We start from the raw sequence: 68891 nt of genomic DNA, 5'->3' as shown, positions 1-68891 counted from the left end.
CAGTGTCACTCGAGTGATAGTGAAGACGCCAGGCAACCTGAAAGACTTTATAGTAGCTGATGACACCTCAGTGAGGCAGTTCAAGGAGAAGCTATCGGCTCACTTCAAATGTCAAATGGATCAACTAGTGCTGGTCTTCATGGGCCGCCTTCTCAAAGACCATGACACGCTGAGCCAGAGGGGCATCCTGGATGGCCACACCATCCATCTGGTCATCAAGTCCAAGCACGGTTCCAGATCCCTGGCCCATTCCTCCAGGAACCTGCCAGTCAACGAGCCCTGCCATGGGGACAGAAACACCAAAGGAAATAGCAGTGGGGTATGCAAATCTGCCAGCATGAGTCAGACACCCGCGGAATCAGACCTCTCTGTGAAGACTGATGCACCCAAAGTGCGTACGCAGGACTTGAAAGTAGACACTTCAGAGTGTATAGCACGGATACTGGAGAATCCTAATATCCAACGGCTTCAGTCCAATATGGAGTATATGCGGCAGTTCATCTCTGAACACCCAGACATGCAACAATTGATGCAGCAGAATCCAGAAGTCTCCCATCTCCTTGACAATTCCGAGATCCTATATCAGACTCTGGAGTTAGCCAGGAATCTTGCCGTCATTCAAGAGATAATGCAGACCCAGCAGCCTGCACAGAACCCTGAGCATCCACTGAATACACTGGGTTTTGAGACAGTTCCAGGTGGGAATAATGCCTTGAGTCAGAGCTACGCTGATTTCAATGACCGAATGCTCAACAATTCGAAAGATCCTTTTGGAGGCAACCCTTTCACAGCTCTCCTGGCAGGACAAGCACCAGAACAGCTACAGACTTCACCCACAATTCCACCACCATCTCAGGAATGGCGTGACCAGCTCCCACAGCTCCCTACAACCAAAGTCATCTATACTAGTTCCCGTGGTTTTTCCTCCATCTCAACCAATGGCATCTCAACCAATGCCACCCCAAACAGAATCAACCATACTCCCACGATCTCGACCAACGACCAAAGCCCTGTCCATGACACTGAGATAGCAGCCTTGCCTAGTAAAGAAGTTATCCAAAAGTCTCAAGAGGAAGACCAGGATGCCACTATCTCTATAGATAGTCCTGAACAGAAGTTGGAGGAAGATCCCCAGTTGTCAGATGAGCAGAATAGTTCTCAGATCGCAGGAGGCATGATGCAGTTACTTATGAATAATCCCCACTTGGCAGCTCAGATGGTATTCATGGGTATGCCCCAGCTGAATGACCAGTGGAAACAGCAGCTGCCCACATTCCTGCAGCAGTCACAACTCTCTGACCTTCTTTTAGCCCTTACTAACCCTAAAGCGTCACAAGCAATATTGCAGATCGAGCAGGGACTCCAGCTGTTGGCCACAGAGGCTCCTGTTCTTCTGCCCTGGGTTGCACCTTACTCATGGGGCCTAGGTTGTCTTTCTGCCCCCAACTGCAACTATCCTGACCCAGTGCACTGGGCCTGGAATATGCCGGATATACCCGAGTCCAAGAGATCCGAGTGCTGCCACGTACCTGGAACAGTCCTGCAGAAGCTACAATCCCTAGCTGGAGATCCTTCCCACTTTCTACAAGCCCCTGAGATTCGTTTCAGCAAGCAAATGGAATCACTTCAGGCCATGGGATTTGGGAATCACCATGCCAATCTACAGGCACTCATTGCTACTGAAGGGGACACCAATGCGGCTATTCGCAAGCTCATGAGATCCCAGGGATTCTAAATACCACATCTACCTGTCTGCTTTCTACCTGTCTGCTGACTCATGATCACCTCATCTGCCTTTTTTTTTTTTCTTTTTTAAAAAACCTCTTCTGATGCTTCCAACCAGGAGTAGTCCTGGAAAAGAAGAAAGCAACCAATGCTTTCTTTACTGAATATTAGACCATTGGTGATGGCTGCAAGATCTGTCAATAAAATGGCTGCACCTACATGCCCTCATTTGAGGTTTGGTTTTGTTTATTTTGCAGAAAAGTGACTAAATATATTTGATATCCCTGTCTTTCCTCACATACGCGCGCATGTGCGCGCACACACACGCACCCCACATGCACATATTAATAAAGATCTGAAAAGAACCAGAGTTGCACCTATGCTCAGATAACCAAAACATGCATATATAGCCTAACACAGGTGCAAACACACACAGATACACATAGATACCTAGAGACATGTAAAGAGACCCACATGTAGGGGAAGAGAAACATGAAATGCTCATACAGAAAGGGAAAACTTACATAGACCCAGATACTTATTCATAAAAACTGATATTTAGTAATACATTTAAAAAAAAAATCTACATTGTTCATTTTTGCAAATGAAAGAATGGCCTGACAGGTCAATGTAGGAAGAATTTACATATTGACCAGGCCTGGATGAGTACTTAAAATTGTGGCCTCTAACTAACTGCCAGTGATAGAACTTGGATGGGTTGTTGCTATTGTTTCTTTAGCACACACAGGTGCAACTGCTGCCATTTTCACGGAATACAGTCACTAAACCCAGTCTTTTATGGGATGCAGCATCATCCAGGATGTTCACACCCTCCAGTATATTGTTTGTACCTTGTGCTTCCCGTTGTTGAAGGCTCACTTTCCCTTCCTGTCTCACCTGGGATGTTCCAGATTGGCAGGATATGCAACCAACTCTGGTTCAATTATTCAATTGTTCTATAAATTAATAAGCTTTTAATTTACTAAGTCAACATGGTTTTAGGTATTGGACAAACAGCAGTGACATAACAAAAGATCATTTATGGAGCTTACTTTCTTTTGTGAAGATACAGACAATAAATATCAAGATTATTTTATAAATGTATTAAGTTGTGGAAAGTGCTACAAAGAAAAATGAACTAAAGTCAGTCATTGTGTTGTGTACCTATAATCCCAGCGGCTGGGATTATCGTATTCAATTTTTCCCCTCATCACCAATTCTATAAAGATTTCCACATTTCAACTGCACTCTATAATTCAGACCTTTGCAACAGAAAAACACTCATGTGTGCAACGTTCTTTCTAAAGGTTTCCTTATCTTTTTGCTATAACATGTCTGTCCAGTGCCTTGCCAGTTTAGCAATGGCAAGACACTAAGCAACTCAGTGAGAACCCTGTGTCTTAATAAAATACAAAATAGGGCGGGGGATGTGGCTCAGTGGTCAAGTGCCCCTGAGTTATATCCCTGGTAGTCCCCCCTGCTTCCCCCAAAAAAGAAAGAAAAAAAAATGAAAAATGAATTAGGATTAGCTACTCTAAACAGAGTAATCAGGAAAGGCTGATCTGAGATGATGACATTCAGGTTGAAGGAAATGGAAACAAGATGCAATTCCCAGGAGAAGAATGATCCAAGGAGAGAAGGTTGTATGAAAATAAAAGCATTGACATAGGGTATTCCTGTTGTGCTTGAAGAATAACAAGGAGGTTTATGCAGCAAGGCAAGGCAGGGTGAACAAAAAAACCACCTACCCAACCAACCAAACAAACCAAAAACCCCAGGGGACAGGGTCAGAAGTATTGTGAAAATCTTTGAAGAACTGGTGAGCATTTTGCATTTTATTTACCATGAATGTAATAAAAGCCACTGGTGGGCACATTTATTAATTGTAGACATTAAAATATATCACAAGATTCCCCCAAAATGAAATTTAAACCCAAGTGTTAATTATTCTCCACTGTGATTCCTTCAATCACACTCTGATTATGCCAGAAATTTCTCATTTTTCATCTTAATTTTCATAGAAACCAACATTGTTTTTCTTTAACATGCTTCTTTGATGATCTGAATATCTTTTGATTTCGATTAAAGTTCTGGCATACTTTTGGAGTCTAATAGATAATTTTATTTATAATTGCTTCTCTGTTGTATTTTAAAAGAAGAATGAAATGAGCAAGTTGTGAACTAAAGTTGTGTCTTAAAATTGTAAATGTCACAAAGAATGCATTCTAAAAAAAGAGAAGTTGCTATTGAGTTTTTGAGCAAAGGGAAGATACCATGATGCAATGCATCTGTCTGGCTGCTGAGTCTAGGATAGACTGTTACAGGAAAACTAGGGAAGCAAGGAATCCAAGTAGGGGGCTTTTGCAATAGAGTAGGTAAGAGATAATATTGTCTTGGGCTAGGGTGGGAAGTAGCAGAGACAGTGAGAATATAGATAGATCCTGAACTCTAAGTGGACTCAGAGATTTGTGGGATTCTCACAGATTATCTCTCCCTAGCCTTGACAGTACCATCTGTGAGAATGAAGGACAGGCCCACAAAGTTCCCAGTGTGTCTGGCAAGTGCACTACAAAAAATTATACTTTACTACTGTCTACCAAAAAAGCTAAGTTTTGAGAAAGAAATGTTACCTAATATGGATTTTATTTCTCCATTAAGATATCTCTTTTAATCTGTTTGTCTTCATTTATTTTAAAAAAGCCTAGGCCTAGGGATATAGCTCAGTTGGTAGAGTACTTTCCTCGCATGCACAAGGTCCTGGGTTCAATCACCAGCACCACCAAAAAAAAAAAAAAAAAAAAAGTCCAAGCTCCCAAGTCATCTTTCTAATTTCATCCCAATATGCTATGAAAAAATTCCTTATCATATTCAATCTTCCCCTAATCACCAATTCTCTAAAAATTTCCACACTTCAACTGCACTCTGTAATTTAGACCTTTGCAACAGAAAAACACTCATGTGTGCAACTTTCTTTCTAAAGGTTCCCTTATCTTTTTGCTATGTCTGTCCACTGAAATTACTGCTTCTCCAGAGGAAAACTAGGAAAGCTAGTACTTAGGGTAATATACTTAGGGTAATGATGTTCATCACCTACTTCTTTCATCATCAATGGACCTAGAATTGGGCAGGGTCATTCCTGCACTTATTACTGCTTCTTCACCTTAATTCTCTAGCTTCAAGACTACACAGTCCATCAGTATGCCCATTCTGGCATAGTAATCACCTATTAAACTCATACTTAGCCTAATCTCTGTACAGGTAGAGAAAGGAACACAACCTTGTTGACAAGTTAGATTTAAATTTATTGCCAAAGGACTTAATCCTAACTGATCATTTCCAGTCAATGATTCTCACTAGAATCTGCATCTGAATCACCTGGTGGGTGTGTCAAAGCTTAGCTTTCTGAGCTACATTACAAGGGTTTCTCCCCCTCCCACCTTATTTATTTATTTATTTATTTATTTATTATTTTTACATAACAGTGGAATGCATTATAATTCTTATTACATATATAGAATATTTTTTCATATCTCTGTATACATAGTATACTCACACCGATTTGTATCTTCATACATGTACTTTGGATAGGACTAGAATGGGGCTCCACATTGTCCTTCCTAAATTTCCAAGTGCTGCTGGTCTGAAGACCACACAGGGAGATCCATTTGCCTAGTCAATTCATTATCTTATCCTTTTAGATGCCTATTTCATATCTTTTCTGCTTTTCTCAAATCTTCAATGTCCACTTATATTCCAAATCTCAGCTGATATTTTGCCTATTTTAACAAGAAGACAAAAGAGATCAACCAAAAGGCACTTCTACCATGTCCACTAACTTATACCTGTATCTTGCACATTCTGTCTCCTGTTCTGTTATCATGAATAAATTGTCCATGTCCCTAAACCAAACTCTCTATGTGAACACTTTCTCCCAATTGCTGTAACCTATCTATTAAATTATTTACTCTTATGATTGCTTTCTTTTTCTCCTGCATTATTTTCCCTTTATTATTGGATGTTCCCATCAAAATAAAAACAGCATGCACTATTCTTACCTTCAGGAAAAACAAAACAAGAAACACTAAAAAGCTTTTAAACCCCACATTCCCACTAGTCTTCATCCCCTTTGCTAATTTATAATAACCTTGTTGGATCTTCATTTGCTCCTAATCACAAGCTGTCTGTCCCACCTCTGTTTTCAAAACTGATCTCATGTGGCCTTCAGCTTTTTTTTTTTTTTAATCAGATTTAGTGATCAATTCTCAGTCCTCATCCTACTGAACTACCAGCATCATTTTGATATATTGAATTACTCTCTCCTCTTTGAAATTCTTCACTTGAAAATTCTTTTTAATTTCTTAAATTTTCTTGGTTAGTTTTAGTTACACATGATCGTAGAATCCATTTTGATATAATTTTATGTACATGGAATATATCTTATTCTAGTTAAGAGTCCCATTCTTTTTAAAATTAATGTTTAATTAATTTTTAATTTAATGCATTCTTCTGAAGAATGCATTACAATTCTTATTACACATATAGAGCACAATTTTTCATCTCTCTGTAGAGAGATGAAAAATTGTGTATACAAAGTATATTCACACCAATTTGTGTCTTCATACATGTACTTAGGGTAATGATGTCCATCACATTCCACCATCATTTCTAACCTCATGAACACTCACTTCCCCTCCCACCCCTCTGCCCTATCTAGAGTTTGTCTATTCCTCCCATGCTCTCTCTCCCTACCCTGGTATGAATCAGCCTCCTTATATCAGAGAAAACATTTGGCATTTGGCTTTTTGGGATTGGCTACATTCACTTAGAAATTTCTTCTTTAACTCCATCCATTTACCTGCAAATGCCATGATTTTATTTTCTTTTATTGCTGAGTAATATTCCATTGTGTATATATGCCACTTTTTTTTTTTTTTATCCATTCATCTATTGAAGGGCAACTAGGTTGGTTCCACAGTTTAGCTATTGAAGAGTCCCATTCTTATGGATGTACATGATGGTGGGATTCACTTTGTTGTTTTCATATATATACATGGGAAAATTATGTCAGATTATCAGATTCATTCTTTCCTTTGCCTATTTTTCCTCCCTTCCCTCCCACATTACTGTTATATTATTTCTCCTCCTCCTCCTCCTCCTCCTCCTCCTCCTCCTCCTTCTTCTTCTTCTCCTTCTTCTTCTTCTCCTTCTTCTCCTTCTTCTCCTTCTTCTCCTTCTTCTCCTTCTCCTTCTCCTTCTTCTCCTTCTCCTCCTCCTCCTCCTCCTCCTCCTCCTCCTCCTCCTCTTCTTCTTCTTCTTCTTCTTCTCCTTCTTCTCCTTCTTCTCCTTCTCCTCCTCCTCCTCCTCCTCCTCCTCCTCCTCCTCCTCCTCCTCCTCCTCTTCTTCTTCTTCTTCTTCTTCTTCTTCTTTCTTCTTTTGGTGAATTCTTCAGAATTCTGAATTGGTGTAGAGCCACAGGAATGAATTTTTAAAAATCTCTATCATTTTTATTCTATAATCATTAACTAATCTTAGCCAATCAATGATTTTAAGCACTCTCTAAATGCTTATGAATTCTAGACGTAAAATATTTAGTTACCTTCCTACATCTCAATTTAGCTATAATAGAGACATATTATATATGCATACACACATGCACACGTATGTTTTACAACATGTTGCTTTTCTGCTTAACAGCATGCTTATTTTTATTTTATCTCAATAAATATCATTTGTTTTTGAGTTTCCCTGGGAGATATTAAAAAACAAAACAAAACAACAAAAACCTCAAGTCATCCTTGACACCTCTCTCATAATTCCAATTTTACCTATCAGCAAATCAATACTTTGAAAATATAGAAAGAATTCATGGTTAATACTGAATTAGATAGAAAACAGGGATATAAGATGTCAGGAAGAAGCCCTTTATATAGAAAGAAGCTGAATTTGGTTGAACTGAAGAAATTTGTACAATTGCCCAATCCCAGTTCGAGTTTCCATACAACACATATGAGATTGTGTGGAAGCAGGACTCATGACCTGGGAGGGATTGATCAGTACAGGGACCTCGCTATGAAAAGCACAAATGGGGTAAAGAAAATAAAAGAGGTAAGGAGGGTGTTGGAAGTTCCCAGGGATCGAGAGCACCTTGGAGGAATCTCCAGAATCCATTGTGGGAGGTTATGATGTCAGTCCTGAGGTCACAGAGGTGACCTGATGGAGTAGGTTCCGGCCCAGAAGGCCTCAGGGGTGGCTGTGAAGCAAGATGAGGGCGGTTTGGAGCCCTGCATAAGAAGAAGGACGGGGCCACAGCTGATTGGTATGTGTTCCCCAGACTGGGCCCTTCTTCCTATCTTGGCCCCATCCTTCATCAACTGATGGCCTTTTCCCCAGGGCCCCAGATTTGCCTTCCCCGATCCCAACATCTCTTAATCTCATATTCCTCCAAAAATGTCCACCCCCAGAGACTTCATGGCCCCTTCTATGTACACCCTGCAGCTTCCCCTTCCCCCCGACCCTCTTCATCCTCACCTTTCCTACTTAACATCACTGCCCGAAAGGATGATCTTGGTCTTCCATCTCCATTCCCTCAGCTGTGTCCCCACAGACCTGGGACTCCTGCTGCCAACCATGGCCAAAAGTGGAGAGGCTCTGCCACAGGGCAGCCCAGCGCCAGTCCAGGACCCCCACCTCATCAAGGTGACAGTGAAGACGCCCAAGGACAAGGAGGATTTCTCAGTTACAGACACATGTACCATCCAGCAGTTGAAGGAAGAGATATCTCAGCGCTTTAAGGCCCACCCTGATCAGCTGGTCCTAATATTTGCTGGCAAAATCCTTAAGGACCCTGATTCATTGGCACAGTGTGGAGTGCGAGATGGCCTCACCGTTCACCTGGTCATCAAGATGCAGCGCCGTGCCGTGGGCCCTGAGTGCTCAGCTGCCTCAGTCCCTACTCCAGGCCCAAGTCCTGGATCACTCCCTCAGCCAAGCTCCATTTATCCCACAGATGGGCCACCCACCTTCAGTTTAGGTGTCCTCGCAGGCCTCAATGGGCTGGGTCTGACCTCTGGTAGCTTCCCTGACCAGCCAAACTCACTGATGTGGCAGCATGTATCAGTGCCTGAATTTGTGGCTCAGCTAATTGATGACCCCTTCATCCAGGGTCTGCTGTCCAACACGGGCCTGGTGCGCCAGCTGGTTCTTGACAATCCTCATATGCAGCAGCTAATCCAGCACAACCCTGAGATTGGGCATATTCTCAACAACCCTGAAATCATGCGGCAGACGCTGGAGTTTCTACGTAACCCTGCCATGATGCAAGAGATGATGCGTAGCCAGGATAGGGCTCTCAGTAACCTGGAGAGCATCCCTGGTGGCTACAATGTGCTTCGCACCATGTACACAGATATTATGGACCCAATGCTTAATGCGGTACAGGAGCAGTTTGGTGGAAACCCTTTTGCCACAACCACAACTACTAATTCCACCAGCAGCAGCAACCAACCTTCAAGGACAGAGAACTGTGACCCTCTCCCCAACCCCTGGACTTCCACATATGGAGGTTCAGGGGCCAGGCGAGGAAGGCAGTCTGGGGATCAGGATGCATCTGAAATTAGAAGTAGGGTCCCAAGCTTTCTGGGTAACATAGGACTCTATGATTATCTCCAGCAATTCCATGAGACCCCCCAGTCCCTGGGAACGTATCTTCAGGGAACTGCATCCACTCTAAGCCCAAGGCAGGAACCTCCATCACCAGGAAACAGAATTCCCCCAACTTCATCCTCATCCCAGGAACCTGGATCAGGTCAGCCTCTCCCCAAGGAGCCAGTAACAATCAAGGGAAAGTCCTCCTGTCCAGCTTTCCTGAGATATCCCTCAGAGAGTAGTACTGGACAAGGTAGAGGCCAAGACGGAACAGGGAAGGATTCCACTAACCACAACACCAGCATGCCTGATCTTGTGTCTGGGCTTGGTGATTCCGCCAACAGGGCTCCATTTGGTCCTTCCCCACCTTCCCCTCTGACAACCACTGCTGGAGTCCCTGAGCCTCCCTGGATGCCACCACCAGGATATCCAAGATTTCTGAGGCCTGCTGGCTTGAATCATGCCCCCCATTTGCAGGATGAGATAAATCAGCAGCTACCTTTATTGCTGCATCTTCAGGCAGCCATGGCAAACCCTCGTGCCATGCAAGCCCTGCTGCAGATTGAGCAAGGTCTGCAGATCCTGGCTACTGAAGCACCTCGTCTCCTGCTCTGGTTCATGCCTTGCCTAGCGGGGCTGGGCGGTGTGGCAGGAGGGACAGAGTCTAGAGAAGGTGGCTTTATGTCTGAGGATCCCCGCCCAGCTCCAGCCCCTCAGGTTTCCCCAGCACAGGGTTCTTCAGAATTAGGCTTCCATTCCACTCCCTTTCTCCAGATGTTGCAAGCCTTAGCTAATGCCAGTCCCCAACAGCTACAGCCTGAGGCTCACTTCCGGGCACAACTGGAGCAACTTCGGGCCATGGGCTTTCTGAACCCTGAAGCCAATCTTCAGGCCCTCATTGCCACAGGGGGTGATGTAGATGCTGCTGTGGAGAAGCTGAGGCAGTCGTAGCAGCCTTAGTTGTTCAGACCATATCTTTTCCTCTGTGCCTTTTCCCCATATCCTATTACCCTAGCTCTCCCATTCTTGAATACAACTGCACTATAAACCAAATTTACTATGATGCCCTTTACTGTGGAGACATTGTTGTTCCAGAGTTGATGAGGAAGAATAAGAGCCAGAAATAGGGTGGGGGAACTGTGTGTGATCCAGCTACCCCCAACACTGGACTACCATGGGGCCCCCATCTGAGCTCGGTGTATGCCTGTCTTGAGATGCAATTACATCCAATCTCCAGTGTTAGCCACCGTTTGAGTCTGATTCTTGTGGGAGATGAAAAAAGGGGAGAATATGGGAGAAAAGCTAGTAATAAGTGCTATCTCTATGAATGAAAGGACTTAGAGAGGAAAGAAAGCACAATGTTTGGATTTAGAAGAGTCAGGCATGGCATGGAGTCAGAGGAGGGAATATTGCTGCAGCCCTATGAAGACTGAGTCCTGAGACTTTCCTGGTATCTTTCCAGAAGCCTTACAGATTATATGTCCTGTAGTAGCTGTCATCAGTTACCTGCATTTTAGGGCTCCCTACCACCACCTGGCTGAAGAATCAACATGGTTTGTTCCCAGTCCCTGAAGACTGTCCCCCAGATGGCTGGCTGTCATTTTCAGGAGTTAATTCTGATCCCTGAGTGCATAGACGTAGAGCATGAGGAATCAGGCTGAATTCTCTAGGGAATCTCAACTAATTTATAATGTGCCTTGCAGTCAGATTCAGAGATTTGATTTCTTGCAAAAAAAAAAAAATCTAATACATAGCCTGTGCATAGTATCTGCTAGCTGTTAGGAATTCACTGTGCATAAAAGGGACACAATCCTGCCCTCATGAGTTTATGAGATTGTGGCAGGAGCTGTTCTAACTGAATATATGAATACTCATTATTCATAATTATGGATTTTGACAAGGAGCTGTGAAATAGCATTGATGGACTTGTTGTTAGTTTAGTCTGGGGGCTACACTGAGTGTATACTCAGGGCTAACCCTTGACAAGTGGTAAGGGGGAAGTAGGAGAACTTCGAAGGGGGACTGAAGAGAAGAACCATATGTATAAAGGCACTAAGTAGGAGGTACATAACACAGGAGGTGCCTCTGGCACCTAAATTATTTTTCATATTCAGAAATATTTCCCATTGCCCATGTACTTCTATGTTAAAGTATTATAACTCCTAAAACAATCAAGTGAACAATGTTTTCCACATAATATGCCAGAGAACAAATTACTAAGAAATGCACAAATGTGCTTTTTAAAAAAGAGTATATATCTCTTTAAATATGTTTTTCATATGAGCATATTTTATACACACATTTACACACATGTATAAGAAAAAAAACCCCAGAGTCTGATAGATTTAAAACAGAGTGTAAGAATAAGAAGTACTCATGCTGTGTTATAGAAGAAAAAGGGTTCTTGATGGGAGGGTACCATTACAGTAAAAGTGTCTGGGGGTATGATTAAGTATCAGAGTCCCATTGTGTCACCCTTCCATAAACTGAAAAGAGCAATCCCCCCTTGGAGCCCAGGGTATTTAGACAAGCCTATCTACCTTTGAGATTCTGGCATGTGGCTTAAAGGAAATGAGACAAACTTTTGGGACAAATTTATACCAGTGACTTAGGTTTCAATCTTTTGGTGAGGCATGAATCTTTAAGGTCTCCATTTCTTACTCTGCTCCCCATCAAAGTGGAAATTCTTGTCCTAATCAAAAGCACTGATTTTTGGGGAAAAGAAGAGGAAAACCTTTTACCTCTGGGGCTGTGTCTAAATGGGGAAGATGTACAATGCCACCCATGCTTTTCATCATTTGGAGGGCCAAGTAGATCTGAGAAACTTCATGGAAAGAAATTTTATTGTTCTTACCTGACTTCCATTTGGGCCAGCAACCTGAAGTCTCATATGACCTTAAACTCAGCTTTCCAAGATGGTCTGCAGGTAGGCTAGGTCTGAAAGAGCTGGCAGGGAGGAGAGTGTTATTTTAGTAGATTTTTCTCTTGTTATATCCTCTTTAAAAATACATATTAAGTGTACATATTAATGGAGTTCAGTGAAATATTTCCATACCTGAAAACAGTGTGAGCTGATCAAATCCAACCATCCTTTTTTGCTCCCCTTGTCCCCACAGACATCCATGTGGTTGGGGAGATTGGGTAAATAGGACCAGAATTTGTGGCTGGAAGAATAAAGACTGTTAGAATTTTGAGGAGAAGGTATCCCTGCATGCTGATATCACTCAAAGTGCTGGTCACCTGGGACTTCTCATCTGTTGTTCCTGCTCTAACTCTAGCACTCTGTCAGCAGAGGTCTAAGACCAAGTATCTGTTTTTGGCATGGGAGTTGTGTAGGTGGAGAAGACAGTCTCAGAGAGCTTTGGTCATACTGTGCATAGTGCCTGGCTCCTACCAAAGAAATCTTACCCTTTTTCTGACCAAGAAATTTCCTAGAAAGCAAACACACAAACGTGTGCACATGTGCATGCATACATACACACATAAACACACAAACACACAAACACACATACACACCAAAGAGACTGATTCAATCTACATTGTTAATCTGCATCACAAGTAGCAAGAGAGGTGGACTGCAGTTTAAGAGGAAGGTATTATTCAGATAATGGGAAATGTGTGTATGCATTCATATTCTTTCCTTTTAAAACATGTTCTAATATTTCCATCATAAATATGTACACATATTTTCTAGATGTTTTAAGTTCTTACTAAAGTTGAATTTTAATAGTAGCTAGCAGATATTTAGAGTTTATTGTATGTCAGGCCCTATTAAACTCTCTAAGTCAGATTTCATATAACAGTCGTTTAGTGCAGTTAATATTATTATGCCCAATTTACAGAGAGGAAAGCTGAGGCATATGATGAAGGGAAATACTTTGCTTAAAGTTATAAAGATTTTTCATATTAGAGCCAGGACTTAAAATTTCCAAAGCTTGTGTTGTTTACAGTGGTACCAAAACAAATTAGTCTGTACTTCAATCCATATTCCCCCAAAAGTGGATCAGGAGAGGATTTGTAGCATTTAATTGGAATTTTTGGATAATTGACTCCTGCAAATACCATATCCTACATATGTATATATGTGTATTTCTGCTTCTTTGCTTTTTATTTTATCTATTAGTACTATACTTCAATTATTTTAACATTAAAATATTTAATTTACAAAGGCCCAGTGCTTAAGTCATTATTCTTCTGTGAAATACCATTGATTAATTGTCTTTATTTTTCCAAATTTTCTTTATAGCAGATATCAGATTTCAGAAAAGATCAAATGAGCTTTTGATTGGCTTTCCTACACATATAAATTAGAAGAAAATTGAGAAATTTACAATAGACAGTCTTTCCTCTCAGAGTAGAGAATGTTTCCATCAATTCAGGTTTTATTTGTTCTCTATAAAGCATTGTAGCTTCTTCATTGAATTCTGACTTATTTGGGTTTATTTAAGCACACATTATAATTCTTATTTTGAGTAGAGTTTTTTCCACTGTGTATTTTGCATGGTATTACTGCTGTGGTGAAATTGTCCTGTCTCCAGTTACAGTATGAATTCCTTGTGTAGACAGACATTGTGCTGATTTTTATGCAATTAATGAATGCATCTTTGATAAAGGTTTAGTCTCTACTCTTCTAATAATTTATTTATGTAAATGTCAATTGTAGATAAAATACATAAGTAAAATAAGATATTATAAAAAATAATTTCACTACCAGACAGCACTATTAAAACAATGTTTGGCCTTCCACATAGATAATAAATCTGCCCTTTTAACTTGATAATGCATCATGAAACTTTCTAAGTTATTAAGCAGCCTTTTTCAATTCATTACTTAATTATTTTCTGAATACTTTTTATATGCCATAAACTGTGCTTGGTGTTAGGAATACAATGGTAAGCAGAGAGATATTTTCTAAGAAATTTACAATTTAAGGGAATTGATAGGTCTCAGAAGTAACAGTTAACTCTTACAGAGTGCTCACTTAAGAACTAGGCACTATTGTACCACCTTTACAATATTAATTCATTTAATTCTTATTGTAACTCTATAAAGCAGGCACTATTATTATATGTATTTTACAGATGAGTAGCTAATGCAGGGCAATGGTAAGGGTCTAGACCACGATTACACAGCTAGTAACTGATGGAGCTGAAGTCAGGATTTGAACCAATCTTTCTAGAGATTACTTTTTTTTTTTTTGAGACAGGGTCTTACTATGTTGCCCAGACTGGTCTCAAATTCCTGGGCTCAAGTGATCTTTTTGCTTCTGTCTCCCAAGTAGCTGGGATTACAGGTGTGCACCACCATGCCTGGGTGAGATCGTACTCTTTTCTTTTGGGTACTGGGGATTGAGCTCAGAGTCACTCGACCACTAAGCCACATCCCCAGCCCTATTTTGTACTTTCTTCAGAGACAGGGTCTCACTGAGTTGTTTAGCATCTCACTTTTGCTGAGGCTGGCTTTGAACTGGGGGTCATCCTGCCTCAGCCTCCCAAGCCCCCCGCGATTACAGGCATGCTTCATCGCACTTGGTTAGATCATACTCTTATTCCTTATTCTTTTTGATTTTCTATTACATAAAGAATTATTGAATTGCAATTAGGATAAATTTTGTGCAGAGAATAAAGTATTTTGCTACTGCATATAGTAAAAGGAGAGAACTACACTTTTTAGAAGGGTGTTTAGAATGTCTTTCTGGGGGTAATTATGCCTAGATTTGAAGGGTCTGGGAAGGCAAGGCACTCGAAGAGCCAGGGGAAGCATGTTTCATACAAAAGAAAAATATAAAAGGAATTGACTTCCTTAATAAGACTTCTATAGTGCAAGAATTAAAATTAAAATAAATGGGATGGATTCAAACTAAAAAGCTTCTTTTCAGCAAAAGAAACAATCAGTGAGGTGAATAGAGAGCCTACAACTTGGGAACAAATTTTTACCACACGCACATCAGATAGAGCACTAATCTCTAGGGTATATAAAGAACTCAAAAACCTTAACACCAAAAAACCAAGTTATCCAATCAATAAATGGGCCAAGGACCTGAATAGAAACTTCTCAAAAGATGATATACAATCAATCAACAAATATATGAAAAAATATTCAACATCTCTAGCAATTAGAAAAATGCAAATCAAAACTACTCTAAGATTTCATCTCACTCTAGTCAGAATGGCAGCTATTAAAAATACAAAAGACAATAAGTATTGGCAAGGATGTGGGGGGAAAGGCACATTCATACATTGCTGGTAACTGCAAATTGGTGCAGCCAATATGGAAAGCAATATGGAGACTCCTTGGAAAACTTGGAATAGAACCACCATTTGACCCATCTATCCCACTCCTTAGTCTATACCCAAAGGACTTAAAAACAGTATATAATCAATGTTTATAGCAGCACAATTCACAATAGCTAAACTGTGGAATCAACTTAGATGCTCTTCAATAGATGAATAGATTTTAAAAATGTGGTATATATACACAATTGAATACTATTCAGCATTAAAAGAGAATAAAATTTATGGCATTTGCAGGTAAATGGATAGCGTTGGAGAATATAATGCTAAGTGAAGTTAGCCAATCCCAAAAACCAAATGCCAAAAGTTTTCTCTGATATAAGGAGGCTGATTCATAATGGGACTAGTGGGGGAGCATGGGAGGATTAGATGAACTCTAGATAGAGCAAAGGGGAGGGAGGGGAAGGGAAGGAAAGGGATAGAATATGAGGGTAGGAAAGGTGGTGGAATGAGGTGGACATCATCACCCCAAGTATATGTATGAAGACACAAATGGTGACTCTACTGTGAATACAAGCAGAGATATGAAAAATTGTGCTCTATATGTATAATATGAATTGTAATGCATTCTGCTGTCATATATAACAAATTAGAATTAAAAAAATTTTAAAAAGGAACCCTGAGTTTAGCTAGAGGTGGATATGTTTGAAAAATTATTAGAAAAATACCAGTGTATCTACCATGCAGAGGGTTTGGAAGAGTGCTTCAAGGTGAAATGTGAATGCAAAACCAGGAAGGCTGTGTTACTAATGGATGTGGCATTCATTCTGATCTCAGGTGGAGAATGCAGAGCAGGTGTCAAGTCAGAAGATCCCAGCAGACTTTCAGGAGAAATGTAGACTTAGGTTGGCTTAGACTAAGGTTGTCAAGAAGAGAAGTAGACTAGAAGTGGGCAATTAAGAGTATATTATGAAAATAGGATTTCTGAAATTTTTGATAAAATTGGATGTGTAAGGTTAAGGAAAGGGAGAAACTGATTATGCATTTATACATCCAGCTAATATTAATTGAACATCCTTGCTATAGCAAGGCCTTTCCCTGATGCTGGGAGATAGAAATGTTCTAGACCACTTTCATCAAACCCAGAAATATGGGACAGGTGACCCATTAATTAAATAATATACCTTCAAGCAAAGAAGGGGCTACGAAGACACACAAGGTAAGGAAGCAGAAATTGACAGGTGGACTCTTCATGGTGGTAATTAGGAAGAACTAAAGGGAAGAGTATTTAAACTGAAATGTGATGAATAAAGGGAGTTAGCTGAGTGAAGTTCAGGAGCAAAAGTTCTCAGACATTGATTAACAAGTGGGAATGAACTCACTCAGAAACTTGAGAATCCTGTTGTGACTTGAACAGGGAGCTTGGGAGATGGGGTCATGGAGAGGCAAGGCCAAATCATGAGGACACTTAAACTTGGTAAGAAAGTTAGATTTAAGTAAATTCAAAAAACCTTTATGGTTTAGGGTAAAGAGGTGAGGTGAATTGATTTATATTTTTAAAAGATTACATTGGCTTTTGTAGGAAGTAATGACCAATGGAACAAGAGAAAAAGTAGGGGAAAAAGCCTTGCAGGCTATTCTGTATTGACAGTACCCACCATATCGAAATGGTTAGATTCGGGGCATTTTAGACTTGCTGATAAATTAGATGTAAGAAGCACAGTTTCATAATTTGATGCAATTGGAAATCTAATATTTTCATATAATAAAGAATTTATATAATGAAAAACAGAAAAAGGCACTTTTTGTGCCTCTACAACATAGGTTCCAAGTTAACTTTGACAAGTGATAAAATGCAGAAACTGAGAAACATCAAACTGGAGTTTGAATTAGAGTTGTATCTGGGATTCTATCAAACTTAAACCTTGTAAGTGGGTAACTAAATATAAAATTGAGAAAAAAAGAAGAATGCCTCTGTTTTAGACACCTTTTTCATTGTTGACAAGAGACCTGACAAGAACAATTTCAGAGGAGGGAGAACTGTCAGAGGAAAATGGCAGGAAGATAAGGTTGTTTTCCAAGTGCTTCATGGTGTGAGACCAGGAAAGTAGATAAATACCTTCTCAGTGGTGGATGAAAAGAGGGATTTTACTGGGATTTATTTTATTTTTTGTGCTTCTGGGGATTGAGCTCAGCACTTAGCCACTGAGCCACATCCCCAGCCCTATTTTGTATTTTATTTAGAGACAGGGTCTCACTGAGTTGAGCACCTTGCCGTTTCTGAGGCTGGCTTTGAACTCATGGTCCTCCTGTCTGAGCCTCCCAAGTCGATGAGATTATAATCATGTGCCACCATGCTTGCATTTACTGAGATTTACTGCTCGACTCTCAGGAGAGCTAGAGGATTCAGGAGTTTGGATGTAATAAGAGAAGAAAACATTTTCCTCTGCCAGTGCCAGAGGTCACCAGAGCTGATCCACTATGGGGAAATCAGGGAGTGGGACTAAGAGAACCCACATTTCAGTTGGCCATGGTATGTCATGGTATGAAGAAATCAGAGATCATGGACACTGTAGGACTAATTCAGAAGGTGAGCTACACTATATTCTCAAGAATGTAAAGACAGAGTCTATAGAATGGGAGAAAAATCTTTGCCACCTGCACCTCAGATAGAGCATTAATCTCCAGAATATACAAAGAACTCAAAAACCTTAACACCACAAATAACAATCAAGAAATGGGCAAAGGAACTAAACAGACACTTCTTGAAAGAAGAAATATGAGCAATCAACAACTATATAAAAATATGTTCAACATGTCTATCAATTAGAGGAATGCTAATTAAAACTACACTGAGATTTTACCTCACTCCAGTCAGAATGGTAATTATTGAGAATACAAGTAACAATAAAAGTTGGTGAGGATATGGAGAAAAGGGTACACTCATACATTGCTGGTGAGACTGCAAATTGGTACAACAACTCTGGAAAGCAGTATGGAGATAACTCAAAGACCTAGAAATGGAACCATCATTTGACCCAGTTATCCCACTTCTCAGTATATTTCCAAAAGAGTTAAAATCAGCATACTATAGTGATGTAGCCATATCAATATTTATAGCAGCACAATTCACAATAACTAAGCTATGGAACCAATCTAGGTGTTCACCAACAAGTGAATAGATAGAGAAAATGTTGTTTATATACATAATGGAATATTAATCGGCCATAAAGAAGAATGACTTTATGACAATTGCTGGTAAATGGATGGATCTGGAGACTATCTTGCTAAGTGAAATAAGACAATCCCCCCAAAACAACGGTTAAGTGTTCTTTTTGATACACGGATGCTAACATATGATAAGGGAAGGGGGTTGAAGAAGAATAGAAATTCAGTAGATAAGACAAAGGGTAATGAAGGAAAGGAGGAGGAAATAGAAATAGGAAAGACACTGGAATGATTCTGATATAACTTTCCTATGTACATATATGAATAAACCACAATGAATCTCAACATCGTGTTTATCCACAAGACAGTGATCCTAATCAGAATAAGATATACACCATGTTTGTATAAATATGTCAAAACAGATTATACTGCCATGTATAACTAAAAAGAACAAATAATTTTTTTAAAAAAAATCAGAGGGCAATTATTGTTTGAATAGTCCTGAAAGATTAGAGGCTCTGATGAGGGAGAAATTTGAAATGGCCACATTTGGTACCAGGTGTTTGAGTAAAGGATGTTATTTGTCTTGAGATGTAATTGGTGTTAGCTACACAATAAAGAGGTTTAAACTTAAAAAAAATAGAGGACAAAGTTTATGTGGAGCTCACATTTCAGAAGTCTCAGTCCATAGATAGTCACCTTCTTAGCTTTGGCTTGGAAGTGAGGCAGAACATCAAAGTGAAAGGGTGTGGCAGAGGGAAGCAGCTCAAGATAAGGCAACTAGGAAGCAGAGAGAGCTCTGCTCACCATGAATAAAATCTAATCCAAAGACATTCTCCCACTGACCCACCTCCTTCAATTACAATGTACCTGTTTATAGTTACCACTCAGTCAAGCCATTTAAATGGATTAATTCACTGATTAAGTTTAGGCTTTCATAACCCAATCATTTCATTTCTAAACTTCCTTGCGTTGTCTTACACATGAGTTTTAGGAGACACTTCATCCAAACCATAACAGCCTCACTTTAACTCTTGTCTTAATTTTCCATTCTTATAATACCCATTGCCCCCATATATTATATATTGTGCATTGACAATCTAAAATAATAAACAATAAAAATAAAATAAGCCTCGATACTTACAAATTGGTCTTGATAAGATGAAACCCCATGAATCCTCAGAATAATTAATTTGACTCAATGTAAACTAAAAAAGGGACTTCAAGGAATAAAACATAAAAAAGCCTAACTAATGAAGGGGTGATCATGCGCATTGCTTCTCCATTGGACAGACAAATTTTACCTGTTCCTTTTAATGTTTTTATTGGTGCATTATAACTATACATTATAGCAGGGTTCATTTTGACATAATCATACATGCATGGAGCATAATTTGCTTAATTTCCGTCCCCATTACTTCCTCTCCTTTGTCCCACATTATCCTTCCTATATTCTATTGCCTGTTCTTAATTCTGGAAAATATTAATGAGTGCCTTATGATTGATTACTATAACCATAATTTTGGTCCTTGTATTTATACATGAAGGCTCCCTTACCCAAAACTTAATGCTATTAACACTATAAATTTTATTCAGTCACTAATCAGCAAATATTTTACTTTTAGATATGACTAACATGTTCTTTTCAGTTCTTTTTTTTTTAAATATTTTTTAGTTGTAAATGGATTTTTAAATTTTATTTATTTTATTTGCAGTGCTGAGGGTTGAACCCAGGGCCTCACACATGCCAGGCAACTGCTCTACCACTGAGCCGCAACTTCAGCCCTCTTTTCAGTTCTTAATACTTTGTTTTATTAGTTATTGATTATTATTCCTATGTGAATAATAATTTGTAAATTTATTATGCACCTGTATATTAAAATATATATGCATGCATTGTTTATTTAACTTTAATTTCCTCTCCCTGCTTAGAAGTTAGAATCAATAAATAATATATAATCAATAAATAAAAATAATATATAATCAATAAATAATATATTGATTATAATTATAATCAATAAATAATATATATAATAATAAATAATAAATAATATATATAATACTTGTTACACCTCAAGTACCTGCTAGGGATATATTAGGCAGTTGCCTCAACCACAAGATAATCTTTCTCCTTCTTCAATTTTAAAGAATCCCTTAAGGCTGCTCATCTGACACGGGACACACTTGAGCCTAAACTTACAAAGAAAAGCTGTTATGGTCTGCATCTTAAGTGTCCCCCATGGCTCAGTATTGAAGGATTGGTCCTGAGCCAATGGTGCTCTTGAGAGCTGGTGGAACATTTAAGAGGTGGGACCTGATAGAAGGAGGTGGGGTCACTGGGGATGTGCCCTTGTAGGGGATATCGGGACTCTGACCCTGTTTTCCTTTTCTCTCTTTACTTCCTGGTCACCATGAGGTGAGCAAATTGGCTTCACCTTGTGCTCCCTACTATGATGCTCTTCTTTGCCACAGGCTCAAAAGTGATGGAATCAGCTGACTGTGGACTAAAACTTCTAAAACCATGAGACAACATAAAGTCTTTCTTATAAGTCATCTCAGGTATTTGTCTCAGTGACAGAAAGCTGACTTAACACAAAACTGCTAGTTGCAAGGCTCCTAGGGACTAAATTTCTAGCATGGAGTTCAACTATTGCATACAGTTCTGCATTAATAAGAAAAGATTGTTAAATCATCTTGACTTAAATCTTAAATTCTTCCTATAAAAAATTGGCCTTGATGCCTCTCTAGCACTTTAAATTGTTGCATAAACTTAAAACTTTGATATTCTTTGACCCAAGAGTAATTCCATTTCTGTAAATTTACCCAGTGAAAGCAAGTAGTCATGCATATGGATCAGTTCTGGGCTCCACATGGTTTTTTCTGTCTGCACAGTCAGTGTAGGTGGGCTGGTCCCATGGTTTCCAATAACACCCATACATGCTGAGGAACAGCAGGTCTGCATCTCCAGCTTTGATGTATGGCAACTCTAGATCTCTAACAGGGACCTGAAACTAAATTTGGGTCGAAAGAGTATTCTTGATTTCCCTCTGAAAACTTGCTCCTGGCTATTCTTCAAACCCTGATAAGGGAGCCCGTAGAAGAGGAGAGCAAGGGTTGGTTAACCTCAGGTCTATGAGGGGAAAATCCCCTAGAAACACCAGATATGAAAAGGTGATTCTTGATACTTTAACCCCAGCTGCACATTAATGTATTTCCTAAGAGAAAGTCAGAACCATTAATTAAAATACCTGCTCCTGCTGGGGGCAACCAAAACAGAATCCGAAAAGGAACTGGGTGTGCTTCTAATACTTGGCATGCTAGAAGCTGTTTGGAGGTCTGGGAATTATCAGGAGAGGCCCAGTAGTCTGGCTGGGTGTCAGTGAGTCATGAGGCACTAAGAAAGTTCTTGAGTGGGTGGTCGTTTGAAACTCAGAACTTACAACTTACCTCATCTTGATATTGATTGGACAATGGAGATGCTGATTCCAACAAATCAGTGTTTGCCTGCAGCACATACCTGTCATCCTAGTGACTCTGTAGACTAAGGCAGGAGGATAACAAGTTTGACACCAGCCTCAGCAACTTAGTGAGACTGGCCCAAAATTAAAGAAAAAAAAAAAAGTGTGTGTGGGGTGCTGAGGATTTAGCTCAGTGGTAAAGTGCCCCTGAGTTCAATTCCCAGTATCAAAACAAACAAACAAACAAACAAAAACAAATCATTGTTTAAGAACATATATATCAATATATGATAAATGATAAGATTGTAGAAGGATCTAAATGCTCATGTTCCCCATATCCAGCAAGATAATTTGCAGGTAGTATTCTAGGCAGCCAAAATTTGATTTTATAGTCCCTGAAAATTTCAGATTCAGGAAAAGGGTTAAGTATATAATAGTGAGAACTAACGCTACGAACCTAAGATAACGTGATGCATTCATCTTCACTGTCATCAATAGTCGCTGCAGGAATTAGACTTGACTTTGCCTGGAGTGATCCAAACAGTGCCTCAGAGACTCACTGTTTTCTGCTTTTACAGTTGAAATAAGTCTCCTCCCAATTGACAAGTATCCTTTGTAGTAAATATGTTACCTTAAATCTAATAATTAAATCATATGACCCAGATACTGTTATTTTACCAAGATTTCTCTTGTCTCAGTCCTGATCCTCTGAGTTGGGATCACAGTTTGTTTCTCTGAAAGTAATTTTGCTTACAAGTTTTTGGGGAACATGAAGGTGTCGTTAGAAACATGTAGATGGATTCCTTCGTCCCTGAAAGGCCTCAGGGTGCAAGCTAGCTACTGATCTCTGTGAGGCTCTGTGGGATAATGATACATATTGCCATTCCATTCATACAGAAACAAGGACTTGAGACCTTGGCTGGGCCATGATCAGTTGATAGTAACTTAGTGACTAGAATTAGTACTTCCTAAGCTAATGCTTAGATCAGTGACTTTCCTATTCAGCCATATTCGCCAAATGCCACTGGTAGAATATTCAATAGTGAAACAGGATGGTGTGAAACATACTTCTAGGGAGGACACTTAATTATTTTTCTATTGCTGTTAAAATCAAATCATAAAGAGAGCCTAACCTCAAGCAGGTTGTAGAGACCTCTGCCCTTCCCCCATTCATGCCTGCCTTTCAACTGTGACCTCATCACTGACACCATATCCCCAAAGGCTGGTCCAGGAGTGGAGTAACCGCCCCCTCTAAGGGAGCCAGGTGGCTGCAGGGCTACACTGGGGAGGTGGCCTCTGCAGGACGTGGGTGAAAGGACATCACTGGACATCTACTGATCCCAGCACCCACGTGTACTCAGTGCCACATCTAGGCTTCTACAGGTCTGTGCCCCACAGTATCCTTAGGTGGCCTAGCATTCGGTCTCAAGGAAATATGGCACGGGCTAGGAAAGAAGCAGGGGACAGCCAGCTGGTGTCTGGTAGGGAGCCGTCATCACGTATCATCCGAGTGTCTGTCAAGACCCCACGGGACTGCCAGGAATTTTTGCTGGCAGAAGATAGTAGTGTTCGTCACTTTAAAAAGCAGATCGCTGAACGCCGTCACTGTGACATTGATCGATTGGTACTCATCTTCACTGGAAAAATCCTTAGGGATCAAGATATACTGAGCCAGCGGGGCATCCGGGATGGCACTACAGTCCACTTGGTGGTGAGGACTCGTTTGAAAGGGTTAGCCATCCCTGGAGCTATGCCAGGCACCACAGGCCACAGCACCCATCGTTCTGAACCACTAGCCTCCGAGGGGGCTTCGATGCTCACTAGGCTTGGTAGGCTGGCCCGGAGCTCACCTGATCTGGCTGACTTCTTTAGCCAGCTGACTCAACTCCTGATGACTGCACCAGAGTCTGTGGTGCAGTTCTTGGAAGACCCTTTAATTCAAGGTCTGGACAATGAGAAACAAGCAAACCATGTTCCTGGCAACCACGTTCCTGGCAACCATGTTTCTGAATCCTCAAGGCCAGTACAGAAACACGACCCAGCTCTCAAGACTCTGGAAACCGTGCAGAAGCGAGCCCAGCAGCAGGAACTCCTGGAGGCAGAGAAAAAGAGGCTGGAGGCCTTGAAGGCCGTGCCAGGTGGTGACAATGCCATGCATCCAATCTGCTCTGATCTCCAGCAGCTCATGCTCTCCACTCTGGCCCTATTAGTTGTCTCTAAAGGCCACATCTCAGGTTCAGAGTCTTGCAGAGGAGAAACCAATGCTCGTGGCAATTCTGATACTCCCACCACCATTCCTACTGCTTCTGTGCCTGCTAGGCCATTGGAACAAGAGGTCAGTACAGGAGTGGTTACCCAGGTCAGGGGCATGGCCTCAAATCAGGCCAGTTCAGGGCATAGGACTGGTATTCAAGACATACATTCAGGCCAGGAGCCTCCTTCTCAGGATAGCCAGCAGTCCATAGAGAAAAATTCTCTACCCAATCAGCTGAGACCTTCACCCTCTATTTTGCGTGGACTCTTGTATGCCCTACAGCAGAATCCAAGTCTGCTACACCAGATGACAACTGGCAGTCCCATGCATCATCAGATACCAATACTTTCCATTCTCACCAACCCGCGAGCACTTCAGGCACTGATACAGATAGAACAAGGCCTACAAATACTGTCCAGGGAGGTGCCTGCACTAGGTCCATTCTTACGGGACCCAGCTAGGCCACGTGGGGCTAGAGGAGTCGCAGAAAATAGGGGTCATAGAGAAAACTCTGTGCAACCCACCTTGGCTGTTCTTCAGTTCCTTCATGAATTGGTCCATGCCTGTTCGCAGTCTACCCAGTCCTCATTATCCTCATACCTTATCACGGAAGATCGCTACCATCAAGAACTTGAGCAGCTGAAGGCCTTGGGTTTTGCTAATCATGACGCCAACCTGCAGGCCCTGATGGCCACAGATGGAGACATCTACGCTGCCATTGAGAGACTGCTAGGAATGCCATAGGCCCAGGCCCTTCCAGCTGATGCCCACACTGCACCACCCTAGATAGAGGGAAGGAAAGGAGAGGGAAGGGGAGGGGGAGGGAAGTCACTTATTTTGGGAATTCCTCTTGCTTGTGTTGTGAGCATATTTGGACAGCTCTTGTCTCACTGCCCAAGCCTGTTCTACATTAAAAAGATTGCTTGGATCTTGCGTGTGATGTAAACTGAGGGGTAGGTGGGCAAATGGAGCATTATCTGGAAAAGTATGGGTCATGTTTTAAGATTTTGGGAACTTCATCTATTCTCCAACCTCAGAGTCTTTTTAAATTTTGAACATGAGGTGGGGAAATTCTGAGTCATCTCTATTCCACTCCAGAATGACTTAGAATTCTAGCCTTTGCTATCCCAAGAAGCCATGAATTTCCTTACGGTCTCTTGAAACTGTTTATTCTTTTATCTTTGTTTTCCTTGTCTCAAGGTACAGTCAATATTTCAGAATTCGTGTAACTTACCTCTTTGCTAAAGTTCTTCCTTTGTCATCTGCCTATGCCAGAAATCTGCTCTACTTTTGAAGCACCATTCTATCTTTCTATGCAGGCTTCTTTTTTAACCTGCAAAATGCTCAAATTTTCTATCTTATTAGTTATTGAAAATGATCTCTGAGTTTTTTTGCCCCTGAATTTCTTGTACAAAGAAGCATCCTTTCCAATGCTGATGTTTCACCATCCATTCCAGTAAGAGACTTAAAGTGCAGAAATGTTTCCATTTTTCCACATTACAAAAATGTTTTAGAATTTGATCTATGGACTTGTTTCCTGAAGATGCTTCGTTTAATGTATTTTTAATCCATTCCCTTACAGAATGGTGTTTCCTGAGAGTACATTATTAACAATTCTTTCTTTATTCCTCTTTCAGAGAATTTGGCCACTTTCATAGTCAACTCTGACTCTTCTATAATAATGATTCCTAAATCTCTTAGTTTAATATTGGTACTTTTCCCAGTGTACCAGCTTTCTTTCTGAGTATCTCAGGTGAATTTCTGGCTTAGTATTTCCAAATCTATTTCAGGATTTCCCAGTCCATCCTTATTCTAAATTCTTTGTTTCTTACACCTCAGTGAAAGTCATCAATTCCCCAATCCACCTTTACCGAAAAATCTTGATCCGTAAGTGATGTGACTCATCATTCTTCACAGTACCAGTGACTAAAGGTAAACATGTAGAAGGATAAAAGTTCATGGAAATATGGAAGAGAGGAAGCATATTTGGAAAGTTAAGAGGAAACGAAAAACTAAAAATTCAGGGCGTACTTCAGGAGACAGTCAAGTCTGGGTTGAACAATTGAGTCTCATGCTCTCGGGGCTGGGGGGATACACGTCTTTGAGGTAGTCTCTGTGACTCAATTGTGTTTTGATGCCCCATGAGTCTAAGGGCCTGAAGGTTGTGGAGGTGACGGACTGTACCCCAGATATCTCTGGGGCCCCCCTTTCTAGTACATGGGTTATTCAAATTTGTTGGTCTTAATTTCTGAGATCAGTTACCTATGTTTTTTATTAGGGAAGAAAGAGTCCCTGGGACAGAGTGAGGATGATAGAAAGAAAGCACTTTGGGATCCTAGAAGTAGGCTTCTTCCTCCTCCATCATCATGTAGGTCCCAGTAGTTAGACCCCTGAGTAGGGTGGAAGACATTATTGGCATTATTGTTAGCAGAATTACTTGGTACTGTGCCATGCTATACCTTAATGGAGAGCAGTTTACTGATGTCAGGAAATCATTCTCTTCCCCATTAAGTTTATTGCATTGTAGCTTTGGGATGATAAAGGAATCCAAACCAGAAGTTTAAGGAGTAAGACTTTGATGACAAAGCTGCAAAATCCTCTCAGCTGTGGTGAATGCAAGCTTGGATTTTGGTCTCCAAGAAGAAACCATGGAGAAGATCTGTCCTGTGCCATATCCAAGGGTGCCAGTCCAGAGTAGAGGCTGCAGATCCCTCAAGATATTAGCAACTGTGAAGGCCCTGCATACCTGATTAGCTCTCTAGCAGGACAAAACTAGGTGAGGAGCTGTGGGGAAAACTACATTTGAAGATAAGAGTTGGTGGTATCTACTAAAATAAATCCTTTCTGCAATACAAGTAATGGAGTAGGATTAAAATACTAGAAAAGGGGAAGAACACTGGGCAGAATGTGTTAAATGAACCTACAATGCTCACATTAGCATTCATCAACCTGTATTATCAGGCACTGTGAAACAGAACAAAACACAGTCACTGAGACACATTGTGGCATCATAAACTACAGTAAAAGTAGATAATATGAAGGATATGAAACAGGACTCCAGAAAGTTGAAATAATGAAGAAAATAAACTTTGATAGCCATTTGCATAAGTTTCCATAGTCATAAGTCATAAGTTTCCACAATTAGAGGCACAGAGAATTATCTTTACTCAACAGTAGAAGTGCCAGCTATAGCTTCATAACACAAAACTATACACAGTTTCAATCATGGACAAAAGTCTGCACACAGATATTTAATCATAGAAATGTAAAAATAAGAGAAAATAACAAAATATCAAGATAAAATGACTTCCCAGATTTTTTTAAAGAAAAAAAATTTTTTTTCACAATATGATATCCTTAGAAACTTAAATGTTAGCTATTATGGGAATAGAAAAATGAGAAATTCAGAAAGTGGTTCTTAAAATATATTCCATTATGAGACATTTGAAGAAAAGCCCGGGAGCAGGTGGGAGTCTATTGGAGTAATTGTTTCAAATAAGTCACAAGGTAGAGAGAGTGAGGGCCAAATAGAAAGCAAGTATGCCAAAAGGATACGCTGTAAAAGGTTGAGATTTCCTATGGTGAATGCCTGGTTTATTATGTCCATTCTATCCAAATCTGATAAGCTACTCAAAAGAACAAGAAATAGGTGTCTGCTAAATTCACTTAAAAGTTTGTAGATCTAGAAGTGAAGGAGTATAGCCAAGAATCAAAGTATAGTGACTAAAACACTAAGACAAATCTAATAACCTGGGGTCTGCATCTACCTGCCCTATGTAGAAAACAATGCATAATCATACCCCTTTCAACTGGGAACTTTATGTTTAAAAAGTATATTACAGTTTCGGTAAAGGAGAGACAATGTAAGAAGAGCTGTTCTTTAATAGATAATTAAATCAAATGGAGGCAGCTGTGAAGCATTTTTAGCTATACATATAGAGAAAACGTGCTTCAATAATGGAATTGGGTGCTCCTTAGTTTGTTCCTTGAAGTAGCAGTTACAGTGCTGGCTGACAGAAAGGCGGGGTTCCAGACAGTCTTTAATGTCACAAGTGATGGTCTCTCTGAAACTTTCGCTTTCACAAAGGTCTCAGGGTAGGAGCCTTGCTGTGTCTCGACTGCCATTCTTTCTTGTGTCATGTATCTTGTTGCACTGCTTGGAATACTGCCCTCATCCTTGTCATTGTGATGGACAGTGCCCTTCATGAACCGATGTACCTCTTTCTTTGCCTTCTCTTGTTGTAGGGACAGACAAAGCAAGGCACAGATGATAGCAGGAAACAGTTTGATTTGGCTGCAGCCAGGTTTAGAGGGCACAGCTTTTGTTGTAATCAATCCCCTGAACCCCTAGTTCAGGTAGTTTCAGAATTTTATTTTTTAAAATTTGTTTTAATTAGTTACACATGACAGTACAATGACCTTGACATATCATACATTTGAATCAGATGGGATATAATATCTAATTTTTCTGAGTATCCAGGTTGCAGAATCACATTGGTCATGCATTCACATACATACACACAGAATAATAATGTCTGCTTTATTATACACACATAATAATTATACCCAGCATGTAAGGGGAGGGGCTTAGAAGTTCACAGTCTGCAAAAGTTCACATAAAAGCAGCTTTTTCTTTCATTGTTCTGGGGCAAGTTAAACCTTCAAGGACCTGAGAGGGGGAAAATTTCTTGTCCCCTTTCTTTCCTCCTCCTGCCAGCAGTTACCATGGAGCCCAAATGGTAACTTATCTTAGAAATGTAGACATCTCTGTGAAACCCCAGCTCAAGGCTAGAGGCCTTGTTTACAAATTTCTACAAACTATATACTGGATGCATATTTGTGAAAAACTACAAGGGGGTGTCCAGCCCCTGGAGTGCTGATTTCTTCCCGGCCAGTGGCCAAGCAAAATAGGGCAACACAAAAATAGGAAGTTTATCTACATTGAACTCTTTTGTAGAGACTCTTCTGTCGACAGTCCTAAAACCAGCCATGGTAAAGATTTCTGGAGAATCCCACTTAAGACTTTTCTGTGGAGAAAGGGAGTGCCGCTACACTTTCTCTCACTGATCTGGCTTTCAGCGCCACCACAGGGCCCCAAATGCTGGACATTTAATGGCTCCATGCAGATGATATTTCCTTTGGTGGATCCCTGGCTCAGATGGTTTGTGTCCTTTTTATCTTGTGCTCCAAAGTACTTGTTCTCCTGGCCACTGCCTTTGATAGATACATGGTTATCAATTGAGATAAACAACCCATGGAGATATACAACCATTCTCAACTACACTGCCATAGGCAGAATTGTATTTTGGGGTATGTTCTACACTATAGCTGTTGTCTCATCCTTAATCTTCCCTACTGTGGCTACCATAATATGCCTCTCATGTACTGTGAGCATATCTATGAGCATCGCCTGTGCCAACATCACTATCAATATTGCCTATGGGCTGAATGTGGCTCTATTGGCCACGGGTCTGGATTCCGTCCTCATTGCCATCTCCTATGGCTTTATCCTCCATGTTGTCTTTCACCTTCCATCTCAAGATGCCAGACTCAAGGCTCTGAGTACCTGTGGCTCCCACCTTGGTGTCATCCTCATTTTCTACATCCCTGCTTTCTTCTCCTTCCTTGCTTCCACTTACCATCTAGCATGTGTACAACTTTCTGACTAACCTGGAGGCATAGTGACTTCTGTGCTCAATTTTGTCATCTATGGGACTAAAACCAAGGAGATTTGTAGTCAACTATCCTTCTGGGATTGCTTCACTTTGGGGATGATGTGGTCTTGATCCATCAGTTGAGATAATGAGAGTAGTATAGAAACTGTGGTGGATTGCTGATAGATTTGTAGGTGTAATGGAAGAGTATTATTACAAACCATGGGACTTGCTTTCTAATACTGGAAACATCATTTGGCCAATCATGAACTCATTTCTTTCCCAGTATCTCAAGTCTCTGACAGTTTTGCAGTCTGTTGAATATAGTGCCCAAAAGTGGACCCATTTTAAATATGGCTATGGGAATCTGGAATCCTGACACCTGACTGTTTCTATCACTAACTTTTTGGGTAGTGCTGATTCTTACTTTTGTTCAGAAGTAACATGGACTTTAGAGAGCAGACATGGTACCCACAGACATGTATTTTAGGAGCAGAACAACAGTTGCAAAGGCATTGAGCAATTGTTCTCACTCCTACTTTCAGCATTTTTGTATGTTTTTCTCTCTCCTTAAAAATCATGCTTCTGTCCCTTTAGCATTTATTATTCAAGAAACAGACGGACTTCACTTTTGCCACTGGGTGTTTTTATAGGCTACTATTCTCATAAAAGAACTCATCTTATTTGTTCATTAATTCACTAACTTACTCAATTCAATACTCATAGCTAGGGTTAGTCCCAAGCATAGTCAGATCACAAGCAAGGGAATAAAAGAGATTTTTCTTGAGATTATCAATAAAGACTTCATAAAGGAAGTAATGTTCAACCAATGTCTTAAAAGATGGGTAAGCATTTGCCAGGTGAATAAGCCAGAAAGAAATTCCAGGTAGAGGAAAGTGCATGAATAAAGGCATGGAGGTCTGAGGGTTTGGTGTACAGTTGGAATGTCATGAAGGCTGTTCTTTACCTACCAGTCCTTACATAGGATTACTGTAAGAGAATCTCCTAGCAGGAGATATTTGAAACATAGTAAAGGCTAATAAGTATCAGTTATTAAAATGTCTCAGACATTCTGAGTCTGTTTCCTCATGTTTAAAATGAAGGTAATGCCATCTATTGGGTATTAGCAAAGATTTCTGTTAAGTTAAACAGAAATGATATATAGCACAGTGCTTGTCATATATGCATTCATAAAAATGCAGTTATTTACTCCTTTCTCTGCTCCAAAAGCTTTCCTATCCCCACCTCAAGTTTGATGGGCAGGTAACAATGACCGAGGTCTGTGATGCTCAGTGGATGCTTTAATTTCCCATAACATATCTTCAGGCCTGCTCCTTATAACAGTGAGATTAGATTTCATAAGGCCTGGCCCAAAACAAAACAAAACAAAACAAAAACCCAATTTCATTTACAATATCTCCCAACATGCAAAGAGGAGAGGAAAGTGGGACCATTCTTGAAGAAAACTGAAGGGCTTTGTTTGTTGTTGCTGCCACCCTCCTGAATTTCTAAGTGTCTTATTGCTGCTTATTCTGTCAGAATGGGCTCCTAGTCCTGGGAACCAAGGGCATTCCTTTCTTGAAAGTTTTAGGACCTAGAGTCTATTGGGGCAGTACTGGGCACCATGATGACAGGTGTGTGATGTGCTCAGCCCACATGAAGCCCCAGCGATGCTGTACTAGCCTTGAGGTCGTCTGTGTAGCAAGCAGAGGTGTACAGTGGTCATTGCCCCTTGCTACCATTAAGTAAACAAAACCATCCTTGTCCTGGCTTCCTTCTCTACGGGACATTCCTTCTTCCTGGAATCAGTTTTAGTAATGTTTTTATACACACTCTATCTCTAATTCCTCTCAATTTTGGATTTGCCCTCCCATTCCAGGGAAACCACCTTAAGTTCAGCTATGGCCGAACTAATTGACAAACCCAGCAGCTATTTATCCTTTGTCTTTTTTAATAAGAGAAAAACGAACACGTTTATTAACATGTTTATTTCACATTTATATTGGAAGCATCCAGAGAGAGAGTGTAGTTCTCAAATTCTGCCTTATATAGCATCTTCAACAAAGATCTGTAAATTTTTTCAGAAGGAACATGACAGAGAAAAAAGACTTTGAGTCTTTACAAACAGCAGCTTGAGGCAAGGCAAAAAAACTGGCAGATAAATGTGAGTTAGGAAAGCTTGTTTTCAATTTGCATTGCATTTCCTGTGTGATCTCATGTTTTTCTTTTTTCCTGGATTATCAATACTATAATATCTCTCTTTCTCCATTCTTTTTTAAAAATATGTTTTTTAAGTCGTTGTCGGATTTTTACTGTATTTGTCTATATGCCGTGCTGAGTCGAACCCAGTGCCTCACATATGCTAGGCAAGCACTCTACCACTGATGCCACAACACCAGCCCCTCCTATTCTGCTTTTAAAAATTGTTTCTTTTTGGTTATAAATAACCTTAGAATTCATTTTGACGTAATTATAAAAGCATGGAATATAATTTGTTCTAATTCAGTCCCCAGAACTTCTCTTTCCCTTCCCTACTCCTTCCCCCTATTCCCTTCCCTCTACTCTACTGATCTTTCTGCTACTTACTTATAGTTTTTTTCTTTTTAATTAGAGGAGAAACTGGCTTGCTCCTTACTAGGTCACCGCCACTTTTGAGACAATAGTGAAAAATATCATCTTTCTGTGCTTTTTTGAGTTCTTTAAGGAGCTGTGGAAACATAACATGTTCAATGTGATAACCAGTCTCCCATTTCATCAGGTCAATCTACTTCCTTCTGGAATTTCCAACCACATAAACCCAGTCTTGTCATATCACAGATCTCCATTCATGGAAATGCATCTAGCAAGCAATCTTACCCATTTATTATTCTTATCTCCAAGGTCTACTAGAATTCATGTTGAGATCTTCCCCAAGAGAAACAGTCTTAGAAGTCGACTCCGAATCTCCTTGGTTCTAGCTCCATAGATGATGGGATTGAGTACAGGAGGCACCAGCACATAGAGATTCGCCAGAAAGATGTGCACATGCTTGGGAACTCGGTTGTGACCAAAGCGGTGGGTGAGGAAGGAGAAGAAGGCAGGGATGTAGAAAACGAGGATGACACCAAGGTGGGAGCCACAGGTACTCAGAGCCTTGCGTCTGGCATCTTGAGATGGCAAACGAAAGACAGCATGGAGGATAAAGCCATAGGAGATGGCAATGAGGATGGAATCCAGACCCACAGCCAGAAGGGCCACAGTCAGCCCATAGACAATATTGGCAGTGATGTTGGCACAGGCCAGCCGAGCGATGCCCATATGCTCACAGTATGTGTGAGCCATGACATGGTGGCCACAGTAGGGCAGTCGCCTCAGCAGGAAAATGAAAGGGGAGACAAAAGCTATACTACGGAGTATACTAACAAGTGCAATACTGCCTATTACTGTATTGTGGAGGATAACTGTGTATCTCAGTGGTTTGCAGATAGCCACATATCGATCAAAGGCCATGGCCAGGAGAACTGAGGACTCCAGAGCATAGATAGCATGGACACAAAACATCTGGGCCAGGCATCCAGCAAAGGAAATCTCACCTGCATGGAGCCACAAAATGACAAGTGTCTTGGGCACAGTGGTTGAACTGAGAGCCAGGTCAGTGAGTGAGAGAAGACAAAGGAAAAGGTACATGGGTGCATGCAGGGCACTGTGTGTCATAATGACAAGGATGATGGCAGCATTGCCAAGCAGTGTTACCAGATATGCAGCACAGAATGGAATTGCAATCCAGATATGGGCAAACTCCAGCCCTGGGATCCCTGTCAGAACGAGAGTGTCTGGAAGACTGTTATCACTGATGTTGGAGGCTGACATCCTTCCTAGCAAATCAAGGATTCCTTCCAAGGGTTGATGGTATGTCTACCCTGGAACAACAGGCATGTGGTTGATTCACATGAAATTATGACCTGTCTGTGAAATAATAGTTATCAGACTGTGGAGAATGTTTTTTTACATGTTCAAGCATCTGAAAAGTATTTCTTTGAAGGACAACATGCCCTTAACTTTTTGACAATGATTTGATGATGCATTCACCCTTTTTCTCACTTTGTAACCTGTCTTCCCAGATATACGCCATATGCTTACTTTTATATTTCTCCTGAAGTGCCTTGTAAGAAGCTGGACAAACTGTGTGCAATGGTGCAGTGGTAATTTCAGAAATTCAAGAGGCTGAGGCAGGGGGATCCCAAGTTCAAGGCCAGTCTCAGCAACTTAGCAAGGCCATAAGCAATCTAATGAGACTCTGTCTCAAAATAAAAAATAAAAAGGGCTGAGAATATGGCTCAGTGGTTAAAAACCCTGATACCAAAAAAGCAATTAAGAACTACAACAAAAAAAGAAGCTAGACAACCTGGATATGATTTAATATCTATTCCTAATTTAATACCTATAATGATAAAAACATTCCTTTAGGTATAATAGAAGAAAGAGTGAGATAAAGTCATCTTTGCTTTCTTGGCAACAACATGCTCAACTGTATCAAAGTCAGCTCACCCTGCAAGCCTATCAGTGTAATGACAGAATATATGGCCAAATTAGAATGGTGTTAATAGAGACTGATAAAGGGAGAAAGCAGGATGTGCTGATCTTTTTTTTTAATGGTAGTATATTTTTTATATATCTTTATTTTTTACTTGTTCTATTTAGCTTCACATGATAGCAGAATGCATTTTAATTAATCATACACAAATGGAGTGCAACGTTTCAATTCTCTGGTTGTACATGGTATAGAGACAGATCGTTTGTGCAATCATACATGTACCTAGGGTCATGATATCTGTCTCATTCCACCATCTTTTCTACCCCACTAACCATAAATATATAACAAAGAATTTTATTTTGACTGTAGAGAAATAGCTAGCATTATTTACATTCTCTCCTTAATATTTTTTGGTACTTAAAAGGGCCCTGAAGAGAATGCCAGTAAACCTGAGTTTCAGTCCAAATTCTGTAACAAGATTGATGTGTGACGTTGAAAAAAATCTCTCTGTTCTTGGGGAAAAATTCAATTTAGAAAGGGCATGATTCTGTAGACATTTTCTTCTTTTCTATCAGCTCACTAAGTAGCACTGGAAAAATCCTAATACCTTTTTTTTGTGTCTCAGTTTATTATGTCCAAACTAGGAATGACATCATCCAGCTTACCAGGTTCATAAGATTTTGTAGGTTAGCAAAGATTAATATCATGGTATTAAATGTTTGAATTCTCTGAATAAAACCTCTACTTTCCCTCCCCATTCCTATGCCCCCTCCTTCTCCTTTTGCAAGTCCTTTATCTCCTTATAATCTAAAGTGTTTAAATACTCATACCCCTTTCTAACAGGAAGATCAGGTCCAGAGAAGTGAACTGATGTAATTTAGATCACAGGCATGTTACTTGCAGAACTGAAATTGGGTCTCTTATCTTAACTGAAATTAGGTGTTTCTTATTCCACAGTTCATTAATATGGCCAATAATTGAATTTCTACCTCTTCCAAAAAAAAAAAAAACCATTTCAATTAATATCGATTTCTAACACTCCAATAACTTTTCTGTACTTCTTATCTGAACTTCAAAGAAGTGAAGACAACTAAGGAGCCCCTTCCTGTTTGCAATGAGATTTCCAGTGATGATAACAGAAGATCTTGGACTGTTGGGGGAAAGGAACTTGAATGGCAGAGTCTGGAGACCTGAAATCACTAGATCTTCCCTTCTCCTCTCTTCCTGGCCTACTCTTGCTTCATAAGGATGTTTTCAAATGGTTGTTGCAATTTATCTGCTACTCTCTCTGCATCTACGGATTGGGAGGACTAGGAAGTTTAGGGTAAGAGCAGGTTTTAGTTTTCTTTCTTGGAGAAACAAGGGAAAAGGTACTGAGCTTTTTCACAATGGGCCTCCCTCCCAAACTTTTCTCAGCATCTTGTCTCCGTGATGGTGAGTTTTTGAGGTCCTCTTTTCAGTCCTAGATTTCAGTACAGTAACTTAACTCTTGGATTACTTTATTTATTTATTTATTTATTTTTTACTGAACAGTTGCTGGTAAATCTGATTTTAAGCACTTACCTTAGTAATAGACATGCACTTTCAGGTGTAGAAGGAGATGATAGGGGTTCTGAGTAAAGATCTGTGGTATCCGTGAGAAGCTGTGTGGCAGAGTATGGTTGTGTGATGGCTTGGGCAGGAGGTGTGTATCTGGATACAAAGTTGTGTTCAGGCAGGTGACAGCTATGTCTGCAGGTTTAGATGTGTGAGGTATGAGGGAGTGGAGGGTCTGAATGTGCAACCGGCATTCTCAGTTTTCTGAGTTTTTAAAATGTCTTCAGCTCATCTCTCTATTCCAGCCTCCTTTAGTTGAAGGTCTTGGTAAGTGAGATTATTTATTGCTTCCCTCTGTGATAATCAGGTGTGAAAAATCAGGTAGCCTTCTCTAGGGATTTGATTTGTGGTATGTCTGTTGAGGAAGAGAAAGAAAATAAGTAGCTGATAAAAGAAGAAAGAGGCCAGGAAAACTTTTTGGTACATTTGTAATGAAAGTGGAAATTAAATATATCTAATCTATGTGTTTTATTCTCCATTCTTATTTCTTCTTTCCTTGACTCCATTTTCTGTCTTTTTATCTTTACCTTAATGAGCCTCATTGAATTCTCACTCAGGGTGAATCAACCAGAATTCTGTGCTTATAAGGGCATGGTGAAAGACTGATGTGAATAGTGCAGCAAATAATGGTGTTGGACATGTACACATAGTGTGGCACTATCAGACTGGTGGCATTATGCACATTTGGACAAAATGCAAGTTCCAAGATAAAAATAATTACTTGCAATGATAGCAGAGTAGTAAATAAAGTATAGGAGTTTTCTGAGCATGACTCATTGCAATTGCTCATGTTGTGTGCCCACAAAGCCAGTCCTTGTAGGAAATAACATCAGTGCCTGGTCTGAATTAACTTCACTGTATCTCATGACAGTTAGCATCTAATGTCAGGAAGGTTTTTACATCTATCAGAGCCCTCTTTCAGGATTCATTCATTCTCCTTCATTTCAGAGCACTTTGCTCTTACAACATTCATTTTCCTGTCAAATTAATCCAAACCAGTTTTCTTCAAGATTCTTATTCATTTCCTTAAATAAAAAATTGTGCTCCATTGTGTACTATGAATTGAAATGCAAAAATAAATAGATGCGTACATTCCCCTTCAAAAACTTTTGAGTAGACATCTAGAAGTTATCGTTAAAAGCATAAATATTAGAAAAAATATGTAATTTTCAGTGTATTGTGAATTTTGACATTTAAAAATGAACCTCTAATATCACTATTTTAAATGTACCAATGGACATCTAGAAGTATTACATTTGCCATTATTTATTTAAAATATATGAGAAAGTTTTTCTGAAATGTCAGAAATTTAATATTATTATTTTGTCTTCTTGGAATTGGTTCATTATCCTATCTATTCATTTTTTACTTTTATATCTCATGATGATAACTCCCATACTTAAAATATGTATATAAATTGGAGGGCTGGGGTTATGGCTCAGTGGTAGAGCACTTGCCTAGCATGTGTGAGGCACTGGGTTCAAGTCCCAGTACCACATATAAATAAATGAATAAAATAATTATCCATCAACTTCTAAAAAATTTTTAAAAGATGTATATAAATTGGAATTATTTTTTTCTAAAATAATAGGATTCAACATAAAAATATTTTATTGCAATTATCATGGTGATACTTCAATAAAAGCAATATTAAAATCTTTAAATTTCATGCATTATTTTTTTTTTATTGTTGTATTTCCAGTGTCTTATTTTTTTTTATTGGTTATTCAAAACTTTACAAAGATTGCAGAATCACATCGGTTACACATCCACATTTTTACATAATACCATAATTTTTCATGCATTATTAAATATGTTTTTGGAAATATTTTTCTTAATGAAAATTATAGAACTTTCTTTTTTCTCCAAAGTTACTTTACATGTCTACAAGTCAAGACCAATGGAATGAGGAAAATTTCACATTCAGTTATTCTCAATTTTATTTATAAAAATTAAGCTGTAAGAAATTATCCACATAAATAACTTGGTTGGGAATGACTTTTTTTCTATAATGCAGGATTTATGCCCTAAATAAGAGTAGCTGCTATAATTAATCAGTAACTGTCCCAAGAAAGTAGTTTCTGGCTATTTGAAACTCGAGGAGGAGACTCACAGAGGTGATGCACAGATCTTTAAGGAGATAGTCCAGTCAGGTGATGCTGGTACATTGAGGGACATGTTGAGGTTGTTGAAAAATAAGGGACAAATAAAAATGTAAGCAGAAACCACTGCTTCTATTAGAATTAACTGCTTTGCTTAGGAAAAAACAGATTCTTGGGTGACACTGACAAAAAACAATATGAATAGGATCCCTTAAGCCTCTTCCAATGTTCCAGTCTGCCTCTAATGCTTCCTGTTGGCAAAACCTGACAGGCAATTGGCAGGCAAAGAAAAAGTGTGATCCCACCTGAGCATGGGAAAGCAGAGCACAGACAGGGTGGTGGAGCCAAAAGACGAGCTTAACGTGCAACACAGTCAACTTGCAGTACCTAGGTACACATGTGTGCATTATACTTGTATAGTATTTTGAGATTGAATAAATATTAAGCATATAAAGATCAGAAATATTCCCATTCATTTGTCAGACTTTACAATAATTTTTTTTTAGATGGACACAATATCTTTTTTTTATTTTTATGTGGTATTGAGGATCGATTATTTATTATGTAACATAAGAGAAAACTATATATTACTAAGAAATAGGAAACATTTTACAAGATTAAATCATATTGAATACAACTTCATTTTTTTTAATTGGTTGTTCAAAACATTACAAAGCTCATGATATATCATCTTTCATACATTTGACTCAAGTGGGTTATGAACTCCCATTTTTACCCCAAATACAAATTGCAGAATTACATTGGTTACACACTCACATTTTTACCTAATGGCATATTAGTGACTGTTGTATTCTGCTACCTTTCCTATCCCCTACTATCCCCCCTCACTTCAAAATATATGAAATTACTTGATAAAAATAATTTTAATTGAATAATGACTATCTTTTCTGGTGTACATCTTCTCTAAAAGTATACAAACACAAATGCATACGACATTAATTTTTTGTCCTTAAGCATCATACAGTGAGTTTGAAACATTTACATTTTACTTGCAATTACTAAATATAGTACTTCAATTGTTTGAATGTATTTAGCTTTTTAATAATAACATAGCTTCCTGATAATTTTTTAATAACAACTTTCAAAAAAGTTCTTTAGGTGAAAGTGTTTGAAAAAATCATTGTTTGACTCTTTATACTTTTTTCTTGAAAGTTTTTTTTTTTTTTTAAAGAGAGAGGTGAGAGAGAGAGAGACAGATAGAATTTTTTATATTTATTTTTTAGTTTTTGGCGGACACAACATCTTTGTTTGTATGTGGTGCTGAGGATCAAACCCGGGCTGCACGCATGCCAGGCGAGTGCGCTACCGCTTGAGCCACATCCCCAGTCCTCTTTATACTTTTTTCATGAAGTGTCCCTTTAATAGCTCTGACTTATTCAACTTTAAACCAGAGCTGAGAGCGCCAGACGTCTACCATTGCCCTATATTGTAAATATACTTTATGATATATATATAAATTCAGCTCTTCTAAATCCCTCCAGAATCTTCTGGTTTAAGGGCATCATTTACCAGTTTTATTTGGCAGAGGATCCTAATGACATATTGCTTACACGATGACAGGAACCATGAGACATGGTGTGCTGGCAGATACGCCCTGCTTGGCTGGGAAGACTGGCAGTGTTGCCTTGGTCTTTGCACAGAGGTCTGAACCACCTTAGGGAACAGGTAGCAGGAGGTAAACACTGGGATCCTGCTGTGAGAAGCCTATTCCCAGCAGACTTTGTCTAGGGGATATTAGGTCTCACTATAGCCCTTCCACTGCTCAGAGGTTGACATTCGGCTTCTGTGAACTGTGGTATGAGTGTGGGGTCTTCCACAGCCTTGGCCTGGCTTGGGGACAGCACAGCCCACTTCTCCAGGAGCACCTGAGACAGGTTGGGGCATGGCCTTGTAGCTGTTCTATTTATCTACCTCACTAAAACTCCTTCAATCTTGCTTCCCTTTTCTCACCTGCCCCTTCTCACCTCCATTTTATTTCCTATATCTTTTTCATCCTTTTCTCTCTGCCTATTTTCCATCTCTCTTTTCCCTGTTCTCCTATCTCTGTCTCTTTTACTCTTTTGTCATTTTCCTCCTCACTCTTTCCCCGCTTTTTGCTTAATGTGAACATAGGGAAAAATATAGGGAAACAGAAAGGACCCTGTCAGCAGAGGCCACTCAGCTGCACTCCATCATTTCCAGGTACATCAGGAAGGAGATACTAAATCCATCCTTATTCTGCTGCAGAGGTTTTTAGTTTAAGACAATTTTAGACTTCCTTATGGTGAAAAGTGTTTTACTTGGTGGAATGAGACTTATGTGTGTTGTTCAAGAAGATGGGTGGCCTCGAGATCATCTTCTCTAGAATCTTCAATGCCTATTACTTTGCATTACATGGTAATGATGGGGGATCATTGCATGGGACAGGTTTCTCAGAGATCATCTGGTTCCTCTTTCTTGCCTCTTTATATCCAGTGCTACTGCTTAGGATTAGGTCCTTGGGACTCTTTCTCAGATATTTATACCCCTAGTAGATAATTCCACTATGAGGACTAATGTGATTAAACAGAGAAAAATATATTTCTCTCCTGAGGGTCATATAAAATAATAAATATTCCAGTGTTATAATAAATTACTCAATGATAGGTAATTACACTCAAGTATTCAGAATAATTCATGAGAGGCAGAAGGGAATCTAATACCTAAGTTATGAAATTGGCAGGTGTAGCTACATTTTTACAGGGTATTGCAAAGGTTTTGTGGTATGCCACAGAAATAGCATGAAGTATCCTTAAATGTAGTTCCTTCCCCAAATGCTATTCCTGAAATTCCATGGTGCACAAGAGAGTGAGGGAAGGATGTAGAATGCCTTGTATTGTGTCTTTATCATCTTCTCATAACCTTGCTTGGGCTGATGTAAGGTAAGAATTCCTGGGTGAGAATGTTTCTAAGAGAAGTAACAATAACCTGCTATGGGCATGAAATAATGCCATTTTTATAAGTTCATAGGAAAACTAAGGTGGTGGGTGGAATATTTTTAATGTTATAATTTTTCTTTCTTAAGTCTTCGTACAGTAGTTAGCTGTACCACTAACTACTATGTGAAGATAAATGGTTTGAAATATTTTTATGTAACACATACACTTTTTTTGTTAAAGAAAACACAAAGTATAATAAATTTCCCATATAAACATTGTTTTAAATAGCAACAATAAACTAAAAGCAATATATATGTTATAGTATATATATGTAATGCTTAATAATTGGTTTGATATGTTCAAATTCTCTCTTGATAAATCCAATTTCCCTCGTTCACTCTCTCTCCTCTAACATATGTATATCTGTATGTCTATACAACAACTCTATTTTTGCCCTATTTTATAAGTAAAGGCAATAGTTTAAGAAAACTTCCTAATGTAACATTGGTAAATTGTAGCTACACTGGGACTCAAACCCTTAACTGAAACACTACAATGCCTCTTAGGAGCTATTTATTTTCCAGGCATCCTACAAAGACATGGTGGGTCTTGGAATATATAAGGACCTTGGGATTGAATGGTATTACAGCATTCATATTTTTGTATGAATGTACAAAATGTAATGTAATGTAATGTAACTTTGACACCAGAAAACTTGGGGTGATTCCTTTCTCTTTTTTGCACATTTGTTCACAAATCTTGTAGAATGGCTGTAAATATTAACATTTCTAGTACATTAGTTATGATCATAGCTCTGAAATTTGAATTGTCTGAAAGCTTGCCAACAGAATGTTCCTAAGGCAGATGTCTAATTGTCTACTAGTGAAAACAAATGAGATGGGTAACTGCCCTGAAATCTACTCTTCTGTAAGTGGTTTAAAAAAGAAGCCTTCATTTCAACAGCTATTACTTCATAATCAACTGCCCATTCCATCAGTGAATTTCATGAATGGAATCGCAATTTATAAACTCTGGCGTTGTTTTTTTTTCCTCTCTAGGAACAGTAACAATCTTAAACGTACGGTGTAGTTTCTCTGAAAGATCCACCTGACTGATAACTAATGTCCTCATTCTCTCATGGGCAACTTCAGGATCAATTCCTCTGATGCTCCCAGCTTTATTCTGACTGGTTTTCCAGGGATGGAGGCAATGGAGCCCTGGCTATCCCTTCCTCTCCTTTTATTCTATGCCATCTCTATCGTGGGCAACAGCCTGATCCTCCTCATTGTAAAGGAGGAAGAGAGCTTGCACCAGCCCATGTACTACTTCTTGTCCCTGCTCTCAGTCAATGACTTGGGAGTGTCCTTGTCCACACTGCCAACTGTGCTGGCTGCCCTCTGCTTCCGTGCCCGAGTGATCACCTTTAATGCTTGCTTGGTTCAAATGTTTTTCATCCACCTCTTTTCTTGGACAGAGTCTGGCATCCTTCTGGCTATGAGTGTCGATCGCTACGTGGCCATCTGCAACCCGCTGCGCTATGCTGCAGTGCTCACCAATACCCGCATCCTGGCCATGGGCCTGGGGACTGTCCTCCGCAGCTTTGCCCTCATCCTGGTCTTCCCACTGCTGCTGCACAGACTGCCCTTCTGCCACGCCCAGAATGTTCTCTCCCATGCTTACTGCCTTCATGTGGATATGATTAAATTGGCATGTACTGATATCTCCCTCAATAGCCATTATGGGCTGTCTATTGTGCTGCTCACCTTTGGCCTGGACTCTGCACTCATCCTCATCTCCTATGCACTCATCCTGCGATCAGTGCTAGCCATTGCCTCTCGGGAGGAGCGCCTTAAGACCCTCAATACGTGTGTGTCCCACTTCTTGGCTGTGCTCATCTTCTATGTGCCCATGGTCAGTGTGTCCATTGTGCATCGCTTTGGGGCTGGCTTACCCCATGCTGTCCATATTCTAATGTCCATCCTCTACCTCTTTGTGCCTCCCATGCTGAATCCTGTCATCTACTCCATTAAGACAAAGGAAATACGCCGCAGACTGTTGAAGATGCTTTTCAGGTTCAAGCTCTGACTCCTTGGCAGATCTACAAGCATAGGGTGATCTTGTGATGGGAGAATCGCCAGGCAGATTCACAGTAGGAACAGAACAATCAGGAAATGTGGGCGACGCCCTTCAAGTTCTAGGATTAATTCTTGTTTAAATAAACATCAGGCTGGTGCCTGCCAGGGCTGTCTTGGGTTTTAACCACAAATTGCTGTATCAATATTCTCTAGAGGCAGAAAAATGGTCTTTTGTGAAAAATAATCACAAGAATGCTTAGCATCCTCACAGGGATTTTCAGAGGAGTTGGGAACAAAATTAAAGATTTTAGTTACATTCTGGTTTTGGGCCTGCACAACTCTTAAGGAGACAGGCACAAATAGGAGTGATTAAGTGCTAGGTATATAACATTTCCAATGTGTAAGTTTAGTGTGGGTGGTTGATTTTTGATCCTGTCCTCAGCCAGGGTCTTTGCCAACACGGTATTTGAAAAAATGTGGCTTTGACAGCTTTGGTATTGAAGTAGTCAGAATTGGGCTTTAGGATTCCCAGGATTTCTTTTCACAGGGGAGGCCAGGAAGGATGCAGGCACTTGGCTTCATTTCCAGGAAGCCAACAGCCCTTAGCTTCTCTATCTCCTGAGACATTTCCCTCTCTCTTTCATATCTGTCTGCTTTCCCTTGATAGAATCTGAGCTTCCAAGGGTAGCAGTCTTCTCTTATTGTACTCTGTCCATCCTCAGGAAATCTCCCAAGGGCTTTCCATTTAGATATCTGGTGGTGCTTGTGTAATAATGCAAGAATAAGTGAACAAGTAGCTGAGTAAGTGATAATGAATAAATGAGAAGATAATGATTGAGCAAATTAATAGATATGCATATAAACTCTCTTCTCAAATTAGAGAAGAAAGTTTATATACTGCTACCCTTGGAAGCTCAGATTCTATCAAGGGAAAGCAGACAGATATGAAAGAGAGAGGGAAACATCTCAAGAGATAGAGAAGCAAAGGGCTGTTTCATTTCTGAATGTTTCCTCTTTCTCTAGACTGCACAATTCCCCCCACAGAGACAGTATAAAATGAGAAGATCCTCTATAAGTTAATGAACCTCTATATGTCTTAATTTTTTATTTATAAAATGATATAACAATCTCTGATTTTCTACTTCATAGGCTTGTTTTGAAGTTAACTAAAGTAAATTGCTCTAAAATTTGTATAATATATAAATATTCAGCTTATTTCCTCATATTATTATCATTATTGTTATTGTTATTATTATTAATAGTACTAGTAGTATCTTTTTTGTGGTACTGAAGATTGAATCAATGGCTGCTTTTTCCACTAAGCTATATCCCCAGCCCTTTTTATCTTTTAATTTTGAATGGGTCTTGCTAAGTTTCCCAATCTGAATAAACTTGTAATTCTCCTTCCGAGTTGCTAGAATTACAGATGTGCACCCCTGTGTCTGGTCCATTTTCTCATATTATTTTTATTCAGGAAGGACAAATGGACCATTCTGTCCAGCTTCAAAATATCACATTCACAAACCATTGTCTAGTATTTTAAGAATTTTCTGTAATTTAACCTTAAGTAGTACTGTTTATCACCTGTTTTATGTTCCCACTGTACTCAGAATATAATTTAGTCATATTGGTTTGGTTAATTTATCTTCTCTATTAGACTATAAGCAACTCATGTCCAGGGAGCATGATCTTATTTAACTCTTGAGCCTTTAATACAAGGCCTTAAACACTTCAGACTCACAAAAATATAACTAAGAAATGAATTTAAAATGATTATATTTATACAACAGTAATACACCAATAGAATGCAGGGAAATGATTGTATTTGCACATATTTTCATACCAGTATGTTCTTTATAGTTTAATGATTATAATGACCTATACTGTTTTACTCTAAAATAGATTTTAATTTTACTGAAGTACAGTTTTATGTGAAATTTTGTTATTGATCAGTCGAAATATCATATGCATTATAAATGAATAGAAACAAAATAGTAGCCAGGCCTAGTAGTGTATGCCTGTAATTCAAGCGCCTCAGGATGCTGAGACAGGAGAATCATGAGTTCAAAGTCAGCCTCAGCAACAGCAAGGCACTAAGCCACTCAGTGAGACCCTGTCTCTAAATAAAATACAAAATAGGGCTGAGGATGTAGCTTGGTGGTTGAGTGCCCCTGAGTTTAACCCCTGGTGCCTGCCCCCCGCCCCCGCCACACTTTGAATGTTTATATTCCTTATACCTTATGTATATCTGGTCTAACCTATGGCATTTTACTAGAGTGATGTCATTGTTTATGACTTTTAATAGGTGTTTAAATAAATATTTTTGATGGATGCTGTTTAATGATGTTGAATCTGTCACAACTATGACATAATAAAATTATTTCTATAATATGTGAAAAATGTGATTTCACTATCAGTACCTTGACTTTTACTTTTAAATTCAAAGAACTCTGAAGCAGAAGCAGTGGTTTAGCCCTTTTATGTTCCAGTGGAAGGGACATCTAATTTAATATTTTCCACAACACATTCCATAAGTAATGACAGTCAGAATCCATCTCTTGATTTTGGAATCTTCCTAGTCTGAAAGGGGCTCAACAGATATTTGCTGTTGGCAGTTGTCATCTTCTCAGTTGATTAATTAGAGTGCTCATGGCTCTGTCCATACTTGTCATTTTCCCATCTGGAAATTAATTCCCTAGTTTGTCAATGAGAGCTAGGAGTATAGTGACATTCTTATCATCACATGGCCCTTGTCATCAAGGTCATCAGATACTTCTGGTCCTATACCTTGGCTTTTTTAACCTCTTCCTTTGATTCAGTCTTCACTGCTCAGAGAGTTTGAGTGGTTTCATAGTCCATGCTTCCAATGTTAATTATGCCTGGTGTCTTTAAGAAAGACTAGGAACACCAAGTCTTGGGTGAGGAAAGCTCCATAATTAGTTCCTTGATTAAGATATATTATATTTCCTGAGAAGATGAAAAGGATCAGAACTGTCACTTTGTGTCATTTATAACTAAACATCCCCAAGTACAATAAGGTCACTTAGTAGTGCCCAAAATATATGGCATAGAAGTTCTTTTTTGGGGGGGGTACTGAAGATTGAATCCAGGAGCACTTTACCCCTGAGCTTCATCTCTAGCAATTTCCATTTCTTATTTTGAGACAGGGTCTTGCTAATTTGCTGAGCTGGCCTCATACTTGAGATCAAACTGCTTAGGATGCTGGGGAAAAAAGGCTGTTATGTTTATTCAGTCTCCCAAATCATTGGGATTATAGGCTTCACTTATGCCTGGCAGCATGGAGGTTCTTTACAAAGAGTTGAGGGAAGGAGAGAAAAACTGGGTTCCATGGGAATGAAAAATATGGTGTCCAATGAAAATAGCCTGGAGGACATTACATTAAATAAAATAAAGGAGTGACAGAAAGAGAAATAGCCCATGATCTCATTCATGTGTGGAATCCCCGGCTGAACAGAGCATTCATCACCTGATGATGGGTGATGGATGGGGAGAAGCTGGTGCCTGGGTACATTGTTAAAATGAGACAGAAGGAAAATGTTCTGGTTTCTTATGGCATAATAAGGTGATTACAATTAAAAAGAATGCATTGTATATTTCAAAATAACTAGAAGAGAATTTTGAATGCTCTTACCCAAAGAAATGATAAATGCTTAAAGTAATATGTATGCTAATAACATTTATTTGATCATTACACTATATATATATATATATATATATATATATACACTAACATGTAACATAGTACCCCATAAATAGATATAATTGCTATGTGTCAATCAAAAATAAAAGTAAAATAAAAATTACCTTTTAAAGTAGAACACGAATTGGAAGAAACTTCAGCAAACAAATGTGTATGACAAAGAGAAGAAGGGCATGCGATCAAGGAATCAGGATTGCTTTTAAAATTTTGTGGTGCTGGGTATCTAACCCAGGGCCGTGTGCATGCTAGGCAAGTACTCTACCACAGAGCTAAGAATGTGCTCTCCTGTACTAATATCCTGATTCTTGGATTTTACCACGCCCTTCGCACCCAGGAATCAGGATTTTCATGCAGCAGAGCAGTAAGGCAAATCCATTGGTGTCAGCTGCATAACAGACCTGACAACTCATACTGAGAGAAACAAGAAAAAATGGCTCTATATGGAAGTTCTCAAGAAAAGAGCCTTTGGTAGGAGAGTAGTGAATTAAAAGGGTGGACAGATTTGAGGAGATGATAAAATCAATGGTTTCATTAAATAGTCCAAATGGTAATGGACACTAGATTTTGTTTAAGAAGCTTCTATATTTACATTTCATATTTTCTTGCCTCTCAAATCACCCACACCACTTGTTCTGATCACTTACTCCTATCATATAACCTTTCCTTTTATTTAGGAAGAATGTCAGTGTGATTAGATAGGAACTCTGAAATTTCTATTGCTCAGTCTGAGTGTGTGTCCTCTCTTCTACTCAAAGCAATGTTGAAATGTCCCTATTCTTCAGAACTCTTGACCCCACCATTGTCACCATTCATAGACTTCATAGGTGAATTTCTAATATCTAATTTCTTCTTTGAAGCCTTGTATGTTTTACCACCCATTCTTTGGAAACAATAGTTCAAGTAATGCAGTGGTTCAAGAGACACAGAAAATTTTAAGGCAGAACAAAGAAGAACTTTCAGTATTCTAAGGCAGTCATAGAAGGTTTACAGGTGATTCCCCTTTCAAGGTCGATCCTTGCATTTGTGTTTTCCAGTCTGTGAGGAATAATCCTTTTTTGTTCTCTGCCTTTCTCTCCCTCCTGCCTAAGGCTTGATGTGTTTGCTTTCTATTGCTGTCATAAGAAACGATCACACACTTAATAGCTTACAACAAAAAAAATCTCATAGTTTCTGTAATTCAGAAATCTGGGGAAGAATCTGCTTTGAAGCTCACTTGGGCTGTTGGTTTAAGTCAGTGCTCTGTAGGGCTGAGGTTTCCATTCCCTTGGGAAGGATTCAGCTGTGGCTTGCCCACATTAACTCTTACGCTTTCCAGTTGAGTCCTTCAAGTAATGATGGATGAGTGCCTCTTATGCTTTGAATTTCTGACTTACCTGTCTCATTGTTGTGACTCTAGCCTTAAAAATTCTGTGCTGTTAAGGGCTTGTTGTGATTTAATTAGATCCACCTGAATCATCCAAAAGGAAAAAGAACAATCCCCATCTTAAGATGCATAATCTTAACAGAGTCCTCAAAGTTCCTGAAACATAGTATATTCGTAAGTTCAGAACATGGGCGTGTTTGGGGAGGCATTCTGTGTGCCATATTCACCTCAATAACGTTCACTTATTCTTTAAGAGATGACAGCGCTGCTAAGTGACCTGGAAACCTCCTATGAGTGCCTTAGAATATTGCATGTTTTCCTTTGTTCTGCTGTAACATTTTCTCTGTGTCTCTTCATCAATGCATTGATTGAACTATTGTCTCCTTAAAAGTTCCTCAAGCTAGACTATGAATTGATATACCTATTCATCTACATATACCCATGACTAATATCATGTTCGTATTTATTTTTACTTGTCTTTTATACATCTTATTCCATAGATGTCACACCTAAGGACAGTGACAGTTGAAAAGTTGTTTCTTTTTAATTTTTTTTTTTGTGGGAAAAGTTATAGAGAAAGATATCGGACAAGGAACAGTGGACGCTGAATTCTGCCAAATCCCTGTGTACTGTGCAGCTTTCAGGTGGGTTCCTCTCCTGGGTGCATGAGGTTGGTGTGACTATGGGAACATCTAAGAGTTAACTAAGGAGTCACTGAATCCTGTGTTCTAGTTTATCTCTGAAAGGGATTCTTGAAAAGTGCCTGCATTTTCTTCTTGTTAGTCTCAGAGGAACGCTGGGTACGTGAGAGGGTCTTTCTAAAGCAACTTTCTTACTGGTTTGCTCCAAGTGTGAGCCTGCACTCTTCCTTCCAGCTGTATCTGTTGGTGTTTTCCTAGAATTCAGTTGTTCATGCTACTCCAAGGATTTATTCTTATTATTCTGAACACAGAGGTCAGTGTCCATCTCAGGCACTTTACTCTCAGGAGTTAATTTCTGGAACTGAAACATAATCACCAACCTCCACTGATGCTGTATGGCAGCTAGTAGGGCTTCCTGCTTCCCACACAGTCACTCCCTTAATCATCCCAATCATTCTGGACATGAGATTATTAACTATGGGTGAAAAAATGAAACTATGGCTTCGAGGTTTTTGTTAAGACCAGTGATGGAATCTGAACTCCAACTCAGGTCTACCTTCTCAAGGCAGGTGGTTGAATCTTGAGTCCACATCAGTTGCTGAACTTTATTAAGTAGCCCCTTTCACCCTTGCTGTCTCTCTACTAAGTATTTAATAAGCATTTGTGAAGAAATCAACACAGTGCTATATTCTCAATACCTCTTAAAAAAGGAACACATTTGATCTATAGTCACATTCTGTGTTGGTCAGGCATGGCACACCAGTGTTTTCATCATGCTGGGGGTCAATTTTACATGTTCTAGTAAATTCAAATGCTGAAATTTATTTATATGGCTTGAGTTTTCTTTATAGTGTTCTTTTTATCCAGACTTCCAGAGGGTTTGATCATAGGTGTATAGTGGGCAGGACATAAACTAAATTAGATGAGAAAGATATGACTATTATTTGGCCACTAATGAGGTATATAATTGAGATATCTAGTCAGATACTTCCAATTATTCCTAAAATGAGGGTTTAGTTACAAAGTTCAGATCATTCCTGCTCATGGGACATGAAGTGCCAGTCAGGGAGGTGTGGAGCACTGCTGATGTTCTATATTCCCAGAAGTCCATGAGCACCTGCGCTGATAACTTCCACTGCACAAGGGACTTCCTGGAAGCAGCCATATACTTCTCAGGCCAGTGAGTTGCCAGATGTAACTGTGGGCTATTAGCAGGGCATGCAGGAGCCCCAGTACTGCTCTTCCTGTCAAAGCAAGATCTCTCTCAGGTAAGTAAGTTGAAGTTTCAGAAGCTCCAAATTCAGATCATAAGCCACCTATGCTTATCTTAGAAATCCCAAGTGGTAAGATATACTGAATTCCCTGCACAGAATTCTCTCAGATAGGTATATTGAAGTGTTAGAAACTCCAAATTCAGGTCTTGAGAAATTCTGTTCTTAGATATCTTGAGGGCTGCAATATAGCAATCTGAAGAAAACTCTGTCCCTACTTCAATTTACTTATTTATGTAGATGCTTGCTCTCTCTCTCTCTCTCTCTCTCATCACCTTCCCACATCTGTATTTTCTATCCATTGCTCTTGGTCTCTGAAATAACCAGGTTTTCCACTTTCCATGTTACTCTCTCAAAAGAAATAGCCCTCAGGTTGAACTTTGGGAGGAGATGCCCTGATGTTTTTTAGGAGATGCCTATGTTTTTTTCAGGATTCTGGCTGTTTAGAAGCTATGTGGAAATATTCTACTAATGCTAAAAGATTCCAAAATAGGTGAGTTTTCTTTTTAATTACATAGAGAAGTAAACAAAAATGCATAGGGAAAAGCTTACAGATAAGTAAGAGGAAGGGGGCCTAAGAATGTAGCATGAAGAAAAAAAGTACATCCTGAGAACAATGGAAAGAGGAGCCTTGAATGTAGGTGCAGCAAAAAATAGAGATGGAAGGCTGGAGGTGAGGATGTAGAGTAGGAATCAAAGTTCAGAGTTGCACCCTCTTCAGTCCTAAGCCTTTGATAACCATCCACTTTGGATTTTCACTAACCCCCGATGAAGCCCTTGCACTAAGAACAGCATTAGTAGGGACTGAAACCACAAATAAGAGTCAGAGCTGGGTTTTTGGAAACGGTGGTACGGAGCTTTTATTCACAAGATTCACAAGGCTATAATGCAGGGTAGACAGAGAAGTGTACACAATAAGATCTGTGTTCTCGACTTCTGTGGGGTGGGGAGCTTCCCCTCTACTGGTTTTGATCAACCAAGTATTAATAAAGAAGGGCATCCTGGACCTCAGCCATGGAAGATGTTTTGAACAGGTATTTTTCTGCAATCAGGGAAATTCTAGGACCATCCTGTTTTAAGGCTTAAAATGACAGCATGTAGACATATCTGGATATGCTCAAGAAAAAGGAAAAGAATTTTGAGAAAAAGGAGAGAAATATTGATTTAATGCTGACCATTAAAGGACTCATTAATTCTAGGTTAATAAGTTTGAATTTGGTCATTTGACAATGAAAGGACCATTTAAGGTTTTAATAATAAAATTGCATTTTTGCATTTTTTAAAAAAAATATCAGTTCCACTTTGGTTAGAGATGACTTAGAGATAGGCTAGGGATCGATTAGAATGCAGTTATTACAGCATAATAATGTGATATCTTGTGCCTGAAGTGTGGAAGGAAATGAAGAAAGGTGCCAACAGAGGCACTTTGGGGTCAATATTTTCATCAACTGTTATCTTGTTTAATGCAGTGGGCCAAGGAAAAGGAGGCGGCAAAGTGATATAGAGATTTTAAGTCTTAGTCTTGGGCATAATGATGATATCATTATCAGAGGAAAAATAGATGAAAAGTAAATCTGTGGTAGACAAGTAAATATGAATTCCACAGTTTCAAGAAACACAGTGGATTTGATTTTGAAATTAATTGGTAAAAAAATTACTTTCAGCGAATTAAATTCCTTCAGGGAGAAAAGCAATGATGAATGGATTGAAGAATGAAGCAGAAGGAAGAAACCTGGAAGTCCAGCACATCTTGATGAACAACTCCAAGAATATCCATTTTTCTGGGCATTTATCTTTCATCTGGATGAGCGGATGGAGGAAATTAGTAACTACGGAGTTAGGGAACTGGGAATCATAGAGAGATAGTGGAGGCTCAAGACCATACAAAAAGATTGGGAAGAGGCAAAGGTTGTGGTCTAATGAGTAAGTGGTTTGCTCTAGAATGGGCATAAGAATTGAGGAAGTAGTGACAAGGAGAGTTTTGTCTCTTGTTTTGAAAAAATGTTACCCATAAATTGAACAGATAATTATAGTTTTAATGTGAGGAAGAGTGCTAGACACAGGTATAAAGGAATATAAACTGTACGTTTGTCTTCTTTGTGGGCCAGTGACCCTACCATCTAGGCAGGAGTGCAGCATGGGAGGAGACACCCACAACAGCTCAGGGTTGCCTCCTTTCACCTTGACAGGGCTCCCAGGGCTGGAGGCCTCCCAGCACTGGATGATTTTGCTCCTGGGACTGCTCTACACTGTCTCAATCGTGGGCAATAGCCTGATCCTTTTCATTATCAAGGAGGAGCAGAGCTTGCATCAGCCTATGTACTATTTCCTGTCCCTGCTCTCAGTTAATGACCTGGGTGTGTCTTTCTCCACGCTGCCCACGGTACTGGCCACATTTTGCTTCCAAATAAGAGAAATCAGTTTCAATTTCTGCATGGCCCAAATGTTCTTTATTCATTTTTTCTCTTTCATCGAGTCTGGGATCCTGCTGGTCATGAGCTTTGACCGCTATGTGGCCATCTGTCACCCCCTGCGCTATGCTACAGTGCTCACTGATGCCCGTGTGGTGCAGATGGGCATGTCTGCTGTTATCCGCAGTTTCTGCATGATTTTCCCTCTGCCTTTGCTTCTGTTGAGGCTGCCCTTCTGCAAGGCCAATGTGCTCTCCCATGCCTACTGCCTGCATCCAGATCTGATCCGCCTGCCCTGTGGTGACGTCACCATCAGTAATATCTTTGGTCTAGTCATTGTCATCTCTACCTTTGGCCTAGATTCTGCACTCGTGTTCATCTCCTATGTGCTCATACTGCGTTCTGTGCTTGCCATTGCCTCCAGGGAGGAACGACTGAAGACACTCAACACGTGTGTGTCACACATGTGTGCTGTGCTCATCTTCTATGTGCCCAAGGTTGGCGTGTCCATGGTTGCTCGCTATGGGAGGCATGCCCCACCCTATGTACACACACTCATGTCCCTTATTTATCTATTTGTGCCTCCGATGCTCAACCCTGTCATCTATTCCATCAAAACCAAAGAGATTCGGCGAAGGCTTTGCAAAATTCTTCTGAGAAGGAAATTTTGAGCAAGAGACATGCTGAAAACCCAGGTCCTGAGGATGTTTCCCCTTATATCCACAAATCGAAGCTTACAAAACTTGCTTTGATAAGGAATTTTAAATATGCCTCTGTCATGTATGTTACTGTTGGGATTCCTGTCATGAAATGTTTGATGACAGCCTTGCAGTCATTCATAAGTAAGCCAAAAGCATTTCATGGTAAAGTGGGCCAGAATTTATTGAAAAATTTTGTTCGGCTTACTTCTTTTAACACAGGAAATTAGTGTCAGTTTGGAAACAATTGTAATGCAGAAAGGATTTTCAAAATTAAAAATTATGTTCAAGAGATGTTATAAGATGACACACATAGAATCATGATGTATGCCAGTATTTATTTATTTATTTAATATACCATACACTATTTACGTGAAGTAAATGTAATTGCAAGGATCAAGATTTTAAATAATACTAAAATTTGGCAAAGGTTATATTATGATTTAAATTGTATGTCTTTGTGTATTCAGCAACAAGAAAATAATAAGGTAGAATTACTATAGTACATTGTGTAAAATCCAATATGTTCTCCCAAAATTCATGGTCTTATAAGACTATGGGGGTATAACTTTATGACAAAAAAGATAAAATTAAATAAATAAAATATTTAATTTAAGACACTATGAAAAAATAAACACTTTGAAAATGATTGAAAATACTTAAAGTTACAAATTAATATGAAAGGAAAAGAGAAAACAATTTAAAAAAAAACCTAATTTTTTAACAAGGTTGTAAAATTGATGAACATCTGGAAGATGAAATCAAATGAAAATAAAATATCACACATATTAACAGTATGGAGATATTTGTAAATTATGGAGGAAAGATCTATGAATAATTTAAATCTTGATTAAATTGATATTTTGGGAAAAATAATAAAATGTAAACATATGAAGAATTAAATGATGATTGAGGAAGAAATAATTAATTATAAAACAATTATTCTGCCTTTTACATCTAAAACATTATAATACAAAATCCTTTCCTTATTCTCCCAACAAAATTTTAAGAAATTTTACAACTTGTAATATATTAAATGATAAACAATACTGGAAAGCTATACAACCTTGTAAATATAGGCCTGATAAGTTACATGGAAAAAAATATCAGCAAAAAATACTATAAACTAAACACACTAATGACAATATAGGTATAAAGAGTAGAAGTTGTGAAGTCATTGAAACAACATGGAAAAAAGAATGATGCACATATATTTTAGAATAAAAAAATTATTTTCTGAAATGTTGCAATATGAAACTTATCAAGTAAGAAGTGTGATAATAAATTTGTAATCACTTATAAATTTTTAAATACATGAAGTGAAAAATGATACATTTTAGCTTAAAATAATTTTATTTTCTGTAGATTTTCTTAATGTTCAATATCATATAATTTCTGGCTAAAATAAGAGAAAAACAATTTTTCCTTTTTTCTTTTGGTCTGAGGGATTAAATCCAGGGTCTTTAACCATGAAGCCACATCCCCAGACATTTTTATTTTTTTTAATTTTGAGATAGAGTTTCACCAAGTTGCTTGTAGCTTTGGTAAATCACTGAGGGTGGCTTTGAACCTGGGATCGTCTTGCCTCAGCCTCCTGGGCGGTTGGGATTACAGGTGTGCATCACCTTATCTCGCAATTTATCCATATGATTGAGCATCTTTATATACCTGATTTTTAAATAAATCAGTAATCAATATTATAGAACTTGAACAGGAAATGAGCTATTTCTTCTATTCTTTTATATGTATCTGCACATTAAATCCTGACAACCCTAATTAGACTTTGATGTATTCAATCTTTGCCTGTCAATCACCATTATTTCTTTATTTTATTTATTTTTATTTTATATATGACAGCAGAATGCAATTCAAATCATATTACACAAATATAGCACAATTTTTCATGTCTCTGGTTGTACATAGAGTCCCACTATTAGTGTTTACATACATGTATTTAAGTTAATGATGTCTGTCTCATTCTATCATCTTTCCTATCCTATGCCCCCTCCCTTCCCCTCCCTCACCTTTGCCCTATCTAAAGTTCATCTATTCCTCCCACACTGCCCCCTCCATTCCCATTATGAATCAGCATCTTCATATCAGAGAAAATATTTTGAATTTATTTTTGGGGGATTGGCTTACTTCACTTACCATTATATTCTCCAACTCCATCCATTTACCCGAAAATTCCATGATTTTATTCTCTTTTATTGCTGAGTAACATTCCATTGTGTATATATACCACATTTTCTTTATCCATTCATCTACTGAAGGGCATCTAGGTTGGTTCCACAATTTAGCTATTGTGAATTGTGCTGCTATAAACATTGATATGGCTGCATCACTGTAGTATGCTGTTTTTAAGTCCTTTGGGTATAAACCGAGGAGTGGGATAACTGAGTCAAATGGTGGTTCCATTCCCAGTTTTCTAAGGAATCTTCATACTACTTTCCATATTGACTGCATCAATTTGCAGTCCCACCAGCAATGTATGAGTGTGCCTTTTCCCCCACATCCTCTCCAACACTTGTTGTTGTTTGTATTCTTAATAGCTGCCATTTTGACTGGAGTGAGATGAAATATTAGAGTAGTTTTGATTTGCATTTCTCTAATTGCTAGAGATTTTGAACATTTTTTCATGTATTTGTTGTCAATCATCATTGTTAATACAATCAAATAATATTTATAGATGGAGAGAGTTTGTTCTGGAAGCAGGTTAAAAACACCAACATACAATGTATTGTTAAATGTTGATGCATTTTTGTAGAAATCATATTTGGAAGGATTAATAAAAATTTTATTATTAAATTATTATTGTGAGATTTGGCAAGATATACTTTCTGCTTATCTTCTGTTTTTTTTTCTTTTACACATACATATTATGTTTGAAGTAAAATATGAGACAGAGAGATAGATAGATAGGCAGGCAACTGAGAGTAGCCTGGGAGTTCTAAGGAGCTGAGCCTCTAAGGACGGTTGTGGCATTTCTGCCTTGCTGAAAGAAGCAGAAGAAGGGTTGGATGCTTAAGGCCCTGGCAGGGCCAGCTCATGCACAACAGGCTGAGTCACTGGCACATGCTCTAGGAATGGTGACCTCTGTCTATTCTCAAAAGGTGAATTTCTACTAAGTATTCTCATATCAACATGCTATGCCTCTGTAGGGAAGGATGGCAGGAAGATGGTTTGTGGTGGTCAGAAAAACACCTCTATGGGAAACCTTGCCTTTTCTAAATAAATACCAGTCTCATTTTACTTCAGACTTCAGTAACAAATGATTGACACTGGGTCATCATGTGCTTCAATACCAAGTCATTCCTAGAGGACTGCCATATCTCTTTTGAGTTTTCCCAGAATTCTAGTCTTACCAGGCTGTCACGAACTCCCTGTATCCTCTCTGCTGCCTTCTTCCTGAACCATTGTCCTGTCCCTCTTTCTCTTCTAATCTCACTCAGAGTGCCACACATCTGATCTTTCTCTTCTGAATTCCTCTGTGCCAAGTCATGACTGGCCCTGGCCCAGGACAGCTCTTTGTGCAAGGATTTGCCTCTATACCTGGACTTGGAGCTCCCTGCAGCCAGAGCTGACACTTTTCTTCTGGTATCACCTTGTGGACATGGTAATGATTTTTCCTTCACTTGCTTTCCTGGGTAAAATGTCTCTCCCTTAGTTCATCACAGGTTTATGGCTGTGCCCCCAGCTGAATAGTCTCACTATAATGTAAATGAATAGGAATGAAATCACTAAATATCTGCTATATGCCAAGCACCTACACTGGACTTGTTTTCACTCCTCATCACAGTGGCATGATGCAGATGCCACCTTTTTTTGTTAATTCAACAAAGAATATGACACACACCAATATGATCCATAACACTTTTTCAACAATATTGATAGACTAATTTTTAATTATGTGTATGTCACAGATGCAATGCTGCTGTGTTGAGGTTTGAACTGATAATTAACAAATTAGCAAATAGATAAATGCTACAGATTAAGTTATGTAGATATAATGAAATAGAGTATGCTTTTGTATATTTAAGGATTATTCACCAAGTACTACTCCACTCTGTATTGAGTGCTTGCTGTGTTTCAGACTCTATAATGAACACTTTACTGGGGCTGGAGACAGTTAGGTCTGATGTTTAATTCATGCAACTGGTAAACTAGGAAGCTGAGACTGAAGCTCATGGTCATGTGGATCCATATTTCATATTATTATCCATGATAAAGTGCAAGAAAAAGTATGAGATATTATCCATATAAAAGGAATAACCTTAGACTATTAGTTTCTCTGAATTACAGGCTGTTAATTTAAAATGCAAAGAACAATTGGCAGGAGTATGAGTAGACTTGAATGTTTTAGCACTGAGAGTGATAAAGAACTGAAGGAATATTAAAAAAAAGAACTTGGATTCAGAGGCCAGCTTCCCTGCATCTGAAAAAAGGGATGACTTCATGGCTAAAAGGAAGGGGACCTCAAAAATGAAAGATGGGAGGAGGAATGGGGATGGGAATGAAGAAATTGTGGTTCCATTAAGCACTGGTCATATCTTAAGACTGTTTATGAATGACAGAGTTGCTATGTCATATAGTTATCACAATAACCCAGTGGAGTGAGACAATAAAAGAAAGGTCTCAGAAAAGTTTTTTTTACAGTTTGATCAATAAGGTCAAAAAGGATTCATAACTTAAGTTTTCAAAATTTAATAACTCAACGTATTCCTTACCACAACCTTAAGAGTTTGATATCATTATTATCCTTCCTTAAAAATTGTCCAAACTCAGGCATAGAAACATTTAGCAACATACTAGAGTAACAAGTTTAGTAAGAAGATGAGCAAGAATTCAAATCCAGGAACTCTAAGTTCATACTTTGTACCCTTAACTGCTACCCTATGTGTTGGAGTTCAGATACAAATTCACTCTAATCATTTTTTTTTTCACTTTTTTTGGCTTTTAGACTCATAAGAAATTATTAGTCTCATAATAGGAATAATTTCTCATATCTTATTTTAGAAGCAGAAACTGATTTGCTCCTTAGTAGGTCACAGCCACTTTTGAGACAATAGTGAAAATATTATCATCTTTATGGGCTATTCAGAATTTTTCAAGGAGCCGTGGAAACATAATATGTTCAATGTGATAACCAGTCTCCCATTTCATCTGGTCAATCCACTTCCTTCCAGAATTTCCAACCACATAAACCCAGTCTTGTCATATCACCGATCTCCATTCATGTAAATGCATCTAGCAAGCAATCTTACCCATTTATTATTCTTATCTCCGAGGTCTACTAGAATTCATGTTGAGATCTTCCCCAAGAGAAACAGTCTTAGAAGTCGACTCCGAATCTCCTTGGTTCTAGCTCCATAGATGATGGGATTGAGTACAGGAGGCACCAGCACATAGAGATTTGCCAGAAAGATGTGCACATGCTTGGGAACTCGGTTGTGACCAAAGCGGTGGGTGAGGAAGGAGAAGAAGGCAGGGATGTAGAAAACGAGGATGACACCAAGGTGAGAGCCACAGGTACTCAGAGCCTTGCGTCTGGCATCTTGAGATGGCAAACGAAAGACAGCATGGAGGATAAAGCCATAGGAGATGAAAATGAGGACAGAATCCAGACCCACAGCCAGAAGGGCCACAGTCAGCCCATAGACAATATTGGCAGTGATGTTGGCACAGGCCAGCCGAGCGATGCCCATATGCTCACAGTATGTATGAGCCATGACATGGTGGCCACAGTAGGGCAGTCGCCTCAGCAGGAAAATGAAAGGGGAGACAATAGCTATACTCCGGAATACACCAACAATGCTAATTCTGCCTATGACAATATGGTTGAGAATGGTTGTGTATCTCAGTGGGTTGCAAATAGCGACATATCGATCAAAGGCCATGGCCAGGAGAACTGAGGACTCCAGAGCATAGATAGCATGGACACAAAACATCTGGGCCAGGCATCCAGCAAAGGAAATCTCACCTTCATGGAACCACAAAATGGCAAGTGTTTTGGGCACAGTGGTGGAGCTGAGAGCCAGGTCAGTGAGTGAGAGAAGACAAAGGAAGAGGTACATGGGTGTATGTAGGCCACTGTGTGTCACAATGACAAGGATGATGGCAGCATTGCCAAGCAATGCTACCAGGTACAAGGCACAGAATGGAATTGCAATCCAGATATGGGCAAACTTCAGCCCTGGGATCCCTGTTAGGAAGAGAGTGTCTGGGATATTCTTATCACTGATGTTGGAGGCTGACATCCTTCTTGGCAAATCAAGGGTTCCTTCCAAGGGTTGATGGTATGTCTACCCTGGAACAACAGGCATGTGGTTGATTCACATGAAAAGATGATACATCTATGAAACAATCTATTTAGATTAAGAAAATTATTTACTTCTATTAACTAGTTAAAGCAAATGAAAATCTATCACATATAATCCATATTCCCCTCCCCCTTATGATTATTCTTGCTTACAACATTATATTTTGAGTCCTATAGCTGCAGCACCAGAATAAGTTTTTATTCATTTGCTCAATTTGATACTTTCTATCATATCCTGCAAATAATTCACTGGTGTTTTGTCTATACATACTTAATAGTATTTCTTCTTCTTCCTCTTCCTCCTCCTCTTTCTACCTTCTTCTCCTCTTCCTCTTCTTCTCCTTCTCCTCCTCCTCTTCTTCTTTCTTCCTTTTCCTCCTCCTTCTCCCCTTCTTCTTCACCTGATGCCATTTCAGATATCTGGGGAATTTTTTTTCTTTGCATTCTACATCCATGGTTTTGAACTTGAAGACTAGTTTCTCTGACTCTTATATTCTTTCTTTTTCTAATCTAATTCTTAATGATCTTTTTGTTTGTACTTCACAAAGTCCTAGGGGTAAGGCTATCCTTATGTAATTATAATCTCTACCTTGCCCACAACGCTGTTTTTATGCAAATGCTTTGATCAGCATGAACTAAAGAATCAATTTTGGTAATTCTTAATAACATGCCATTGATTTTTTGGTTTAGAGTTGTCTGCTTTATTCACTTAATTCCCATGTTTGTAAAACATTTACCCAATCTTAAGCCAAGTAAATTATTTTTTCTATCTTACTTAAAGTTCCCAGAAAATCCTGGGCAACCAAGATATATACACCCATCTCATGATTGAATGTCAACAGAGCACATCTGTTGGAACTATGCAAGAGAATTGAATTTTTATCAGACATGCTAAGTATGGAGACACCACTCTGATACTATGCAAAACCAGGTCATGTTCCTGGAAGTCTACCAGTATATGCCAATTGCTGATAGAGTCAGATATAGGGAGAAAGTGGAGTATCCTGATGTTGCCAATAGTAAAGACATCCATAAAGAGTAAATTTTTTATTGTTGTAGAGGGATAGCTAATATTATATACATTCTTCTTTAGTTATATATTATATACTTAAAAATAACTTTTGTTGAATGTCAGGAAATTTGAAGCTCTATTCTGTTTGTGACATAAGATTATCAAATAACCATGATAAAATCTCTTACTTATCTGTATACTTAGTTTTATAAAGATCAATGAATCTGGATCTCAGTCTAAGCTCGCCTACTTCTTCACTATTTGGCATTGGATAAATTCTACTACATTTTGAGATGCTACTTTTTATTTCTAAATTGAAAATGAAGACACTTAGCCTACTTATCTCACACAAAATTTGTGGTTGAAGTACATAAGATTGAAAGTTGGAATACTAAAACCTATTTCTTCCCCCATTTTATTAACTCTTTGCCCCATAGCAGAATACTGGGTTGGTACAGAATATATTAATTATTCTCCCCTCTACCCCATCAAAGGGAAATCCGATTTCTGAGAAGTGAAGCAATGGAATCCAGATTACAAATTTTATTACTGCAGAACCAGTGTCCTGATTCTAACATTGGTATTTGCACCTCACTTAACTATTCATTTATATGGCCAGCAGTTGAATTCTCTTATTTTTATACTTGCAAGTCACTTTGTATTATATCAGTACCTAATTTTGGAATCACTTTATTCATTAAGTTGGCTCCAAAGTGGCAGATAAAATTAGAGAGGCTCTCTTACTGGCCTGATGACCCCAACTCTTAGGGGAAAGAATCTTGAGTGGTATAAAGTGGAGGGCTTAAGTTACTACAAATTCTCTTCCCAGTTTATTTCTGTCTCCAAAGATACATTTCATATAGTCGTTGTTGGGAGGCTGCTATACTGTGAGAATTTGTGGAAGGTGGTTCTGAAAAGTTCAGGTGCAAACAAGTTTGTCTTTTAGGGAAGGGAGTGGAAAAAAAATAACATTGAGCTGGAATCCCACTCTGGGGCATTCTCTTTAAATTTTCTCACCCATTTTCTGTCTGGGTCACTATGATGTCTGAGTTTTTGAGTTTTCCCTCTTGGATTTACCCAGATATAAATACATTAACTCTAAGATCTTTCCTTTTTGGACCCTAATTTCAAGAACATACCTTTGGTTATACATGATGTGGAGATTCACTGTGGTGCATTCATATATGTACATAAGAAAATTATGTCAGATTCATTCAGCTGTCTTTCCTATTCCTGTTCTCCTCTCCATCATGTACAACCATGAGAGTGGGATCCTAATTATAATAAAATGCAACCCATGTTTGTATAAATATGTCAAAATATACTCTATTTTGATGTACAGCTAAAAAGAACAAATAATAATAATAATAATAATAATAATAATAATAATAATAGTAATAATAATAAACATACCTGTATGCATGATGTGCATTCACTGGTTACATGGGCTTAGGTTGGAGCTCCGTGATGGGTTATTGTGTGTGAGTGTGAGGGGTGTGGGAGTGTGTGGTGGAACAGCAGTTTGTTCAGATGAAGTGTACAGTGGTTTGTTTAGGGGTGAAAAGCTGTGTTCTTGTGCAGGTTGGGTGGGTGTGATCTAGGGCATAGATGAGGTCTGAGTGTGTATTCTGGTCCTTCCTCAATTCTGTAGGCTCTGGAAGTATCTTTAGTTTTTCTCTGAGTTCCCAACTTCTTTGTTCCTGGTGCAAGCTAAGTGTGCTTATTTATTGACTGATGGTCACATGAAAAACCCATATAACCTGCTCTAGGGATTTGATCTATGGTGCTCATTTTTAGGAATAAAGAAGAAAGTATAGAGAAAGAAATAAGTAAGGAGAATTTCCACAGGGAAAAGTGAAAATAAACACCTGGCAATTTTTATTTTTATTTTTTTTCTCTCTCTTTCTTTTAAAACTTTTTCTCCTCTTTCAATCTGTTTTCTTTCCTTTTTTCTTTAACATTGGGTATGTTTCTGAATTCCCATATAGTACAGATTCTGGTATTCTATGCACATATGGCATCAAGAATGTTTTATGAAAAATAGGTGGAGAGGAATGGCCCTGGAAAGTTCTGTTCTGTTCTCCCATTATCCTTGATTTCAGAAAATACATTTTTAAATTACTAAGATTTTTAAGAACATAGCAGAAGAAAATTGAACAAACACATGGCCTTTCTGAGCATGGGTTCCTATGCTGCTGTAGGTTTCATGCACATGGAAGAAGCCATGAGAGAAACCAGCCTCCACCCTGTGCCAAATTCCCTCATATCATTGACATGGCATTAACAAGAGCAACAGAACACTTTAAATTTCATCGGTTGTTAAGCTTAAAACTAATTTGTAGGGAGGATAATTTCTTAACAAGGTTCTAGTTTTTCCTTCCATCAGCTTATGTATCCAAAAAATCAATATTAGTAGAATATGTTAATATTAACTAATCAATAATTTTAATTAATTAGTTAATTAAGATTATTAAGAAAGATTAATTAATAATATTAATTTAATTTTTGAAAGTAAGCTCTGAGAACCCTTTTTTTAATGTAAATAACCTAGCAGAGAGTGGAAAGTGTTTGCCATGCAGGGAACACTGTTGTATAGCAGAGCTGGTAACTGCTAGAATTAGCTTCTGCCCTGAGAGAAGAGTTTCTGCTTTTCAGAACCTTAAAATTAGGGTGTTCACAGAGGTAGATTTTAAGGACTTTTCAAATAGATCCCACAGAGCTGGTGTTGGTATATCTGAAGGGTCTTATGAGGCTAGTTCAAAGAAAGGGCAAAACAAAACAAAAGAAAAACATACCACAGATGCTTCTATTAGAATTAACTGCTGATGCCCAGAATAAAATTGTTGCAGGAGTAACAATGACAACAACAGAAACCCAAGAGGAAAAGTAAATCCTGAACTACCTCTAATGCTTCCTATTAGCAGAGCCTAACAATGCATTTGATTTCAGAACTTCTGAACACTACCAAAATACTCTGATCTCAAATCACACATTACTAACATAAAGATGCATAGCACGTGCTCTGGGCAGGTATGCTGTGATTTAATGAATAATTACAGCAGCTTGTTCTTGGTCAGAATTAGGAATAGCAATCATCCCTTTCCTTCTTGCCTAGGAGAGGAGATGCACTCGACAATATTCAGGAATATAAAACTGAATTTGCTTTTTCAGATGACAGCAATTTTCTATCAGGAATCACATGTGAATGGACAATGAACATGTTCACGAGTTGGTCTCCATGCAGGGACACACCTCAGGCTGTAGAACATGCACTCCTCCTTCTAAGCCTTGAGGAAGACAGTAGATGTGTCAGCCCAAAAGTTAACAGGACAGAAGAAATAGATGTGTTAAAACTAATTCCTGAAACACTATGCATGTGTCAGCCATTGTTCAGATATTGAAGAAAAAACAATGTCAGTTTTGAAATTTCATCAGGAAGATTTACATTGTTAAAAATCATTCTGCTAACACAGAGGCTGAGTGCTGTAGCACATGGTACAGGTACCAATTAGGAGTCTGTTTTGGTGATTTTTCGATGGTATCTTTGACCAAAGTTATAGAACTTGTGAGAGAAATGAGCTGTTTCAGCTACTATTGTATCTGCAATTGAACCCTAACGCCTAGCCACTCTACGCTGACTTGGAGGCATTCTGTCTTTGCATTGATGTAGGCATCACCATGATTGCATAGCATTTATAGACGCAGACATTTTTTTTTTTTTTTGTAAAAACACTAATGTATTTGATATTATTAAACATTTATTTGGAAAATTAACAGAAATGTTACTAGAAGTTCTTTGGTAGTGAGATTTTTGAGAGATGTATTTTCCTACTTGACTCTATTTTCTATTTTTGTATAATGTATTCACATTTTGTTTAAGGTAACATGAGACAGAAGGAGAGGGACAGGGGAGAAAGGTAAAGGGTCTGAGACTGAGAAATGCAGGCAACTGAGAATGGTCTAGGAGCTCTAAGGAGTTAAGTATCACAGGAGGATCTGTGTGCCCTCCTGGTGCCTCTCTAGTCTTCTCCAGGGCCAAGCACCTCCTGTTCCTGGTTGAGTGATTCTCTTTCAGATGTGTCCGTGGGCTGTGGAGGGACCAGCCAGTACCCATGGGAGCTCCAAGAGCCTCCTCCCCTGGCCCTCAGGGGCTGAGTACACATTGGAAACACATCACATTTCAGTGCTCACATCCCACTTCACCTAAAGGCAGTGCTTGTGAAATGTTTCCCCTGTAATCAAAGGATAAAATCATATAATTTGTTTGAAACAGAGTAACAGAACATTTTATCTATGGCATGTCAGTATTACTAATCTCATATGATCTCTTCATTAATCTGGGCTAACTAGACAAGTGATTTGAAATTTCTGGGCTAATTTTACAACTTCAACAGGATATTCATACAAATAATTATAATGTTTTTAACCACTTTATTGAGGAGTAATTGACAAACACAAAGCTAAACATGCTTAATGTATAAAACTTAATGAGTTTGAAAACAATTATACAACCATGAAAACATCACAATCTATACTATAAACATATCTGTCTCTAGAAGCTTCATCCTATCCTTATTTATTTATTTATTTTTTTATGATGACTGCCTCATTAGGTCTACCCTCTTAGGGGCTCTGGTGTAGATCAGTGGCAAAGTACTTGCTTGGCATGTGCAAGGTCCTGGGTTCGATTCCCAGACCTGACCAAAACAAATAAACAAGCAAAAAACTACCACCACCAACAAAAACCAGATCTATCCCCTTAGAAAATTTTGAAGTCTTCAAATAATTCTGTTAGCTATAGGCACTGTCTGGTAAGTAGATCTCTAGGAATTATTTCCTTACTTAACTAAAACTTGATAACCTTTGATCAACACATTCTCACTTTTTTGATCCCTTTTTTTTTGTGTCAGGTAAAGTTAAAAAGTTATTTAAAGAACGTGTAACTTGTATGAGCAATCCCACGATGTAGGCAGAACTACTATTCTTGTTTTATAGGTAAATTTGTGAGGCCACAGATCAGATTGAAGGACTTGCTCAGGAAAACACAGCTCATAGGTGGGGAAGGAGGAGACGAACTAACACAGTCTGATTCCCAAGGCCAGGACTAGCCTGAAGTGGAGTTGGTAACTAACACCACTGAGCAAATGCTTGCAATTCTTGTCTACCCTTTTAAAAAATCCAGCAATTCTCTTAATGATGTTCGCATAGAAAAGTGGCATTGGATGTAGGTCAGACTATAAGGTGACAAATTGTTGCAGTGTACCTAGTCTGAGGATTTTTTCCTGTTATGAGATGTTCAGTGCTAAAACTAGTACATTCCAAGTAAAGCATCATGGCCACCCCATCTGCTGACTCGAGATGGTGAGATTTTGTATGGTAAAGTGATTTTATTTCTTGAAATCTATTTGAGTTGTGGCCTGGTGAATGAAAAGATCCATAATCTGGGAATCAGTGAGAATCCATGGGTAGGAGATTCAAAACCAGCTCTGTTTTTGATTTACTGAATAAATTCTGTCTGGGTCTCAGCCCTTGAAGATGAAGAGTTGAATAATGTTGATTACTTTAGGATAAACCAGTTTTGACTCTTAATTTCTTTGAAACACCTAAGGGGGAGAAATGACAGGGCATAGAGGTATCATCCACTCAATATTTTTTTTTCATGCTCCCTAGAGCCCCAGCCATCTCTTTTTACCCTGGATTTATCAGACCCAGGGGACCTTAAGAGGTGGCTTTATAGAGCTCAGAGCAGGGAGCTGACGAGGGTGGCAGTAGGGCTCTGTGCAGAGCTGCTTACACAGTATGTGGAGTCTTTGGTGTTCCCCCTGTTGAGCACCATAGCTACCTCTCTCCCAGATTCATCAGTTACTCTGAGGAGGTAAGGAGAAACTTCAGCTCTTCTCTCATAGAGATCCTCAGAAGCCACATTCATTGCACTGGATTCTGAAAACAACTGGAGTACAAAGATTTGAAGAAGAGGCTGTGATTTTAGAGTTTTTTTTCTGCATATCATTTCTATCTCTGTACTCATACTCCCCATCTAGCCATTGGTGCCTGAAACCGCACTATGCCAGCCTTATTTTGAAGCTGTAGTCTGTGGGTTCTGGGATGCATAGATCTGGCTTAGAAGGGCATCTGAGGTTTTGCTAGGTGTGAATGTGTCAGTATGATTAACTCATGCTTCAATTAAATAGCAGATAAAAAACTGATTCAAAAGAAGAGAGACTTTGATGGGAAAACTGAAAGCAGAAAGTTAATTTGAGGATTGCACCTGAATCTTAGACCCTAAAAGTTCATCTTCCTTGTTACTTTCTCTGTTTCCATTAATTCATTTTTACTCATGTGTTGCAAGAGGAATCTAAATATGCACTTTAAATGTTTTATTCTGTACTTTTTCTATTTTATAAATGTGAAAATGAGCTCTGAGAAAGTTAATTAAATTCACAGCTGGTATGTGGCAAAAGTGAGATAAAACTTATCAGATGTTTACTTATCTGAATCCTATTACACTAGAAACATGGGTAATAATGTCTTCTTCTTAAAAAGTTTATTTAGTACACATGCTTAAAAATTAAAAGTAGAATTGGTTATCTTAGAATCCTAGTCCAGGGTACTAAATGCCAGTATCCTTGCCCAAGCATTGAGGATAAAATGAGAAGAAACAGACAATTATGGGAGTTTTGAACTTATTAAGAGAAAAAGATACTATTCAAACAACCAATTATGTTTCAATCTAATTTTAAAGTGTGATAAAAGCAATGAATTAAAAATATATGTAAGTGCATGTAAGAGGGCCTTACAAGCATGAGAAGCAATGAATGATTAGAATAAATGGAAGCTAATAAGTTCCTGGATCTGTTGCTCCTGCTGTCTGTCATGGTGCAGATTTGGATTCTTATTTGAATTTTTATTTCAAAAGGTAAAAGAAACCATTGGAAGGTTTTCAACAGGGCTGTAAAATCATTTAACATTATTATTATTATTATTATTATTATTATTTTTATTAGCTACACATGACAGTACAATGATCTTGACAATTCATACATTTGAATCAAATGGTATTATTATTATTATTATTATTATTATTATTATTATTATTTTAAATATTTTTTTAGTTGTGGATGGACACAGTATTTTTATTTATTTTTATGTGCTGTTAAGGATCGAACCCAGTGCCTTGAACATGCAAAGCAGGTGCTCTACCACTGAAATCTATTTGAGTTGTAGTATGGTGAATGGAAAGATCCATAATCTGGGAATCAGTGAAAATTCATGGGTAGGAGATTCAAACTAGCTTATTATTTGTAAACAGCCCTAACTTATTATTTGCAAACAAATAATTTGCCTGCTTTGTGTAGAATAGATCAGAGAAAGATTGGTCTGAAACCAAGTAGTCATTAAAGAAGGCTGTGTGAATATCCTGGTTTAAAGAAGTGAGTTATATATTAGACAAATGATCATAGATTAACTAGAGCTCTGAATAGGAGAAGTGACAGAGGTCAAGGGTGTCTTATGAGTTTTCTGATATAAAGCCTATAAATAGATGGGGAAGGAATTTAATGAGATGATAAATATTGAAGAGGATCAAGTATGACAAGAATAAGTTAAATGTCCTATTTTATGTTTGAGACACTAGTGAAATCTTACAATTGAGAATTGATACATGAATGAATACCTAGAAGAGATGCCTGGATTAAATATATAAATTTAGGATCATTAATGTACAGAGGAATAATAATATGGACACTATGAATAGAAAATAAATGAGAATATTACTTGTGAAAGAGCCTAGATAAAATGGGTGATTATTAGAAGGATGTGAGAGGGTAATAAGTTCATTATTACTTTTTGTTTCCTATGATTGTAGCTCTTGAAATTGATCTTCAGTAAGGAAGAAGTTGGTAGAGAACAGGGGTATATCTGAATGTTGACTGGAGTGATCTACCCAGACTCTCAACTTAGCCTACGTATTGGAATAGCTTGAGAGATAAACAATGAATGAGAGCAGCAATAACAACCGAACCCTGATTCCTCAGTTCTCTCTACAGAGTTTCACATTTAATTGGTATAGGTGTGGTCTGAGGAAAGGGATTTTTGAAAGTTTCTCAAGTGAATCTA

The 68891-nt window shown here is 38.7% G+C and overlaps 7 protein-coding genes and 1 pseudogene across 7 annotated transcripts in view; 6 read left to right on the top strand and 2 right to left on the bottom strand.

Moving 5' to 3' along the window:
* Ubqlnl (ubiquilin like) overlaps positions 1-1735 on the top strand; it is a 1815-nt gene extending 80 nt beyond the window's left edge. The window contains exon 1 of the mRNA XM_076844108.2: positions 1-1735. This exon is cut by the window's left edge and continues 80 nt beyond it. Coding sequence (XP_076700223.2) covers positions 1-1735 — 1735 coding nt within the window.
* Positions 1736-8283: 6548 nt separating this feature from the next.
* Ubqln3 (ubiquilin 3) lies at positions 8284-10320 on the top strand. The gene has a single exon (XM_076844106.2). It carries the CDS (start codon positions 8284-8286, stop codon positions 10318-10320), a length of 2037 nt encoding a protein of 678 aa, XP_076700221.2.
* A 13343-nt stretch (positions 10321-23663) lies between these two features.
* On the top strand, positions 23664-25226 carry LOC143388838 (ubiquilin-1-like). Its single transcript, XM_076842328.2, has one exon. It carries the CDS (start codon positions 23664-23666, stop codon positions 25224-25226), a length of 1563 nt encoding a protein of 520 aa, XP_076698443.2.
* A 1390-nt stretch (positions 25227-26616) lies between these two features.
* On the top strand, positions 26617-30151 carry LOC143388826 (olfactory receptor 52D1-like; annotated as a pseudogene).
* Positions 30152-33028: 2877 nt separating this feature from the next.
* On the bottom strand, positions 33029-33985 carry LOC143388815 (olfactory receptor 52D1-like). Its single transcript, XM_076842323.2, has one exon. It carries the CDS (start codon positions 33983-33985, stop codon positions 33029-33031), a length of 957 nt encoding a protein of 318 aa, XP_076698438.2.
* An 8417-nt stretch (positions 33986-42402) lies between these two features.
* On the top strand, positions 42403-43350 carry LOC143391401 (olfactory receptor 51I2-like). Its single transcript, XM_076844105.2, has one exon. The coding sequence runs from the start codon at positions 42403-42405 to the stop codon at positions 43348-43350; it is 948 nt and encodes a 315-aa protein (XP_076700220.1).
* A 9123-nt stretch (positions 43351-52473) lies between these two features.
* On the top strand, positions 52474-53418 carry LOC143391400 (olfactory receptor 51I2-like). The gene has a single exon (XM_076844104.2). The coding sequence runs from the start codon at positions 52474-52476 to the stop codon at positions 53416-53418; it is 945 nt and encodes a 314-aa protein (XP_076700219.1).
* Positions 53419-58745: 5327 nt separating this feature from the next.
* On the bottom strand, positions 58746-59702 carry LOC143388803 (olfactory receptor 52D1-like). The gene has a single exon (XM_076842321.2). It carries the CDS (start codon positions 59700-59702, stop codon positions 58746-58748), a length of 957 nt encoding a protein of 318 aa, XP_076698436.2.
* Positions 59703-68891: the final 9189 nt, after the last annotated feature.

The sequence above is a fragment of the Callospermophilus lateralis genome, chromosome 2 (assembly GCF_048772815.1).
Source record: "Callospermophilus lateralis isolate mCalLat2 chromosome 2, mCalLat2.hap1, whole genome shotgun sequence".
In the NCBI taxonomy this organism is placed as follows: Eukaryota; Metazoa; Chordata; class Mammalia; order Rodentia; family Sciuridae; genus Callospermophilus; species Callospermophilus lateralis.
This window is presented reverse-complemented; position numbering and strand designations above follow the sequence as displayed.

Excerpts from the sequence above, each read along its gene's own strand:
- LOC143388838 (XM_076842328.2), top strand. The coding sequence starts at position 23,664 with ATGGCACGGGCTAGGAAAGAAGCAGGGGACAGCCAGCTGGTGTCTGGT.
- LOC143391401 (XM_076844105.2), top strand. The coding sequence starts at position 42,403 with ATGGGCAACTTCAGGATCAATTCCTCTGATGCTCCCAGCTTTATTCTG.
- LOC143388803 (XM_076842321.2), bottom strand. The coding sequence starts at position 59,702 with ATGTCAGCCTCCAACATCAGTGATAAGAATATCCCAGACACTCTCTTC.
- LOC143391400 (XM_076844104.2), top strand. The coding sequence starts at position 52,474 with ATGGGAGGAGACACCCACAACAGCTCAGGGTTGCCTCCTTTCACCTTG.
- Ubqln3 (XM_076844106.2), top strand. The coding sequence starts at position 8,284 with ATGATCTTGGTCTTCCATCTCCATTCCCTCAGCTGTGTCCCCACAGAC.
- LOC143388815 (XM_076842323.2), bottom strand. The coding sequence starts at position 33,985 with ATGTCAGCCTCCAACATCAGTGATAACAGTCTTCCAGACACTCTCGTT.